This window comes from Danio aesculapii, chromosome 3, assembly GCF_903798145.1.
Source record: "Danio aesculapii chromosome 3, fDanAes4.1, whole genome shotgun sequence".
NCBI classification, from domain to species: Eukaryota; Metazoa; Chordata; class Actinopteri; order Cypriniformes; family Danionidae; genus Danio; species Danio aesculapii.
In genome coordinates, this window is record NC_079437.1 from 21,979,521 (window position 1) to 22,051,609 (window position 72,089).

Sequence of the window (72,089 nt, forward strand, 5' to 3'; positions counted from 1 at the left end):
GTAGTATACTGCAACAGCAGATCACAGTAGCTACAGCATTATGCCAGTAGTTTACGCTATATTTACAGGATTTATTTACCTTATTATTTTTTTACAATGCATTAGTGTGCTTGGTAAGCAATAATGTACAGAAATTTGATGCCATCAAGAGTCTAGTACAGAGGAGTGGTGTAAAGCAGACGGCTCTACCACTGAACAAGGAAGAGGTTTTAGATGTACCCATAAGAGGAAGGAGCTCGCATGAGAATGTTTCTCACGTATGACAAGATCTTATTTGCCCTACAGCTTTTCTGATAAGAGCGTTTCACACCGGTAAGTACAGTATACCACAATTTTGCTTTTTTCTGTGTATGGTTTTCATTTTGCTAATTCATGCTGGTCAGCTAAGGCTGAACCCAAGGTTGATTGTGGAATTTTTATGACTGAGACTGCAGTTGTTTATGGCAAAGAGGTATGCACACTTATTTAGAATGCTCTGTCTGTTAGTTTTTAATCTGATTACTTATTTGTCTTTAGTACGTACGAGGTTTGATTCATCTTTAGTAAACAACAATAGCCGTGGTTGTAGGACATGTTTAAAAAAAGGACTGAATTTAAAAAATATATATTTAACTGTTTACTATTTAACTATTTGCAAATAGTTACATACACTTACTACATAAAGGCATAGCATTGGGTGCATAAAAGCATCATCAAAATGAGCTTTCACTAGAAATATGCATTTAAATTATGCTCATGCTGAGCTGCACAGATTTTTAGCAGGTTAGAGAAAGAAAAGTCTACAAGTTGTAACTTGAACTGGTGTTATGTGCACTATTACATTGTTAAAACTAGCCTTGCTGCAGTGCGTATATGAGGATTGTGTGTTATGAGCAACCTAACTTTGAATTCCAGCTCGTTTGCCTTTAATTTTTTTCTCTCGTCCTTCTCATCTCTAACGTTTTGTATGTTTCTTCCAATAAAGATGAAAAGGCTTTATTAAAATTGTAATATTTAAAAAAATAAGTGTGATGAAGGGCTGATAATGACACACTTTTGTTCATGACACAGCACGTTCTAAACTAGCTTGCAGACCTTATTTATCCTGCTGCTGTAGTGATTACAAAACAAGGTTGTGAGGTATTCCCTATGGAATTCAGTATATTGTGCTTGATGTTAAATATGTAATTTTATATTTTTTTAAGAACAATTGTGGATTTTTTTTTAAATTAGATGAAATGTAGAATCTAATTTTCAAGATACAACCCAAAAACCTATTGCTTTGAAAGCAATTAGTTGACTTTTAAAAATACAAAGTGAGTTCACCCATTGCCTTAAAATGAAGTAAATAAATTGTGTGCATAATTCTAAAATTAAGTCGATTTAACAGTTTCAAATTACAATGGGTTTACTAATTTTTTAAGTAAATTAACTAAAAGTTTTTACAGTGTAGGAATATTGCAATGTCTATCGATATAATATATATTCTGTAATTTAGGGCTGCAAGATATAGGAGTAATCTAAATGGGATCCTTAGGCGAGATAAGTGAATTTATAGAGCGTTTCATACACAGTGGTAATTCAAAGTACTTTACTTAATAATAAAAGAAACCTATTATAAATAAAATATAATAGTAGTAAAAATAGAGCACAGATAAAAGTGAAAAGTGTTTTATGGTTTCTAGGGAGTCTAACTAAAGTACAGAAATTGAATAATCAAATGTACAATAGCACTGCATATATAATTATAAATAATTCAATCAAATTAACTTATAAAAGTTCTAAGCAATTACATTTTTGTGCCATACGCTTTGAAGTCATTTGTAATGCTCACTTGTTCAGCTTTACTGGAAATTAGTTTGTTGGCTAATTGATTTTTGCATGTTTTTTATATATAAATTGAATGATTACATAAAAATGATAATTCTTTATATATATATATATATATATATATATATATATATATATATATATATAAATATATACACATTTAAATGAATGTTTATATTACATTATATCAAAACATAATGCTACAATAATGCAGGTTCATGGGGGTCCGGAGTGTCCATTAGCTGTACCATTTTGAAATCCCTCGAGGCCCTTCAAAGTGACCAGTTTTGAGTACTTTAGTTTGGAATGACACATCAATATGGTGACCACGATGGTTTGTCATTCTGAAGTGTCATTCCCATTTGGAACGTGCTGAACAGCACAATCATATGTTAGGTGATCCTAGAATGTCTTTACTTTTACATCAATAAAACCTTTAAATTATTGTTTTATTCCATATAGCTAAAGTTTCTATCTAGAATTCCAGTGTAATTATTTGTGTCTGCTTGTTCTTTCAGATTACCTTTTATGATGAAAGTTAAAGACTGCTTGAAGCTTGTTTTTGTCCTGATGTTGCTCAGTTTACTGATTTTCTTGTTTCTACAATGTGAAGTGTTCAACAGCATGCCAACATTCCGGTAAGCAGTCACCTTTTTCCTCTCTCTCTCTCTCTCTCTCTCTCTCGCTCTCTCTCTGTCTCTCTCTCTGTCTCTCTCTCTGTCTCTCTCTCTGTCTCTCTCTCTGTCTCTCTCTGTCTGTCTCTCTCTCTCTCTCTACAAATGCTGGATAAGTTGGCAGTTCATTCCGCTGTGGCGACCCCGGATTAATAAAGGGACTAAGCCGGATAGAAAATAAATGAATGAAATTAAGCCTTTAAATGTCTCTTTAAGCTGAATACTAGTGTCTTTAAAAATATCTAGTAAAATATTGTGTACTGTCATCATGGATAAAAGAAATCAGTTATTAGAAATAAGTTATTAAAAATGTTGTGTTTAGAAATGTGTAGACAAAAAAATCTTTCCATTTAACAGAAATTGGGGAAAATATACAGGGGGGCCAACAATTCAGGAGTACTAATAAATGTGTCTTCAACTGTAGGTTTTTCACACACACACAAAATGCTTATTATTGGATTAATTAATTTATTATTATTATTATACAAATGAGAAAGCAATGAAATCATGATTTTTTTGACATTTAAACTATAAAAACATGAGAGAGAATCCAATAAGCATTTAACCTTTAAAAAGGTTCACAATATAATTTTATCAAGCCTTTATCTTCTTTTTGCACAAAGTTCACAGTGTGTGAAATGGCCATCATCAAACCCACACTGGCTTTCATTTAGCTAAGAATAACAAAGTTTGGAAAGCAAAGTTTCATTGTGGTCAAATGACCTGGTTAAAGACTCTGAAAAAAGTGAGACCGAAATGTACCAGCACAAAGAAAGGTTTGTCATTAACAGTGAAAATAGCTTAAAATACTGTAGGCTACTCTTTTATTTTTTGATCATACTGATGAAAATAATACATTATTCAAAACTCTTTTCATTATTCAGAATTCAGAAGTATTTCACTTTTATTTAACAAAACATTTGCCTTTTTTTATGTGGGAGAGAGAGAACAAATAGAATGTGCTTTAAGGTGCAGTCTGTCACACAGTTTGTTAAATTAGATTTTATTAATGTTTGTATGACATTTAATGGATTATACTAGTATTTTTATTGGTCTTTCATTAAATCTCCCCATTGAATTTTAATTTTACAGTGTAGCAAATGGTTGGACTTTGATTGAAAATGATCAAAACATACTTTTTTTTTGTTTCAGTGGAATAAATTTCAGGGAATAATCATTCATCTAAAGCATAACAATGTCCGCTAGCAAAGTAAACATGGTAAATTTAGATTTCACACAGACTTTAAAGCTCGACTCTTCTGTGAAAACATTGTGCTCTAAAACTCATTCAGGCGTAATAATCCATTAATGATTATAACATTGGTTGAATTATAACATTGGCTGCAAGCTTTAATTCTTTCCCTGCAGCTTTTTAAAGTTGCCACCCACTGCCAGCATTTTTTGATGATTTTTAGCTAAATTTGACAGCCCTAAGAATATTTTTGTGGCTAGGGGTATATGACTATTATACATTAAAATCAAGAACCAAGCCTCTACTCAATCTTCATGTGTTCATGTTATTTTCCCACTAAAATGCAGGTAGATTTCATAAAAAATGCTACATTTGTGACAAAAAAAACCCCAAAATAAATAGCTTTTTTTTTTTTTTCTAAAAGTTTGACATTTCCAAGATATTTAGCATATAATACATCAGCTATAGAAAACTTTATTGTCCACACGTGTGGAAATTCATTTTGGCCTCCTAAACGTACATCATAATCAGCTTCACCATTGCCCTTACACATTTAGCTGTCAACTTTCCTTCTGTTCAGAGTTTCAACTTTCACATTACAATTAGATTGTATTTTTAATTCTGTTTGTCTGATTAATTACCTGGCAATGTAACTGATGACTTTATTCTTTTTAACGGTCTCAGTCCTGAACATGACACAGCCTCAAGGTAAAATCACTTTGAATATTTGCTAGTTCAAATTAAATATCTCCAGATGATATGATCTGCTTCATATGTGGTCTTTATCTTCTTGTCATGTTTGACTGAACTGTGCAGGTTAAATATTTCTTGTGAAGGAGCTGAACTCACCAGGCAGTTCGTTCCAAAAGATCAACTAAATGACATCTGTGAACGCAGAGAAAAGGAGTACAAGCAAAGTAAACTCAGGTTAAAATCTCTTTATTTACTCTGCAGTCCTGTAAAACAACCCCAAAACCATGTTAAGATTAAATACACTCTTGTATAGCCAGTTTGCACCCTTGTATTACATTTGAGCAGCGGTGCAACATTTGAATGGTCGTTCTTTCTTCTTTTAATATTAATTTCTTCATGCATTGTTTTTTTTTTATATCTCTCAGAATGAAAACAGATGTAGATATTCTCATCGCCCCGGCCAACTCTCCTCTACAGTATCCTATTACAGGTTTCAGGGTAGTTCCTCTGAAGAAAAGTATGATACCAGGTTAGCATGCTTTTTCTGTTAACTTCTGTTTACTGATCACTATCATTCACTCCCAATAATGCTGGGTTAAAGTAAGCACAGCTGAATTATTTACCTAATGGTGGGTAAGTAATAGACAGAAGAATAAATCTCTGTTGAGTTTATACACAATTTGTGTTTTTTATTTATTTTTTTGTTATTGTTAATCATCAACTGAAAATTGTTCATCAAAACACCTGACATTTTGTAAGACCATTATTTAAAGGGTTAAATTCTAAAAATGAATCTTTGATAATTATGATTATGACTCATGACAAAATCGACGTCTGTGAAAGAACTTTTTTTGACGCACAAGGATAAAACTGTTTGCCGTTTTGTCAGCTGATGTACCCCACAAACCACCACAAATAGCATTTACAATACTAAATCCTGAAATTCAGCATTAGAACTTGATACTGCATTAGATATTGCAGGACCGGATTAGCAACATATTGAGCCCTGGGGCTATAGCAAACCAAAGAGCTCCATTTATATTATTGCCTCACAAAAGTAGCTTTTTTTTGCTATTATTATTATTATTATTATTATTATTATTATTATTATTATTATTATTCATATTTTTAATTTGCTAATTTATATTATTATAGAGTCTGATTTTCCACTTAATATATATTTGATTATTAATGTTTTCTATTCCATTAAAGTACACGCATACAAAATCTATTTTAACTTTAAAATGTTAAAAAGGCTGCCAAAACCAGAAAAAAAAAATAAATAAATAACACACATTTGCAAAGCCTTCTAAATGAGCGCTTTACTTTAAACTTTAGCTGAGCATAAATCCCTCAAATATCTTTAAAGACAGCGCCTCAGTTATGAGTTCATTTTGCATGTTTCCGCCTATCCTGAGCTTTCTTACTGCACGTTAATGATGCGCTTGGTTAGCCTACCTTTGACTGGACCATTCTCACGGTAAAGCTGAAATGAGGAACTGTTCTAGGAATTAAGGGACTTTCCTGCACTCTCAGAAATAAAGGTACAAGAGCTGTCACTGGCATGGAAACCTTTGAAAAGATACACATATGTACTTGAAGGGTTCATATCGGTACCTCAAAAGTAGTACCCTAAAATTTTGAGAGGAACACTTCTGTACTTTTTAGATACTAATATGTACCCTTGAGGTATTAATATGGACCTTTTAGGTAAAAATTTGTACTTTTTCAAAAGGTACCACTCCAGTGACAGCTTGCGTACCTTTATTTCTGAGAGTGTGGGGAAAAACAGGACATCTGTTTACCTTTACTGTGAACTAAATAGCGCTATTTAAAACTCTGATTGAGCTAAAGCCACTCTGAGCCATAGTTTAGTGGCATCACTGTTTTTGAACAGCAGCGAGCCGAAATGAATATTTCACATTATCGACCCTCCTCGTGCAGGCCCTTGGGCTTCAGACCTGCCTAGCCCTTAGGTTTATCCGGTCATGGATACTATATCAGTATCTGGGTCAAAACTATGCATTTGAGCATGCACTGCAGGTACTTAGCAAATAGCAAAATTAATTTGGTCCACTCTATTTACAAATACAGGGAAGTATAAGCATGCAGGGCCTTTGTGGGTTTAACTTCTACTTTGTGAATTTGCTTTAACTTGTTCAATCAGTAATAAATGAAAAGTAATGTTGAGATAATGTGAAATAAATATGCTTGTTTGTTTTCTTTATTTATAGAGCACATTTAAAAAAACAACAGATGTTGACAAAAGTGCTTTACAAAACAACCAACATACAAAATCTATACTTGTAAATAAACAAAATACTTAACATTCATTCATTCATTTTCGTTTCGGTTCAGTCCCTTTATTAATCTGGGGTCGCCACAACGGAATGAACCGCCAACTTATCCAGCATATGTTTTACACAGCGGATGCCCTTCCACCTGCAACCCATCACTGGGAAACATCCATACACGCTCATTCACACACATACACTACGACCAATTTAGCTTACCCAATTCACCTATACCACATGTCTTTGGACTTGTGGGGGAAACCGGAACACTCGGAGGAAACCCACGCGAAAACGGGGAGAACATGCAATCTCCACACGGAAGCGCCAACTGACTCAGCCGGGGCTTGAACCAGCAACCTTCTTGCTGTGAGGCGATTGTGCTATATTTAAAACAAATTAAAATTAATTAATTATAATCAAGAGACAGAAGGTGATTTTTTTTTTTTTATTGTTATTTTTTTTTTATAAATGACACTTAAAAGCACCAAAAGGAAGAGCATGATCTGATGTGTAAAGGCAGACCATTTCACAGATGAGGGGCTGTGACAGAAAAAGTCTCCTGTCTCCTTTTGATTTTAACTGTGATTTGGGAACACCTAGCTGAAACTAATTGGCCTCATTGTAGTGTGCCAGTGAAGAAGCTTACCAATGTAAGTAGGTGCCAGACCATTCAAACCTTTAAAAACAAATAGCAATGACTTGTATTGAATCCTTGATTGAACTGGAAGCCAGTGATGGGATGATAAAACTGGTCAGATACTAGAACGTTATTTGTCCCAGTTAAAAGACTAACGGCTGCATTTTGAACCAGCTCCAAGTGTACAATTGAAGCATGCAAAACTCCTGAATACAAAGAGTTACAGTAGTCCAATCTGGACAAAATAAAAACGTTGATAATGGGTATCGCTGATTTAAATTATGTGATTTGTATTACTGAGCTTGCTTTATCTAAGAGCCAGCTTACTGTATTTCTGAAAGGTATAATTCACCCATAATTGGTAATTCCGCCTTCATGTACTATGCCAAATAATGACGTATTGGCAGGTGCAAAATGCATCGGACACCGTCATGGAAACTCTGAGTGGTTAATGATTCATTCAGTTCAAAATAGAAATGCTCTAGATTATGTACAGTTAATCTACTAAGCAAAAAGAGCCTAATCTCACTCGATTTAAAGTGCAGTTTACAGATAAATAAAAAAGGTGTCATTTGAAACCATGAATTTTGAGACTTCGAGACCTTCCTGCTTTTAACTCTTATTGAAATATAAAGTTGGTATTGAAGGCAATAAACAAACGAGCTTTCCTGTATTTAAAGAACTGATTTGATAGTATAAACTGCATATGAAGAGTTCAGATGGAAAACTCTTTAAGTGGCATCTGAAATTCTTCTAAAATTAGCTTTTGTTCTCAAGCTCAAATGTTTATTTCAGTTTTTGTTCAGTTATTTAACTTAAAAGGGAACATAAACATACCATAAAAGGGAAATTACTAAACCTACACATCCAGCAACCAGAAAAAAAAACGTTTGATTTAGAAGAAAATATCAGATGGCACTTGTAGGCTTTTGCATCTGATCTTTTCATTCATAAATATTACACACAAGAAAATATATATTTTCCTTTCTATTTACTAAGATAATTGTTTTTAATATCCTCACTTCAGGTCTTGCCCTTCGAGTTAAAGGGACAAGTGTACGAACAAACAATATTGGACATTACAAGGTTTGTTGGTTTAAATTGGAGCAAACTCTCTTTAATCTTACGTTATGATTTAATTCTCTGTCAATTCTAATTTTACAGTACTTGATCTGCTTTAAATCCAATCAGGTGTCTTTGAGTGTGACGAGTGGTGTACTCTCAGTGGAGAATCTTCAGGATGGACAGCAGGTAGATGGACAGGGCCAGAGTGAACTGACCATCTCATGTAGCAACCTTACACAACTCAATGATCTGCTGTCCAGAGTGAGCTACACCAGCAGCGTCTACCACATCAGAACATCGGACCTGGGTGAGGACAGCAGACTCACTTATTTTATATTAAGTGGTTTGCTTAAGCAATGAAATAACAATTTAACACTCCTATTCACACTTATTACCAGATACATTCTTTAAAATATACTTCAAATGTGGTTTCGAGAAATTAAGTGCCACAGTGTTTCAGAGATAAAATAAAAAGAATGTTTATAAAACCCCTCAATAAAATGAAATAAAACATTACATTGAGTTAATCCTGATTAAACTCACACGTAGTGTTATGGCTATTTACAATTAATTAGTTAACCCTGGAGCATGTGTGTTACGTTGGCAGCGTCTCAATCAGCACCCTTGCTCCCGAGGTTGTTCATCAGTAGTTTGTGTACACAAATTCAGGTGCTGATAAGGACGGAGATTCACTCTCTTCACTATACATTGGGACACACTGAGTGTGACTTAAGAAAATTTTCATTGTGCATATATAATATATACACTGACTGGCCACTTTATTAGGTACACCTTACTAGTACTGGGTCTACCCCTTTTGCCTTCAGAACTGCCTTAATCCTTTGTGGCATAGATTCAACAAAGTACTGGAAATATTCCTCAGAGATTTTGGTCCAAATTGACATGATAGCATCACACAGCTGCTGATTTGTTGACTGCACATCCATAATGCCAATCTCCCGTTTCACCACATCCCAAAGGTGCTCTATTGGATTGAGATCTGGTGAGTGTGGAGGCCATTTGAGTACAGAGAACTCATTGTCATGTTCAAGAAACCAGTCTGAGATGATTCGCGCTTTATAACATGGAGCAGTATCCTGCTAGAAGTAGATGGGTACACTGTGGTCATAAATGGATGGATGGACGTGGTCAGCAACAATACTCAGTACTCGCATATCCGAACTATCGTTAAGTGTGCATAGTGTGTATTGATACACCCTGATTTTCACGGTGCATTTTGAGACTTTTCAGGGTGCAAACATTTAAGTGAATTGGAAGAATTTTGAAATTAAGACAGCACTTAAAACGGCTGACACGCCGATCAGTGCACTGATTACTGCACTGATTGAGACGTATCCATTGAGTTCTTCCATCTTAGCACTCAGTGAGAATGTGTAGCAAGAGGCCATTGCCACTCGGTTCCAATTTCTTACTAAATAATCAAAATTAAGTCAAATTAATTAACTACTGTAAATGACGTCAAAACTAGTACTTAAATGGTAGCAAGTCAATACAAAAAGTGTTTATTATATGTTGATGATATTTTTTTCTCATTGGTGGACAAAATACAGAATTTAAGTGGTTGAGTATAAGTGAAAAGACCTTAATACACCCCCTTTAAATCGATAACAGGAGTGTCCTTTCATTCATATTAATGTGCCCCTTGTGCTGGATGCCTTCATTTAATACCCTAATTAAATAAACTACCAGAATCCTCTCTCCACTATATTTCTATGTTTAGGGCGGTCTTTTGTAATGTTTTTAAGGAATAATTATATTCAGTCACGGTGGTGCAGTGGGTAGCATGATCACCTCACAGCAAGAAGGTAGCTGGTTCTATACTGTAGGTGAATTGAATAAAGTAAATTGGCTGTAGTGTGTGTGTGTGTATGTGTATGCAAGAGTGTATGGGTGTTTCCCAGTGTTGGGTTACAGCTGGAAGGGCATCTGCTGTGTAAAACATATGCTGGATAAGTTTGAGGTTTGTGGTGAACCCAGATGAATAAAGGGACTAAGCCGAAAAGAAAATGAATGAATAATTAGGTTCATATCTTTCCACAAGGATTCTCAATGGATTCTGCGAATGAAGCAAATGTCCACTCCAGGAAGCAGATGAATAAAAACACACTTTTACTAATATAACAGATCCACTTCAAAATAGGAATAAAACAAATGCAAGAACAAAACAAAATCCTTTACCTTGTTCTCTGCTGAGAACAAAAGGCCTAAGATTTAAAATATACAGAAGTCTGTTTAAGCTGTTGGTATTCAAGCCAATGAACACAGGTGTCCCTTCTAAATTAGACTAAGGATATACTTTATCACTGTTTGGACAAATGTTGACCATACACTTGCAAAAAAACTTTATTAAATGACTCAAAAATGTAAATACAGAAAAAACTACAGATTTACTCTCAGATTGAACTCTTCACACTCTCTGTCGAAGGCGTCTGTCGCCCTTTATTTTTCCTCTCATCTCTAATAGCTGTTTCAGCAAGCACAGTAATATCAGAATTTGAAGAGTTCACACTTAGCTGATGACTGATTAAAAAAAGCCTGTTTGGCATGCTGTCCCAGGAGAGAGCCCTGAGCTCATAATATCCTTGAGCCCGGGGCTCCCTCCTGTTTGAAGGGCGAGAGAGGAGTTTGAGCTCGGGTAGGTCTCGAGAACTCCCCTGCTTGTGAATGTGTTAGTAATAGCTATGAGATATAGCAGACTAAGACTTGTCTATAATGCCACTTTGAATTAGTCAGTTCACTTATATTTTATGTCTTTGGATGATGGAAGGAACCCCGGGAAAACCCATGCAAGCACGGGAAGAATGTGCAGACTCCGCACAGAAACGCCAACTGGCCTGGTAAGGGATCAAAACAGTGGTGTTCTTGCTGTGAGATGACAGTGGGCTGCCATGCCACCCTATCAGTAGAAGGCGGAGGAGTAGGGGTGGAAGGGGGGATTCTTCAAGACGAAGATGACTGGATTGGAAAAACTCTGGTTATTTAAAGTGAGTTAAAATTAATCTGATTGGCATGATATGAGTACTGTAGTTGATGCGGGACAAGCCATGATCAATCATAAGCACGTGAGCCTCTAGAAATTAGTTTATAAATAAACTGCACATATAAGTGATGTTTTGTGTCTTTTACAATTAAAGTCATTAAACCATCCAGGCACCACAACCTCCAACCAGAATACAACTGTGCTTTTGATTTCATTTAAAGAACAGGGTTTCATAATTCTTGGTCAGACACAAGCTTCTTAATTATACATTTGGGACATTGCTTCAGGTTAAACATGGGTTTAGAACAAAGAGCACTGACAAGAACTTTTAGATGGTTTGATCTTGTGATTGAAATAAAAAAAAACAGTGGTAGGGACATTCCTGACTGAATCAGCCTTTTTGAACAAACTGGTTGAGTGAATGGTTCAGTTACAACATTTAGTTTGTGACTAATCATTGGTAACAATAACAGTAAACTGACAACTAGTTTTAATGATTTCTAATTCCGCCTGTGCTGGTCTTTATAAGTGATGTAACACAGTAAAAGAAGAGTTGGAATGAGTTTTTTCCATCTTATGTACAGTATAAACCAGGGGTGCCCAAATTTTTTCTTATGAAGGGCCAAAAAAACAAACTTTATTAAGGCTAGTGGGCCGAAGGTAAAAATAGTTGCCATGGGTAACTACCTAATTTATTTAATATTATTTAAAAATAACTAAAATACATTGCTGTATATTAAATAATACAATAATATATTTACATTTTATAATGAACTTATTACAGTAAAACCAAAAAAAATCTCATTTCTAACAGAAAGGAGTTACACTAGTTTTTGCCTTGATTTGCTCTTCTGCATAGTCCTCTATTTGTCAAGTGACAGTATTTACATTTTTAAAATTCTGATTCATTTACATTTAATTGAAATATTTCATTTCAGATGGCTTTTTTGTAGCTAAAATAAAAAAACTTTTGTATAGAACTTTTGTAACTTTTTGTATAAAAAAAACCAAACAAAAATAAAAGGTTATGTCAAATTAGAAATGGGATGGTGGGCCAAATCAAAGATTACAATGGGCCAACTTTGGCCAATGGGCCCTACTTTGGGTATCTCTAGCATAAACATTAATAGCCATATAAAACATTTGATTTTAAAAGGATAGTTCACCCAAAAATCTGTCATTATTTACTTACCCTTCACTTGTTTTAAAGCATATTAGCATTTCTTTCCTCAGTTCAACACAAAAGAAGATATTTTGAAAAATGTTGGTTATTCACACCAATTGACTCCCATATCAATTTTTTTTCTACTTTGAAGAATGCTGGTTGCTGGCACCCATCGACTTCCAAAGTATTTCCTTTCATGTTCAACAAAAAAAAATTGCTCAAAAGTTTAGTACCACACAAGGGAGAGTAAATAATGAGGTAATTTTCAGTTTTGGGTGAACTATCCCTTTAATTCATTCATTCATTTTCTTTCGGCTTAGTCTCTATTTCAGAGGTCGCCACAGTGGAACGAACTGCCAACCATTCTAACATATATTTTACACAGTGGATGCCCTTCCACACTACAACCAATTTAATTTATTCAATTCACCTGTACCGCATGTCTTTGGACTGTGGGGAAAACTTGAGCACCCGGAGGAAACCCACATGAAAACGGGGAGAACATGCAAACTCCACAAAGAAATGCCAGCTGGTCCAGCCAGGACTCGAACCAGCCACCTTCTTGCTGTGAGGCGACAGTGCTAGCCACTGTGCCACCCCCTATACCTTTAAAGAAGTTTTAAAGTGGCAGGCGCACACTTACAATAAACATAATGCTATCAACCCTTCATGAATACCAATATTAAAAACAAAATGCTTATTATTATTGTTCAAGACATTGTGTCAATGTTGTAAATTGCTTTAAATATCTTTCCGTAGCTCTTTTCTCTTTTGAGGACCATGAGGCCAAGTTTCCGATCATGATTAGGAGACCAACAGTTCCGGTTCTGTATGACCCAGGAGAAGGTAAATGAAATAAAAAAACAAACAAACACACTGTGACATCAAATTTGCTTAACCCTTTAACTGCCCCACCAAAAAAAATTGGGTTTGCATTTCTTAACTCCTAATGTCACTAGTTAAGGCAAGGCAAGTTTATTTATATAGCACATTTCATACACATTGGCAATTCAAAGTGCTTTACATAAACAGTAATAAAAGAGACATGTATAAATAAAATAGAAAGTAATATAAATACCGATGAAACAGCGTAAAGACAGTTTTTCCATATTCCAAAATACCGGTGTATCATATTTTCTCATTTTGCATAAACAGGAATAAGAGAGACAAGTATAAAAAATATTTAAAAACTCAATGCATTTTTTTCCAACACATCATATAATTTCTTAAATATCAGCCTCTACCAAATGGTTGATATGTTGGTGTATGGTAAAAGTACAAGAATTAATACATACACTATGAAAAATCAAGTGTAGGACCAATTTATTTAAAATAAAAGCAAACATTTCTAAATAGAAATTATCTTTTTTTTTTTTTTTTTTTTTTTTTTGGAAGTACGCCATTAAATATTTCAGATTCTCTTTTAACATGTTTACTTTTTTTTTTTTTTTTTTTTTTACAATAAAACCAAAATCAAGTGTAGTAATGCAACAGGATTATGATTTATTTATTTATTTATTTTTATTATAATTTTTTTTTAATATAAACTAACAATGCTGTGTGTGTAAACCATCATTTAAAACAGTCACTCTTTAAAGGCTTTAACAGTCATTATTTAAAACAGTCAAAATATGGTCAAACATTTGGTAGAGCAGGTAATTAAAGGATTAAAACAACTGGAAGGTCTGTAATGTATAAGTAAAGCAAAAATCAAGCTATCCTGCTTAAATTTTAGCACAGTTTTAAAATTTTTAATATCTCCTAAAGAACGCTTTTGATTTTATCTCATTTCAGATATCAACTCACAAGTGACCATATTAACCAAGACCTTTCTGAGGTACAAGGAGCTGAACGTCCTCATCAAGAGCATCCGAAAGTTTTACCCAAAAATCAAGATCATCGTTGCAGACGACAGTCTAAACCCTGAAACTGTTTCCGGAGACAACATAGAGCATTACATCATGCCTCCAGCACAGGTAATTGCTTGCATTGAGCTGTTGCTGTTTACACCTGATATTAACATGCAGTCAAGTGCATCTCTATTATACTTCATCAAGTCTCTGTTTGTGCTGTGGAAGAGGATCTGGTCAGTACATGATGATGCTACTGAACCAATAAATAAGCCATCAGACAATGTGGTGGCAAAAAAGGAAGCGAAGGATTTCAATAATAGGGGAACAACTGCTTTCAGGAACTGTTATTGTACAGCAAGAAATTAATTGAAACAGTTAGAGTGTGACCACCAGCTGTCTCTTTTAGCTTGATGTGAGGGTGTGGAATTAGCATAGATGAAGGTGATGTGTCTCCAGCAATATCCACCAATAAATGAATTGTCCCCAAACTTAATCCCCTCCAAAGATAATAATAATAATGCCACAACCTGATTTCACCAAGTAGGACATGTTTCTTGATTAACATTTCTGTTGATCCTGGAACAACATTCCAATCAGCCAATCAGAATTAAGGGGGGTGTTTACTGTTTATGTTAAGTTTAGGCTTACTGTTGAGGTTTATGCACTTCTACATGATTGTTTTCCAACTATTATTATAATTTTGGAAATAATGTACAGTTATGGTTGGGTTTAGGAGTAGGGAATAGGTATAAATTACATTTTCCAACAAAAATGATGTTCCATGTATGCTAATTCAGGATCGCATCGTACTTGGCAAAATCATGACATGCATAATAATGCTTTGGCTACGTTTACACTGCAGGCAAATGTGGCCCAAATCAGATTTTTTTTTTTTTTTGTGCCTCAGATCTGTTTTTGTTTTGACTGTGTGAACAGCCCAAACCACATGGAATCTGACCTTTTCGACTCATAGTTGTGCCACTTTCATATGCAGTATTAAATCAGACATAGATCTGATGTTTTGCAGTCCACCTGCAGTGTGAACAGTTATGTAGGATTTTATGTGATCTCCGATCGATATGCGTCAACATTCTGGTTTGCAAACATTATCTGCTCCTCAGCAGCATAGTAGAATAACACACAGGGCTAATACTTAGCATTTTGAATGCAAAACTGGCGCTTGTCAACCAATCATTCACTATTAGCCTTTTAAAAAAAATATTGTTCAGTTTTAACATAAAAAGTATGTCCATAAAAATTGCATATATAAAGTGAATAAAACACATAGGCCTACACAAAATAGCTATTTTTCACTTTAAAAAATTAATACATTAACAGAACCAAATATGAAAAACTATAATCTAAATATGAAAATGAACCAACTCCGCCTTCTCAGTTCAGTCTGCGGCTGCTCATAAAGCCTTGATGAGTTCACCACACCGGTAGTCAGAAAGACACGCACTGTGCTTGTCATAAATCACAAACAGTCAGTGTTTTCAATCATAAGAGACTCATTTTAGGCTTTAAATGCCGAAATACACAATAGTAGTAGCAGAACAACCCTTTGCAGTTCTATGTTGTCTGTGAAAAGGGCAATAATTATATTAAACCATTGACAACGTCGTACAGTATACACATTGTGTGGATAATTAGACATTTTGTGCTGTCCGTAACTGTACTTTTGTGCATGTGGGTCAGTTTAGGACCATGATCTGTTCACACTGGAAATCTGATATTGACCTCATTTATAGACCTTTTACTTTGAACGCAAAATTACCCATTATGCTTTGCGTGTATGCACAAGGAGGATGCTCACTTCAGGTTGGCAGCTGATGCGTATAAAGAGTCACATTTGGACAGCTTTGAAACGATGGTTTTAATCTAGTTTAACTGCTTTTAACGTCTTTGAACTAATTCTGCTGTCGATCAGCGTCACCTCCTGGACTGATTATTTAAAAGTTAAAACAGTCAAATTGTTTTATTTTACATTTACAAATGCGATCTAATGGGATAGAAAACTACTGCTGTAAGGTATTTTTCCCTCATTGTCAGATGGCATCTTGTGCCATTTAAATGAAGCCTCGTCATCGCTAAAGTCAACATCTTTTCTTTCTTTCAAATATATAAACAACCCAAACACTACACCGTGGTAATTACTGCACAATACAAACTAACTCAATGAAACATAACTGCTCCTGATTAGAATCAATGAGCAAATCAGCCAGCAGAGTATCAGTAACGTTCTTTTATTGGTAATTTTTGGAAATTGCATGGCTTACATACCTGCTAGTTTTATGCCAGTAATATGGTTAGCTGTTTATAATGCAGTGAGGTATTGTTTGTGTGTATTTGCATTGAAGAGTCGCAGAGTACAATATAACAGCTCACAGGTCAGGAACACTGGCACTATATTTTAGCATCTGATCTGACGGCAGACACTGAGTTAGGAGAATTTTTTTCTCTCGCACTTTAATCGGATCTGACAGTTTTGCATCACAAAAATGCTCCATTAGCCACTGAAAACAGTACTGACACCCAGTTGAGAAACGCTGCTCTGGCTGAGGACAATTCTTAACGGAAGTTCTAAGCACCCTACCAGAAGGCCCTGGTCACTTTGGCACCCTCCATGCAGCAACTAAGAAAAAGGTCTATAACAACAATGTGAACAGCTATGCAAAAAAATCTGATCTGAGAAAAAAAAATCAGATTTGAGCATCAAGTCTTGCAGTGCGAATGTAGCCTTTGTCAACTCTAATTAACCTAGATGTGCAGAAAAGGTTAAAAAAACATTTTTTACGCAGGTCCTACCTTCCCCAAACACAAATGTGACATGTGATTGGCTGTTTCTTTCCCTGCTGTAGCAATGTTTGGATGTTAGCAGCACCAAAACTGCAAGGACATTTTCCAGTTCGATATGAAGCTAAAGACTTGACTTGGCCAATGTACAGTAGGTGACATGGGTGTCAAAAGCAAGTGGGAAAATGGTGGACATGACCTACTTTCCCCAAAAAAGGTCAAGTTCTACTGTGGGGCTGTGCAATTGATTAAAATTCAGTTTCGATTTTGGCCTCCGACAATTATGGAAAAAAAATAATTAAGACAAATTGATTTATAACATTTTATAGTTCCTCAGCAAAGCAATTTCAGGGAAATCGTGTAGATTAGAAGCATGAAAGAGATCTTGTGCTGTTGTGTGCATGCGCTCAGCCTCAGAGACAGCAGAACACACACATTGTGTCATCTTGTAGCTCAACTAAATGGTCATGCAAAAATGTGTCCAGATGCAATGCTCAGTGATTATTCACATAAACCCTCAACTCTGTCAATCATTAGTTTAACATTCCTTTAATTTTACAGCACATTAAGCTGCGGTCACACTGGGCTTACTCCCATAGACTTCCATTCATACGCACGCGAATGCATCAGACCGGAAACACAGGGTCATGCGTTAAGTTTCGCAGTTTGTTACGGTGCAAAGTTCAAGCTTGGTGAACTCTGACCTGCGATATCGCATCACTTGACTGCGTGAGACCAATCGAGGATCAAAACATAACCTCTCTGGACAGAAATTTAAAACATGGAGCAAATCGCTGGCTTTTTAAATGTCTAAACATTTTGTTTAATCCTGCCCCTTTTCGCAGCACCGCATGACAGAATTTCGCACACACAAAGCCCAGTGTGACCGCAGCTTTAGCTTGTTTGGGGAGGTGATATTAGATTTAATGTTGGACCAATGTCAAGAGCAAAGCTACGTGATTGGCATGAAGACAATAGTGACATTATTGAGCAGAGCTTTGCAGCTTTAGAGTCTGTGGGATTCTGTGTAGGCTATTATCAACATGGGAGCCAGTAGGAGGCTTTTTATTTTCATGGACAAACATCAAAAAGCGAATCAACAAAATGAATCTATTGTAGGTTTGAATCCGATGAATACTATCAGGATTTGCTGGGGTGTATCCCACATGATCGAGAGCTGCAGAACACACAATGCAATCTGTTCTTTAACAGCTGTGTACCAAAAAGTCTATGGGGCCATTTCAGGAAGCCCTTCGAAAACTACATGATCTGTTTCTCAACAATTCATAGATACGGCCTGTGCAAAAGCAAACCATTATCACACCTCTTCTAAGGAAACCATGTGCTTCAACAGTGTTTACAGACCATGTTAGCTAACAGAACATGTTCAGTGTCGCCACAAAGTTTAGTGTTAGCACAGCTTACATTAAGGCCCCGTTTAAAAGTTATGCTATGGTTATGCCTTCTGTCCACACTACCCCAGAGTTTTCAAGCCCCAAAAACAAAGTGTTTTGAAAACTGAGACTCTGATTGGTTTATTGCACGTTAAGCTCAAAACACACCCATAACTCATTAAGAGAAGAAGCACAACTCTGTAAGACCATGCGCCAGGGCGCAGAGCGTACTTTTCCATCGTTCAAAAAGCAAAAGTGGATTTGCAAATGCCCTTAATGCTTTTGTGCCATGCACTTTAGACTTTGCGCATAGATCGTTAAAATAGGGCCTATGAATTCCTATGTATGTAGATCGATAAAATATTCTCTATGTATTACATATTATGTAATATATTGTTTCAAACTACTAAAATGTCAATAAAAGTTGGAAGGAAACCCATGCCAACATGGGGAGAACAATCAAACTCCACACACAAATTCCAACTGACCCAGCTGGGACTCAAACCAGCAACCTTCTTGCTGTGAGGCGACAGTGCTAACCACTGAGCCCCCGTTTCAGCCCTCAGAGAGAAATGTGAAAGATTTTATAATCTCAACACACAAGTACCAAAATACAATGTATTCAGTTGTTCTTTAAACCACATTAGCTGTGCATACAGACCAAACTCTTCTGTCATATTGTTTGAATGCATGTTGTTAAGCAATACTTCTAAGAATTTTTCTACAAAGAAGATTGATATACCACCAGTAAATTATCAATAAACACCATTTAGCACAAACATAGCATTCTACATAGGTTACAAAGAACATGAACACACAAACACGTAATGTTGTTATGTGTTTGTGTGTTCATGTTCTTTGTAACCTATGTAGAATGCTATGTCTGTGCTAAATGGTGTTTTACAATCGTATCTTGTTTGTTAGGTTATAGGTAAACTAGGTTCTCTAATAAATTTGTTTAAATCAAACATTGCCATATTTACTTTGATTAGAATTAACAAGAAAATGAAACAAGCACACTCCAGCCCCAACTTCCTATCCACAACACTAACTATAATCTTTCTAATCTTCAGAGGGTTGCCAGTAAAGAGATTTAAAAAATCCTCTTCCTGGGGTACCTCCAAAAAAAAAACAATTAACAGTAACTCGTTGGAAAGACCGCCGCGAAGCACGGCCTGCTGGATTACTCTAAATATCCGGAGCATTTTTGCTTCATCCCTTAAAAAAACAACAATTAAATTACCAGCACGAGCCTCCACTTTATGTTAACTTTTTTATGTTCAAGAGTTCGCACTTAGATATTGCTTGATAATAATAGCAGGTTTGGCATGCTATACCAGGAAATAACCCTGAGCTCGAAGATAATTGAGCCCAGAGCTCCTGTCTGGTCAATGAGCATGTAAGGGTAGTACAAGATCAGGTAGTTCTCGAGAGCTCCGCCTGGTAAAGGAGGGATCGGGTGAATAGGGTGTTCTTCGGAAAACGAAGATAAGGGAATAGTTTTAGCCAGGCTACTTATAGTGAGTTTGGTTTATTCTGATTGGCTAACTAATGATTATAAATGAGAGACCAGCTGCGGTCAATCATATCACATGCTCCTCTTGAAATGAAGCTGCGGTCACTCTGGGCTTTTCCTCCCATAGACTTCCATTCATACGCACGTGAATGCGTCAGATCGGAAGCGCAAGGTCATGCGTCAAGTTTCGCATGTGGATGCGGTGCAAAGTTCAAGCTTGGTGAACTCTGACCTGCGAAATCACATTACTTGACTACGAGAGACCAATCGAGGATCAAAACAGGACCTCTCTGGACAGAAATTTAAAACATGGAGCAAATCGCTGGCTTTTTTAATGTCTAAACATCTTGTTTATTCCCGCCCCTTTTTGCAGCGCCGCACGACAGAATTTCGCACACAAAGCCCAGTGTGACCGCAGCTTTAGACTGTGATACTTAACTTGGTGTGAAAAGGCCTTTATGCTATAGAATTCAAATAAGAGTCTAGTTAGATGTTTTTTCCTCTCAGAACTTTTTAGAAATGTGGATACGAATTAAAAATGTATTGTTAATCATTGTGATTATTATTATTATTTTTTTTTTTATTATTTATTTATTTATTTTTTTTACAAAACTGCATTGTAATATCAGGTGTAAGCCTGGTATAAGGCTTGAATTGTAGATGACGTGCATGACATTCTAGTAAACTAATCACTGCTGGTGTTTATTTGCTTCCTCAGGGGTGGTTTGCAGGCAGGAATCTGGCTGTATCTCAATTGACAACAAAATACTTCCTGTGGGTCGATGATGACTTTGAGTTCTCGGATGAGACCCGGATCGAGAGTTTTGTGGAGATTATGGAAGCAGTTCCAGACTTAGATGTTGTAAGTCTGAAAAGATAAGAGTGTTGAATTTTGGAGCAATTGATATTTATGTAATTTCTCTCTGCTCAGATTGGCGGTGAGGTGTCTGGTGACCAGTTTTATTTCCTTCTGGAATATGATGAGGGAGGTGAGCATGAAGGAGGAGGATGTCTTAGGCGTCTTAGAGGAGAGTTTCATCAGCCACTTTCAGGGTATGATGGATGCCATCTTGTGGATGGTGTTACAAATTATTTCTTGGCAAGGACTGAAGCCGTGCGAAGAATTGGTTTCGACCCGTTCTTGAAAAGAGTTGGTCACACAGGTAAGTCTATGCAATTTTACCACAGTCAATCATCTTCATTTGTATTTATGGGGCTCATTTAACTGTTCTCCATTCATTTCCATTCATCAGAGTTTTTCATCGATGGCCTTGGAAAGTTATTGGTAGCAACATGTAAGGGCTATTCTATTGGTCATCAGACACATCAGACATATGACAGCTATGACAGTTACAGGAATCAAGAAAAAGAGGATGAAGAGAGAAAACTGGCACACCATTTCTTTAAGAATTATCTCAACTGCATCAAGTACTGATATTTTCAAATATATACTACATATACAACTAATGTAATTTATTTCTGTGGACAAAATGTGAAAATCTGAAAAACAGAAGAGGACAGTCAGCTGCCATGAGAAAAGTGCATTACTTGAAGTAATAGTTCACCCAAAAATGACATTCTGCCATCATTTACTCATTAACTTTTAAGGTTTGAGGTTTCTCGTTGACTTCCATCGGAAAAACTACAGCTTTCCAACATTCTTCAAAATATCTTCTTTTGCATTCAACAGAATGAAAAACTCAACCTGGTTTGAAACAAATGATGGCATTACTTCATTTTTAGGTGAACTGTCCCTCTAAGTAAACCGAATGTTTACAGCTACCAAAGCCTCTTTCAGGGAAAGTCTGTTACTTGGAACTTGGTGGCCTTATTTTGCAAGCTCTTTTGTGGGATTAAACTAACGTGCTACTGATTAGAAACTGGAGATGCAGTGATTTACAAATTAGTAACTGATATGGATGTGCAATATTTATTAACTGCAATATGGTGTATGCAGAGCTAGTTTTTCTTCCCATGCTGATAAACTTCCGGTGAACAGTTAATGTGACTTTTTTTCTATTTTATATAGTTCCTTTACAGCATCGATGTTGTAATTTAATTAAAATACAATCAGTTAAATATACTTTAGCTTTCATTTAGTTTAGGGGCCACCAATCTCGGTCCTGGAGGGCCGGTGTCCCTGCAGGGTTTAGCTCCATCTTGCCTCAACACACCTGCCTGGGTGTTTCAAGTACACCTAGTAAGACCTTGATTAGCTTGTTCAGGTGTGTTTGATTAGGGTTGGAGCTAAAATCTGCAGGACACCAGCCCTCCAGGAACAAGTTTGGTGATCCCTGATTTAGTTGCTCAAGCTTAAAACGAGACAAAAAGCCGTTTACTCACCTGTCAGAATCGGCAGGCTAGCGCAGCTTTTTCCATTGAAAATACTGGGGTAAAATAAATGTTCATATTTTAAAGACATGGCGGGGGAAAATGTAGTTTAATGCAGTGCTGCTTGTACAACCTGAAACCCACTTTATATCGGATATCACAAAGAAAACAGACCTTAAACTCGCAGATTTTGCAATGGCATAAAGTTCACCGGAAACGCTTAACCCAGGTTACTGACAAATTAAAAGTCCTTCAGCATACTTTCACATATACCCAATAATATTGTAGTTGTTGATTTAACTATAATGGAAATGACATTATCAAGTATGCCACACTTTGTAAAATAAAAAAAATAGTGAGAGTAAGAAACAGAAACTTCATATTGAAGTTTTTTTAAAATGCAGATAGAATTATTAGCCAATTATTTAATGACAGTAAAAAAAAATATCCCATTTTTTTTTCTTTTCTTTTTAAAGGTGCAGTATGTAAGTTTGACACCCAGTGGTTGAACTAGGTATTGCACTCCTGGATCAAAACAAATGCAAGCGCAGGTTGCCAGATTGAGGACGATCAGGAGCGAGCCTGACTATAGAGCCTAAAGGCTGATTTAAATCGTGTTCTAAATAAAAGCAACGGCACTGATAGAAGCAATATTTTCATATTCAAATGAGTTTTTGTTCTATCCAACGCCTGGAATTTACATTTTATAAACGGCTCCCTCCTATTTCTCACAGGTGAACAACAGGATAAATGACTATGATCACCTTACACCTTATGTGCTTTATTCAGTGTTAAATGCTAATAATGTGACTTTGAATGCCATTTTACATGACATTTATTGTCAAATACTGTACACCTCAGATCTTGAAAATAAAATAACCCGTTCACGAGTTCACCTGCTCAGTCAATTGCCTTAACATCATAAACGATTTTGGTGTTGCTGTCCTGAAGCTGGAGCCCGCACTATTAAACCCCTAAGAGAACTCGGACCTCCCATCCTTGAAGGAGGCTCGAGGCCACCACCGCAACGCCACCAACCAACCACCCCCCATCTTTTTTTTTTTTCTTTTCTTTTTTAAACTTTTGAAAAAACAGAGGAGGAGATTGAGAAGTGTAGGGATGCTGGAACAAAAGTAAACTGAAACAGTGCTACAACCACTACTTATACACAGACGTGATAATTTAATGACCCACCTGATCGATCAGCCTCCTTCCGAATTTACGTTTGGAACTTCCATTACTTAATTTGTGCCGGAACAAGCTGGATCCGGCACCTCTGAAATCTGATCCGGCACCTCATCTTACCAATTCTCCTCCTCACACGGACCCCTGCTCCCACTCTTCACTGTCTTCCTCGACTCCCCAAACCTCTCCATCCGCGACTCCCCAACCCTCTTCGTCCACGACACCCTATCCCGCCTCCCCGCTCTTCACTTTCTTCCACGAACCAATTTGATGAGGAACTCATTTCGGAGTCTGCTACTGTCCACTGGAGGTCGGATTTCGGTCATGAACGCATGCTTTGAGAGCCTTTCTGAATGAAGGTATGAAATACATGGTTGTCCATCAAGGCAAGCCCCGGTGCTGAAATATAATTGGCTAAAGTAACAGTGGCTGGGTTAAATGAACCAAAACAAAGATAGCTGTTCTGGCATGTAACTCACATTTTTAAAGCAGAATAACTGACTTCAGCATTGTTCTGAAATATCTGCAAACATATTATGGTATTTTTATGCTTTAGAAGAGTCAAAAACTTACATACAGCACCTTTAAAGACATGATATGATTTGGAAATATCACACAAGAGAGGCATTTTCAAGCTTGTGAGCGCAATTTGAAATGTGATATTGTTTTTGAACTTCATTAAAAAAATATAAAAAATACAGTGAAAATGGCTCTAAACAATGACGGAGTATACGGTATCATTTGTTCATCTTAGAGCAACACTGCAGTGTTTTATTCTAAAACGAATCTCTTTTTGAACTAATCGTGTGATTATTTCAGGGATCTATTAATAATGACAATCATTCGATTCAATTTTTTAAAAATGAATCAGTAATCACTCATTAAGACAGGACTTTCCACCACCTTAATGTATTTACCCATGATCGGACCAAACTAATTATGGCACAAAAACACCTACAGCAAAAAAAAAAAAAAAATCTCACCAAAATACGTAAAATATATATATATATTTTAATCAATATCGAACACTCTTGGTGACTTCCTGCTTTAATTTAGAAGCTGGGACTTCTGCCATGTTTTGCCGTATTGCACATTTCATAGCTATTTTCTATGGTGACTAAAAACCTAACCTCAGGAAGAAACTGAAAGAGAGAGCTGTATATAATATTTTATAACAATGAAAGTAGGGACTGTTAGTGTATTATTGTTACTTTATGAATTAATATATTTATTAACATTTCTTTATTCTAAGTGTACACTGGAGAACATCACTGCCATTTTTCATGTGTTTAATGTGTTTTTCATGTGTTTAATATTTACATTTTTTTTAAGTTTCCCACATTTCATGTGTTCTCATTGTGTAAACATTCTCATCCTAAAACCTGTTACAGTGCATTATATCCAGCATGTGTCATTTATCATGTCATATACATTATAAAATGTGTCAAAAATGTACTATTTTTGTACCACATGAATTAATCTGGTTGTTGCTAGATCAGAGACAGTTGTGGCTGGAAGTTAATGAGAATTATTTATAATTTGTATTAAATTTCCCATTAATTGTGTTTATTAGCGTCTACCCCTACCACAACCCCAGACTCAACCATCACAGTAATGTAAAAATGGTAGTTGTTTTTAAATGGTAGTTTATTAACGCCTACCTCCACCCCAACCATCACAGTACTGTTAAAATATTAATTATTGTTACACAGTGTGTTGGACTTCTTTTGCCAAGTCCTCCCTCTGCTCAATAAGTCAATCGGAGGCAGTAAGTAATTTCAATATTTTATTATCAAGTGAATAAAGCTTCTTCAGAAATCTGGGCTTTAACAGCAGTCAATCAGTCGATCAGGCAGTCAGAAGTGCCGTATATACAAAATCCCACAGTTTTATAGACTTCTTTTCTCCACTCCTCCCAGGGCATTTCTCCAGAAAATAGCAGTCAAGTCGTCATCCGTAGTGAGGTAGACAAGCTACACCTTCAGGTTGTGTGCCTGTACAGAAACATCAGAAAAATACACACACATTATACCAGATAGCAAGGTCTCTGCCTCCCCTCCATCACTTAGCAACCGTATCTCATCATCACATATTTTACATCTGAGTCAGCTGCAGTGACATGTAGCAAAGTCATAGAGAGAGAACGAAAGTTTGAGGAAACTGGGATATATGAGTTCAAGCTTCACGCACACATACTTGAAAATAGTTAACAAAAATAATGGATAATAAAGAAAAGTTTTAAATAAAACATCACAATCCTCCAAGTGTCACAAAAATGATGCTGTACTGATGTGCGTATCCGCAGCTGTATCCTATCTAAACTTTTTCATTTGTCTCCTGTTTGCTTATGACTATACAGAATCGAAGAATCGAATAATAGCAGCTAACAGAAAGATGATATAACTTTGCTCCACATTTCATAGTGAGAATCAAGAGTGAGAGTGACATCTTTGAGTCTAATCTCTTGGATTAAGACAGTCAAGACCTTCTGATAGGATTAGCCAAGGTGATGCACTCAAGACAAGAGGCTTGTCGCCTGAATAACAGATCACTCAGATGAGGCTTGTAATCGGCATAGACATCACGCAGGTGAAAGAGCAAATATAAGATCCTTCTGGTTGAAGGTCAGGTAATGAAGTTCTCTATTATTGTGGATTTCATGCTGATTGTATTCAAATATCAGCAGAGAAACGCTGTTTGGTTTTACTTGTCAACTTGCACTGACCTACAGGTCAACCATGTTGTGGGACAGTAGACAAGATCAAGGAGATCTTCACGTCTCATTATTACTAGTCTGTGTGTCTCTCACAAGAGTTCAGAGGACACAATTGTGATTCTTGCCTTAAAAAAAGATGCCTGCAAAATATTATTGTAAGATTTTAGTATTGGGAAAACCTTCACCTCCAAGAGCTTCTTTTCTGTTTTATTATTTATATTGCTGCAGAAAGAGACAATCTGCAGAGTGAAGAAAAAGGAATTAACCAGAAGAGGATTCATTCAAACTAGTCTCGCATAGACATCATCAACATATGCTGTCTCAGATATATTTTGTGAAACTATTATAACAGTCTTTACCTCATGTGTCACTATGATCAGATGTTTTCTCTGATGCTTTTTTCATACTACTGTCTTTTTCTTATGTTTATTGTATTGAAAATGAAATTGCACAGAATTATATTTACATATTCTTTATGTAACCAACTTCGAAACCAAACATACAGAAGTGTGCATGGGTTTGGTTCATTGTCAAAATAACATAATTAATTAAAGGACTAAATATCACATTTAGTCTGTTATTACTTGCATGAATATATACTTTTGCTGCAGTTCACTTAACTGCCACCAATGTTGCTAATAACAACAACAAAAAAAACCTGTTCTCATACTCACCCTGAAATTGTTCCAAACCTTTGTTTTGCAGTTTGTTGAGAAACCGGACCGTTTCTTGTCTCCAATGTCTTCTTTAATGTCAGATACTATGAAAACCAAAGGTAAAGTGGCTGAGCGAGCTCAAACATGCTGCAAGTTAAGTAAACAACAACATGCGCATACAAATTCTCACAACACATGCAAATATAGAAATGCACTGCAAATCGCAGACCACAATGGAAATGTTTCGAGGACAAAAATAGATGAACCCTGCAGCTTAAGAGTAGAAATGTCCAGATCAGATCAGGTGATCGGAAATCGGGGCCGATCATGTAGTTTCAGAGTCAATTGGAATTGGATGTTACCTACCAACCTGAACTTGAATATATATGTGTATATATATATATATATTCTCATAATTTTTTTAACACATCTATAGTTATGCGGTGTAGAGTTAGACCTCTTTCTTGACTTCACACAGAAACAGCAATGTGTGTGGCATTACATCACAGTTAAATGCCGGCAAAGTAGAACACGGAAGCAGCTTGAAGTGGAAAGCACGAGTATGTCTGCGGTCAGTAGGGTATTATAATGTTGATGATGACAACATTGCCATAGCAAACTGTGAGATATGTAAACTTGGAATTGCCTGCCGGGTATTTATATAATTTGAGATGTTATTTGTTTTTATATTAGATTTTTATTTAGATTTACTGTTTTACTAAAGTCCAAAAGTGAAAATTTGATGTTATTTATTACTTGAATGTTCAAGCTACCTCACAAAAGTGCTCTGTTTGTTAAAATAAAGTGAATTAAATAAAAAAAATAAGGAACATTCTGGATCTGTTTGCTTTTTGCTATTATTTTTTTATTTATTATAGAAGTATCAGATCGGGTTTCAGTATCAGCAGATACTCAAAATCAAATGACTTGGACTCGAGGACAAAAAAACCTTATCAGGACATCCCTAATAAAGAGTCGATGGTGTTGTGGGAGATCACATGGCGAGTGGTGAAATATTTTTTTTAACATCCTGAACACACATAGATACCTTACAACCAGCATGTTAAAATAAACAAATAAAACAATAAAACAATAAAAATAAAAACACACCTCTCCGAGCTCTGACGAATTTTGCTGGCTCTTAAGAGGAAGCAGTGGGGTTCATCACTTTTGGGCACAATTCCATTGTGTGGTCTGCTTTGTTTGCAGTGTTTTTTTTGTTTGCATTTGCACTTGTGTTTTCTAATTGCTTGTTTTTGGTGCATTTAGCCCTCTCAGCCAATGTACAAAGGGGATCAGAAAATCTTATTTTTTGTTTGGAAGGAAGAATAAAAATTCCTACAAGTTTGGAACAAATTGAGGGTGATTACATCGTGATAGGATTTTCTTTTTTGAATCAACTATAGAAAATGTGTAATAAATACATCTATGTTCCATGTTTCTTGGATGAATTTTAAGTAAATACTGTGCACAAGTATATTTTTATTTTTGTATATTTTTGGCAAAATCCTAAATATATATTTTTTGGATAAAAAAATTATTGTATAGGTTATCATTATTATTATGATCTAAATTATCAATTTATCATGCTGCTTTAAAATATTTTCAAATGTCCTACCATAAATATGTCAAAACTAAATGTTTGATTAGTAATAACTTATATCTTCTCAATATTTTGATCTTTTTGAACCCTCAGATTCCAGATTTTATATAGTTATATATCAGCCAAATGTTGTCCTATGCTAATAAACCATATATCAATGGAAAGCTGATTTATTAAAATAAAGAGAGACCTTTATGGCAGGTTTTGGGGTCGAGGGTTAAATAATCATTATGCAGTTCATTAATCCTCCTTTTCCTACAGTTATTGAAAAGCGTCATATCAGTCTTCTTGAGGGGTTTTGGGTTAACAGGATGATTGACTTGCTATTAAGATGCCTCACACATGCAGGTCAAGTCTAGGCCATCTGCTTCTTAAAACAGAGCCACTCACCTAAAGTCTACAGAGGTATGTTATTGTCTTTGAGTTGACATATTGACCTTTAACATGTACAGAAACTTCCTCTACAGAAAATCCACAGTTTTCATGGCAAAATATATTATATAAAAGCAAATCTGGTAAGAAGAACAGCCAGTACAAACTGGCATGTAAACCACTCTGTCCTGCTTCAGTGTGATTTGACCTCCTTAATTACCAAGATGGCTTAAGCTGATCAGAAATCTGGATGAAGGAAGTGTGTTTGTTGGGGATCAGTCTCCACCCCCCTTCACCTCTGACCATCTGGAGAAGATCCTGAAGAGACGACGGCATCAACCCCAAGAGCTCAGTTCATCGCCAGACCCCAAACCCTACGCATGGTCCCTTAAAGTGCAGATAGTGACCTGTTGCCTCTATCGGCTGACCCACTGACCAATAGGTAAGTGAAACGCAACAGTGCTCTTGTCATACTATTTAGATGCTAATATATTCTAACTGTACTCCAAGAAAAAGTAGCCTTGTGATAGTAAACATGTAACTTATGCTATGTTATGAATGCCATCAAACTGAATTGCAACTCATTCATAGTAAAACTGAGTTATCATTGTTAATCACATTAGTTAGCATGCTTTGCCATACTAAATATGCTGAGTTACAGTACATGTTTAGACACTATGCTTACCTGGGAAATGCTAATTGTGACGAGCATCATTTTAGGTGACATCCCCACAAACAACTTTGTCTTTAATAGATGTCTAAAAGGCATCTAAACGTAGACAACTTGGCTAAAACAAGGCTAAACTTGGGCTGTGAGTGAAAAACTAGACTAGCCGTCAAATAGACAGATTAGACAGACTTAATATGTGGTCATTCATTTCTGTTTAGTTCTGTTTAGTTTTGGCCGATTCTTAGTCAAATTTAGCCTTGTTTTAGCCAAGACGACCATGTTTAGACATCTATTAGACGTCTTTTAAAAACCAAAAATGCTTGCTGGGATTAGTCAAGAACACTTTGTAGACTCTTAATATTTAGGCCTTGTTCTTGGTAAATTAGATGGCAAGTTTGTGATATACACATGTTTATTATAATAACGTTAATGTAGCATTAGCAGTTTTGTTCACTTAGAAGTAAATTAAATGTCATACTGCACTAACGCATGCTTATAATTAATTTTAACACTTGGTCAAAGGATTAGTTCACCCAAAAATGTAAATTCTCTCAATGTTGACTCAATATTATATTTCATATTAGAGTTTTTTCTTCTGTTGAACACAAGATACATTATTTTAAGGAGTGTTAGAAAGCTGCAGCCATTTAATACCACAGTATGACCTACAGTATATGGATTTCAATGGCTGCTGGTTTCTTCAGAATATCTTGTTTTGTTCTCAACAGAGGAAAGAATTTCATCAGTAAATGGTTTGGAAATTGTATTTCTTGGATGAATAATCAATTTAAGGAATGTTGAAGTATGGTTAACATTCCTTTTTATTAAACAACCAACAGAACTGTGAGCACATCTAGGTTTCTCAAAGGATCAAAAACAAACACAGTAGCAAAAAGATCAACTCGGCACACTGCCACTTTAGCTCTCAAAAATGTTTTAATGTAAAAAGTTTCGACCTACATGGTCTTATCACAAGACAGTTGGAGGCCTTAAATCATACAGCTCTACACATCACACCTGCAAACAATCACACCAATCAACCAAAAAGCCAGTAAACAAGGAGGAACAAACAAACACACACACACACACACAACAGTATTCTGTATAAGTGAGTGTGTTTGTTTTTTTATTTTAACAAAAAAGTTTTGAGAGCTAAAGTGCCATGTGCGATTTTCTTTTGACCTGTTTAACATCCCTTTTTACCTAGGGTGATAAAATGTTTTTGTTGTATTAACTCCACATTGCAGTATATTATGTACAGTGTGAAATGATGTGGTGTTATGGCAAGATGTTTAACAACTCAGACCGAATTCTGTGCCTCAAATTCACATAATTTGAACAGTCCTGGAAACATTGTGCAATAATTATGAACTATTGTCTGTGTTTAAGGGAAGATTGTTAAATGATGATAGAAAAAGCATCGTTTGGAGTAAGGAAGAGATCATCTCAGTTTTAACTTTGTAGTTACAAAGTCCATTCAGGGAAAACTTGATAGTGTGGTTTGGAGTATTTATGATTGCCAGATGATATGGATTTTAGGATTGTGTGCTGCAACCATTCAAAAAATGATAAAAACATTTAACAATATACAAACAAGGAAATTAACCTAGAATTGTATGCTCTTTTTGTTTTTGTGGTATTTTTTGGTAACGCGTACAGAACTGCAGAAAAAAAACGTTTCTTTATTCATCGATAATGTTCCTGCAAATGTCAGTAGTGTAAAAAGGAACAAAAGTTGTCAACACCATACTGACTCTTAGTGTTTATTTTACCCAGAAACTGCAAACAAATTCATGTCGAAGAATGTTTTTGCAGTTTTGCAAAAAAACTGTAGCCTAAGGCACGTATTTCCAATTAACTGATAATGGTTAAAAAATGGACAGTTCAGCCGAAAATTAAAATTCATCATTTATTCATCTTCCAATTGTTTGAAACCTGTTGTTGTTTCTTCTGTTAAAGACAAAGGAATATATAACAGGCGTAGACTTTCGTACATTTTTTAATGCTTTTTCCAACACTCCATTGTTTTCAACAGAAGAAATTCATAAAAGTTTAGAGTAAATAGTGAGGAAGTTTTTGTTTTTAGGTGAACTATCCTTTAAAGCACCACCATATTCACTAACTTGTTGGGTGACAGATTAAAATTTTTTTTTGTGCTGTTCGGTTATGTAAAAACATTTAATAAAAAGTCTGTCTATTTACAACAACAAGAGAGCCATCACTTTACTCTGTAAACTTTATTGTGACATTTTTTCCTAATTAATTTAGTATTGCACAAAACACACTGAACCTGTTTTGCTCCTGTTACTTCTGAACAATAAAATTTAATTGGGAATTTACCCATGTGTTCTACAGCTTTAAAATTATTGTGACTTGCCATGCTGTACAATGTTTTTCATCCTTTTTTTTTTTTTTTTTGATATTTGTAAATGTACAATGTGTGTGGTTTAACATGAATGTGATTGTAATTTTCTTTCCTCAGGGCAAGATGGCCCGGGATATGTCTGACAAGGAGATCCTGAAAATGGAGCTGGAACAGCTTCAGAAGGAGGCGAAGAACACTAGAGAGCCTGTAAGTTCTCTGCTCGATAATTAAACTAGTAGGTCAAAAATGTGCCTTAATTTTGTGCTATATTTATTAAAATCATGCTTTACCAGTAAAAAAAAACTTAATTCTGACATTCCCTTTTTCCCTCAGGTCTCTAAAACCGCAAAGGAGATCTGTGAATGGGTTGAGACCCAATCTGCAGAAGATCCACTCGTAAAAGGAGTTCCTGAGGACAAAAACCCATTCAAGGAGAAGGGTGGATGCATTATAACGTAGCCCATGTGATTTCTTGTGGAAAAACTTTATAAGAGTGTTTTAAGTGTGTGTGTAAACCACATTGTGCTTAGTTTTAGCATCTCTGCATGAATTAGAAACTGTAAGATTTGAACCAAGGCTTGAGTCATATTTGGTTCATGCTGAATGTACTATTTATTAAGCAGCCATCTTCAACTATTCGTAAATAAATCAGGCAAATTAGGAGAATAACTATTCACACTGCATCCCAAAGAATGCACAATTCTTTCATTACATATGACATGCCTCATGGTATTAATTAAACATTCAGTAGCCATTCTTTTCGAGTTGTGTCTTCCTGTTTTGAGGTTCTGTTCTAAAGGATAATTATTTTAAAAGAAAGCATTGGAAATGTTTCTCTCAATCCCGTAATGGTGGAAATTGAATAATACAGTGGAAAAACTGGGTTTTCCCACATTTAATTTTTAAAAAACATTCCAGATAACTACAAATAGCAAACTACAAATGCCCCAGATGAATTAGTCTATTTAAGTAGGCTATATAAAATTACTCTTTAAATTATTTTTTTACACAATTTTTAGCTTATATGTTAATCCAAACTTTCTGTCATTTAAAATAAATTCTTTTAAAAACGTGGCTATTATAGTTAGTTACCATTTGGTTGTAATTAATTACAATGAAAATAATGAAGCAAAACAGGAACTGATATGTGGTTTCATCATATTATTGTGATACCAATAATAAAACATTAAAGCTACAGCTAAATCACAGTAAGGTCGTTAGGGCAAAAAGGCATGGCAAAGTTTACGTTTTGGATCTTCACGTGTTACATTGTCGCACCTGGCTGGGCCTCGATTTCAAAATGGCGGTCGTGCTGCCTAATCAGGATTTGTTTGTTGTTTGACGCTCGTCGGATGATCCATTTGCTTTGTTGGACATTGCAAAACAGCAGCCGAACAGTACAAATCTACACGTGAGTAAACAGATTGCTCTGGTAACACTAAGAAACTGAGATTACTCACGGACAGTTAATGGTAATAATCCGCTTTTTAATCTCGTGTGATCAATGTGGTTTAAGCATCTAAAGAAATAACGTGATAATTCACCAAGAAAACGAGATCAAATAGATTTACATTGATGATTTCAATAAATTAATCAAGATGAGGGAAATATAGCTATCATTATTTGTAGACTTTTATTTATATTAGAAATTGGAATAGTCTATATAGCAGGTTTAAGGATTTATCTTTTTTATTAACACTTCTAGGCTATTTCTACTCTGGTGTTCATTCTCTATTAATACTCTAATAATTGTTAATCAATATTAATAGATATTTTGTATTTTTCTCCAAATTAATTGACACCAACACTTTTTAAAATATATTTTCTGTTCTGTTTTCTTTACATAAATATGTTTGTTATCTTCTAATACTAACAATCCCTTTTCTATTCTTCTTCTTTTGCTTTAAAAAATAAACTTTTCACTTTCTGACTTATTCTCATTGCATAAGCACATATCTAGCGCAGGTTTTTTTTTTTTTTTGGGCTGTCTTAGTGAGGATATTGCATAGAATTGATTGTTTTTCTGTAAGGTTAATATTTTTTATGGTCAACCAAACAAAATCACATACCCTACAGTTGCCTTTTTAGAAACCTTTTAATTAATGAGAACCCATTAAATGTCCCGACTAGTAGAATTTTATGCCATTTTACCATAGAAGAGAACACTTTTGGGCCCTCGCAATGATGATTAAATAAACCAGTGCATAGACTTCTCTCAGGTTGCACCTCTAGGTGGAAGCATTGCAGCATAAATGGGGAGAGAAATACAAATATGTGCTGCAAAGACTGCTGCTCTAACCACACATTTCCTACCACTGTTTCCTACCTCTGATGAACTTGCTTCAGACACATCAGCAGTGGGTATTTGTGCACGACAAACTTTAAAAGCCTTTTAAATACATGGTTGGCTATCAAAGTTAGATATTTCTCTTGTTACTAACATCTGAATATTAAAATTTAGGAGACCAGTTACCATGTTTGTAAATGTGATGTTCGGCATAAAGTTTAGCATCTTACTAGTGCTGATATATGAGAACTTAAATAGTTTAAGTTCCTTGCAAGTGTTGTTTTTTGTTCAGTTGTTTGAGTTGTTATCTTAAGCTTCTTGTGCCTTTTTGATCTTCAAACCAGGACTTTATATATTAACCCTTTGACTGTTCGTCTACCAAATGGTTGACCACGTTTTTACTGTTTTAAATAATGACTGTTGAAGTCATTTAAAATATGTCATTTTAATAATGGTTTATACACAGCATTGCTGGTTTACAAAAAAATCCTGTTGCATTACTACACTTGATTTTGGTTTTATTGTAAAAAAACAAAAAAACATATTAAATGACAATCTGAAATATTTTTATGGCATACTAAAAAAAAGGTGATTTGTTACTCAATGTTTTATTTTGAATATTAAAAAAAAAATGGTTTTACACTTCATATTTTCAGATTTTTCATAGTGCATGTATTAATTCCAGTACTTTTACCATAAACCGACATATCAACCATTTGGTCGAGGCTGATATTTTAGAAATTATGGAATGTGTTGAAAAACAATGCATTGAGTGTGTTTACTAGCGACATTAGGAGTTTAGAAATGCAATCCAAACATTTTATTCTTGCTGGGGTTGTTAAAGGGTTAAAGCATTTTTTTCATGTTTCTAATGAAAATTGCATTTTCATTTACACAACACCAGCCTATTTTGCTTAATTTGTATGATTAATTTCGAGGGGAAACATAATTAACGAGCATTTCAAGAGTTCACTCTTAGCTTAGCTGATGATTGATAATAAAGCGTGTTTGGCATGTTGTCCCAGGAGCTCAGAAGATCCTTGAGCTTGGGGCTCCCTTCTGTTTCATCGGGAGAGAGGGGAGTCTGAGCTCAGGTAGGTCTTGTGAGCTCCCCCTAATTTATTCACTCAGCCTATTATCCTTGATTATTAGGGGTTGCCACGGCAGAATGAACAGCCAACTATACCAGCATATGGTTATGCGGTGAATGGCCAGTACTAGAACACTCACATACTGTGCCAATTTGGTTTATTCAATTCACTTATACTGCATGTCTTTGGACTGGGGGGAAATCTGAGTACCCGGGGGAAACCCGCACTAGCACGGGGAGAACATGTAAACTCCACACAGAAACGGGACTTGAACCAGCAATGTTCTTGTTGTGAGGCAACAGTGCTAGCCACTGAGCTGCCATGCTGCCCTGTCCTGGATTAGTCTAGGAAAGAGGGGGCGGAGTAGGGGTAAATGGGGGATTCTTCAAAGCGAAGGTGACTAAGGAAATCTGGTTATTTATGTGTGTTTGTACTCATCTAATTGGTAAATCATATGATAGCTAATGTGGGACTAGCCATGGTCAATCATAAGCACGTGATCCTCTCGAAATAAGTTTAGAATTAAACTTCATGTCTTATTCATAGTGCAGGAACTGATTTCCAAATTGATTCCAAAATTGATCTACTATACAGACTCACCGTCTCATCTACATCACTAATATGGCCCATGACTACTATTTAATTAGTTAAAGGTGCAGTTGCTGTTCTGCGAAAATGCTTTCCTTTAGCATAATATCTTTGAAAACACAGTCCCTCCCTTGCCGTCCAAAGCCACACCTTTTGATAGCACAAACACACACTTTAAAGATGACAGAAACCCACTAGATCATGTCATTCGCCAGTTAGAAAACTTTATAGTTCTTTAGAATACTACAACTCCAAATGAAAAACTGTATTACTGTATATCTAGCACATTTTCAGTTGTGTAGCAAGCAAAACTTGTCATAATGTGCAATATTTCATGCATGCAAGGATCGCTGGTCTCACTCTCTCACGCACTTTGTCTTAATGCGACTACTGTATGCTTAGTGGTAGGCTGCGGCATGCAGGAATCACACTTATTATGAAGCCATACTTGCATGCTATTTCAGAGCGAATATTCAGAGTAGCATGGTAAACAATATAGGGAGGTGTCATTGTTCAAAAATGAACCAATGTGAATATAAAACCAACTTTAGCTCAGTAAAGCAGGCTAATGGCAATAGCGCTGTTTACTGATGTTTTGTTGTTAAACTTAATCAAATCTACATTATTGAAGCTGTAAAAGAAAAGTCACATCAGGCTTTCACCGGAAGATTTCAGTGGCTGAACAACACTTCTGTGCGCATAGCCCATTTGTAACAGCAAAATCTACATCAGCTTTGCGGGACTAAAAGAGTTGTAAAACATAACAGTACCTGTCTAAAATAAATACTTCAGCCATGGTGTCATCCTTCCTCCAGTGTGCAAAAGTAACTCCAGTATTGATTCAGGATTTTAAGAAGTTTTGATTCAGCATTTATTTTTACAGCTGTCACTCTCTCGTCTGCACGTGAACGCCTGTGCAGTTGTACAAATCTACATTTTTAGTCAGACAGTTTGGGCTACTTACTGTATCAGAATTATGGGAATTGTCAACTTGACACTATTTAATTGGATGAACTTTTTTTAGTCTTATGCCTTCCCCAGAATATAAAAATATATATAAATACGTTTAGATCATTTACTTTAATCAGTACTATTGGCATGTGCAGAGACTCATTTAACAAAGAATTTCTTCAAATATTTAAGTCAGAAATAAAGAGCAGTTTGGACTGAAAACCCACTTGTGTGTGTGTGTGTGGAGTTGCCTGAAACCTGCCGGATACTGGTTTCTCTTTGCCTTGTGAGTTTATTTACCTGGGTCTCCCAGGGCTTGACACTTACTTTCACCGCTGATGGTGTTATCCGTGTAAATCTTCCGGTGTGTATTTTGAGAAAGCCAGGAATCAAAGGTGTGGTGCTGAGCCTGTGCTCTGGAGGACTAAGTGGACATTTCCTTCACTGTGTCGCATGTATAATATTAGCCAAGATGCAATGAATGAAGCCTTTGTCAGAGATAAAACTCCACTCTTTACCCTTTTCTTCTCTCTGACTGACTCCCTCATATTTTTATAGTATATCTGTGTGTTTTAAATGATTTTTCTTCATGTTATATCTTGAAAAAAACTCTTTCAGCTGAGGCTGTGTTGACATGTTATACCTGATTAAAACAAACATTGGTTCATATGAAGAAGAGTGAACAGCTATATGAACAAATGGGCTAAGACCACTTAAAGGGCGCCTATTTTACCCCTTTTACAAGATGTAAGATAAGCCTTTGGTGTCACCAGAATGTGTCTGTAAATTTTCAGCTCAAAATATCCATCAGATTATTTATTATAGCCCCCAGAATAAGCCCTTTTTGGTGTCTGAATTTATTGTAGCTGTTTTGTAGCCTGTCGCTTTAAATGCAAATGAGCTGCTTCTCCTCGCCTACCGTTCCCACATGCATGGACCTCAATATCACTGGGATTTGGGTCCTATTTTAATGTCAGGAAATTTAAAAAAGATACTTGTTGGGTTTATATCACTCCAATATGACAATAGACACACTATACATACATACAGTTCTGTCCAAACAGCTTACAAATGTTTTTCTCATAGGTGCCCTTTAAAACATGAGTCTTGTTCCACACCAAAGTGCGTGTGGTTCAATTATAATATGAACACAGGTTGAAACAAAGCATCATATTCGGGGCAAAAGCTCAAAGCATCTGTAATTTTTTTCTCATTGTAGTGGCAAAGTTGCTCATTACAGTTCAATGGAGGTGTCAGAAACACATCTCCTTGCTATTCATAAGTTTTTAGCTGCTATAATACCATTATAGCATTGTTTTGGGAGACGTTTACATTTATTCATTTAGCAGATGCTTTTATATAAAGCGACTTACAAATGAGGAGAAAAGCACTTTAAATTACCAGAGAGCAGGCAGTTTAAAGATGTCATGACAAGTCTAAGTTAGTTCAGCATGTTTTTTTCAATCTTTTTTATTGGTCTTTTGTATGACAATACAAATTAAATATTGAGAAGTACACAGTAATGGATTGTCCATTGTTATTGCCACTCTTATTCATTAACTCAATTAACAAAACTACAATAAATAAATACATACATAAATACCAAATTAAGTACTGTATATTAAATACATAAGAACATGACATCAGAATAACTGGATACAGATGGGAAAAATAATAATAATTAAAATTATAATAATAAGAAGAATGATGGATTTAAAAAAAACTTCTAATAAAATGGTAAATGTTACAGGTTGTCAGCACCAGGTGTAATAGGAAGGCCTTTGATGTAGTCAAGAAAGGAATCCCAAGTCTTCTAAAAGGAATCTAGTGAGCCAGAGAGTGAGCATCTCAGCTTTTCAAGTCTGAGACAGTAAAACATGGAGTGTGCTAACACTTTAAAAGTATGGAACGTCTGGCTAAAATTGAGGTAAAGGCAATAACCTTGCTGTCAAGGACTGTCATGTAGGCCATAGTGTTTTCTAAATTGCGCCCAAATTTGGAGGGTATTTGTCTCTACTGGATTTTTTGAGACATTGCTTATAGCTAAGGGAAGCTGAGAACACACAATAGAATAGAGGGATTTTTTTTGTTGATCAAGAATCCGTATGTAGCCAGGGCGGACAATTTTCTGAATAGCTTTCTTTGTTCCAATAAAGGAGCTTATGAATGTTGCAGGCCCAATAGTATTGCTGAAAATTGGGGAGTGCTAGGCCGCCCTTAGTCTTGGGGAGTTGTAAGATTGACTTAAGACGAGCAGGTTTATTTCCTCACAGGTATGAGCATAAAAGACCATCAAAGCTGTTAAAGAATGATTTGTTTATACAAACTGATTAGTGAGCAACTTTTTTTTAAATTAAGTATTTAACATAAGAAAGTGTCTGATGTACATGGAGAGGAAACAGTGTGTCTGTTACAGGTGGTTTGTCAAGCCCACTCACTAAGATGTATGGTTTCTGCTCCATTCATTCTTCCATGGCGGGGCTCCACACCAAATTAATTTCCGCTATGGCTACATTACAGCTTCTCATTCAAAACCTTCAGTTGTTGATGATTTTCCTGATCTTGAAATACTGAGCGATGCGTGACGTCCGCAAACACGACGTAGCTTTCAGTTATGATGAACACAGTTTCCATAATTATACTTCATTTACAGATAAGTCTGGGTCTACATTGGTGGTGGAAAGAGTACTGAAAAATCATACTCAAGTGAAACTACCATTACTTGCCCAAAAATGTAGTGCAAGTAGAGTAAAAGTATCTGTTGTAAATATTACTCAAAGTAGGAGTAAATAGTAGTCCTTTCAAAAGTACTCAAGAATAGTGAGTATTACGCTGTGATGTGTTTACATGTAGTTTGTGCAAGCATGTGTAAATGTAACATTCTGTTGTGGATTAAGTTATTGTTTAAAGCCCATTAGCCATGTTTTTTAGTCATCAAACCGTAAACATCATCTCCCCATCAGTGTCTAAACTGAGTTTGAAGATACTGTAAAAGAATTTGGACATCTTGGATGATTTTAATGCTTCCAAACACTTTGCTGCATTTATAAAGTGCCCATGTTTTGAGATTGTTACTTTCTATGTGCGATTTGATTGGACGAGAATCACAGGACTGTTTGTTCCACTTAGCCATTCCCCATAGACAACAAGCATAAAATAAAGTAGTTACTGCAGGTTGAAGGAAAATAGTGGAGTAAAAGTGCTGATACTGCATTAAAAATGTACTTGAGGTAAAGTACACATATATATATATATATATATATATATATATATATATATATATATATATATATATATATATATATATATATATATATATATATATATATATATAAAACTACTTGGTAAATGACAATTTCTGAGAAAAACTACTCCATTTTGGTAATTTGAGTATTTGTAATGTGTTACTTTATACCACTGTTCTGCATACAATTACTTTATCTTGCTGGAATTAATTTCAGTACGCATCAATGTCGTTCTGGTTTATTGGAGACGAAATAATCAGGATGTGTTGATTTTATTCTGTTTCATTCGTTGGATGCTTACATTCTGAATGTCATATCAACCTCTACCACTCGATCAATAAAAAGGCAGACACATAAGTGCACTTTTAAATCTAATAAAAACTCTATTTTAGAAAGTTAATCTTAAACTGATCAATGTGTAAAAGTGGGAACCTTAAATTGAACATTTCCACTGAACATTAAGTTAAGGTTATATGCATTCTTGTTTTGTCAAATTTGTTGTAGAAACTATGCAGTAGCCTATTTTATATAATTTAATGCAATTACATCAGAAAAAAACACTGAAGTGAAAAGTCAGTAAACATCACACATTACATTAATTATTTTATTATACTTAAATATTTTAAATGTAAACTTGTGCATTAACTCGAGCAGCTGTTTTCCCATGCTGTCTCTGTTTCACAGATGCAGAGGAGTTGCTTTTTTAAAACATATGGTCATATTTGCTATAACTTTGCATGAGCGCATCAAAATTCGCTCGAGAAAGAAATACTGATCTCTCTTTTTTTTTTTTTAAAGATGTTGCCATGGTGACTCGTAGTATCTGCGCTCCATTGATAATGCCTTTTTATAGTTGCAGTGTGCACGCTTAACTCTGAGTTTCTCTTGTTTTTTTTTCTCTCGTTTTTTTAATTCTTCACTTTCGCCAATTGGTAAAGTTTTTTCCTCGCCACTGGCTTGCATGGTTTGGGATCTGTAGAGCTGCGCATTGATGGATTTGCTCTTCAGTGTTTGGACTCTCAGTAGTGAATATTAAACCACACTGAACTGAGCTAAACTGAACTGAACTTAAACGCTAAAAACTGAACTGACACCGTTTCAATTTACTATAATCTTCTATGTGAAGCTGCTTTGCCACAATATACACTGTAAAAGCGCTATTAAAATAAAGGGGAATTGAATTGAAATAGTCTACTCAAAGTTGATTGACCTAACTCAGATCAGCTATTCTGAAACCGAAAACTCTGAGTTTTAATTCAAGTTTAAACTCAGAGTTGGTGAACCTCCTTCCTGAAACAGGCCCCAGGTCTAAAGGTATAAATTTCCTTCCTGGATCAAACAAATAAAGAGCAGCAAACTACAAATTTAAACTCACCCTAAAAGGACTTTTGTAGGGTTTTTCCACCTATAATTGGACAGGGCAAGTGGGAAAGTGTAAAAACCACAAGCCACAAGCACTGTTTATGTTTATGATAGGCTATTGGCACCAGTATTGATTAATTAATTAATTCAAAAAGTTAATATATTTTACATATTATCCCCAAACTCTGTGCTTGGGAGATGAATGCATGAAGTGGAAAGAGAATTCATGGGAAAGAAACACTATGATGGTTGGAGCATGTATAATTAAGCAGTTTAAAATAGTCTTAAGAGCACAAGTAGCCCTCAGCAGCTTAAATGTTTTTCCACCCATTCAGATTTTAGCTTGGATATGAAAATTAATTAGCTTTTCAGTTTAACAACAGGGATTTGTCTATTTACAGGTGAATGTCAAAGAAAATGTGTTGGAAACTAAACCGTAAACTTTTTAAGTCTGTCGTTGGATCACGTTAATGTTTCCAGACTTCCTGTTTTGGAGCCAGATTCACTGGGCATGCTCAGAAACACAGAGCGGCTGGTAGCGGTGGTGAGAATTGAGGTGCGTAGGAGGTTTCGCTGGATTGTCTGTGAGCCACGCATGTCAAACTCACCGCAGTACATAATTAGCCTGTCTTTGCTGGGCAGTGCCAGGATATCTATAGCCTACGGTGGCTTGCTGTAATTCATGCTCTTCTAGTCTAAATACCGATTCAAAGGGAGGAAACCTTGCTGAGAGAAATATGAGGTTTTCAGTCAAGGCATTGAAGCTCTTTGAGATGGGACAGAACCTCCAAGTTGGCAACCTTAAAATGACCCCAAATGTGGTTCATATTGTTGTGTGGTTTAAAAAGAAACATATTCAAGGGGTAATTCGGCAAATTTACCCTCATGCCTTTCCAATCCTCAGTGACTGTCTTCATTGTGGAGCACTAAAGGAGGTTAATCTTCTGTTTTTAATCTTTTCAAAGTTCAGAAAAAAAGAAAAAATCAGAATGTGAACTAATAGGTGTGTTTCTGTCAAGTTGTTAGAGTGGCTAACTGTAGTATTGGTATACTAGCAACAGTAAACCAGGGGTGCGTTTATGAAAACCATGGTTAGCCAACTAAGGTCGTAAGTTCTGTCATTACAAACATGGTTTGTTGATTTGGCGTTTCCCAAATCCATTGTTCCAACAAACATTTGCAAAATGCATCGCAAACTTGTACATTTCCAACTACACCTCTAGAGCTGTAGTTAGAAGTAGTTACTGGTTGTGTTCTATTGCCAGTTATCCCACCTATGCCCTATTTCTATCAAACATTCCAACATTTAAACTTGAATGATTAAAGAAAAAAGCATTAAAGTCATCTCTCTTATGTGTAATTTGGTTTCAAAGTACTTTTTTACAGTTCAGTTTTAGCGATCTTCATATTGACAATTGCGTCACTTCGTAATGCACTTTGAAAACATTTGTGCCATTTTGAACACAGCCATGGCTCATGACAAAAGCTATCGGTGACCTATTATTTAAATGCAGAATTTACGTCTACAAAGCTTGTAAAAAAAAATATATATATATAGCATAGGTAAATGCTTTTAATTTATAGTAGGTTATTTATTAAGAAATGTATCTGTACTGTATATGACATGGGCCTGTTGCAGTGGTTTGAATGTGTCAAATTGTAAAAGTAGACAATATCCTACTTAATAATAACAATAATTATAATAATAGCAATAATGATAATAAAAATAATAATAATAATTATTATTATTATTATTAAAAAGTAGGATTTTTTTCTTTTCTTAATAAATTGTCTACTGTAAATTACAACCATTAGCCTAATGATTTGAATGATTTATATATGAGATTATAATACGTGTTATTAAATGGTTTTATGTTTCAGAATAGAATACGGAAAATTTTCAATAGTGTTTGTAAAGGAAACATATATAGGCCCTATATGTTCCATTTACATATTTTAATTAATATGGAAAACGAGTGCATGGTTTTTATCAAAACTAATATTGGATTTAAGTCTGTGTGAGTGTAAAAGAATGTAATTTGCGCACAAAATTATGGGTTTTTTCTCTAAAGAAGTTGTTACTCCACCCCGTTTAGAGCATCATTATGGATGTTTTACGTTATAACTAATGTGGTTCAAACAATGGGTCTGCGACATAGCAGCTATGGTTTTGGGAAACATTCGTCACTACATCGTTCTTTTCCCAAACAATGCATCGAACTATGATAGTTTAGCCACGAGTTATGTCATTGTTCGGGAAACGCACTCCAGGCAAGCATAATATAGACCGCTGAATAGTTACGTACTGTAAGTGTAATGATCACTACGTCAGAGTTTATTCAACAAATGCATTTTCATTTCCCATTATTCAGATCCACACTTTTTCCCATAAGTCCAAAACGACCTCAAGGGAGAATCAACCTTTTTACAAAAGGATTTTTATTTCAGATTAGCAGTTTCCATCACTTTCCATCAAATCTAACCACATTGATTTTGTTTGCTCACATTGCTAGTTTTGTGGTGAACAATTCATCTGTATATCATTAAGAAAAATGCCCTTGTAATCTTTAATTAAAATCTGAAAATGCACGTCCTGTTTTTTTTTTCAGTTAAATTGTCAGATTATGTATATTTTAGGATTTGGGCAAGGCTAACATTTTTAACCATGCCCCTAGAACTGTCAGTTTTGACAACAAACAGAAATGTTAGTAGGAGTTGTCTGTTTATAATAACTCTTCTAAAATCCATTTCTGAAATGCCTACTTTACTACATTCATTCATCTCTCAGTAGAAAAAAAACAAGCCACACCCACTGTTTTGTCATTTAATATTACATTTCTCTAGGAACAGTCACAATACAAAAAAAACAAAACATCGCAGCTTCCGGTTCATGTGGACTTTAATGTCTCCATACTGCCCATTGTAGTTGACAATACTGTTTAGTTCCTACTGTTTAGGTCCTAGAAAACATTTCATGGACAACAAATATAATTTGGTTCCTTTGTGGACTTTTCATTTGATGGTAAATGAAACCATCAAACTGTGATGCTCCAAACGCAATATTTAATTGTCAGCGTTTTTTCATAATAACAGCCATGTGAGTGTGTATGAGATAAACAGAGGTTTGGTTTTTTGGTTTGTCTTTTGAAGAAGAAGCAGTTGTTTGGTGTTTTTTTTTTTTTTTTTTTTTTTGTATAGACTGAAGATTCACAATAATGTGTACTGCTGTCTGTGAAATCAAATTGTTTGAGACTCTGAAAAGTGTGGTGTTGTGAGATGTGTATTATGAGAAAATGAAAGTTTTTGACCTTAAATGCATGTGAACTTATTGAAAGAGGCTACCATTACATTTCACTAATGACTAAACAGTCTGTCATTTTATATCACATTTGTTTTATTTTCTCTTTTTGTAAGAAATTAACTTTTTTTCAGTAGTAACACCTTAAAAATAAATTTTTTGTCATCTACTTTTAACTGTTTACTTGCAGTATATTGAAAAGGAAGTTCAGAATATTCTTCTCTATTTTTTGTCTTCCTGAAAAAAAAATTAATTCGTTCAGATTTAAATTGACATGAGGATGAGCAAATAACAAACTTTTCCTTTTTTTTTTTTTTTTTTTTTTTTTTTTAAACCATCCCTTCAATGAGTACCTGTCATCAAAAATAGCTTCAGATGAAGAGGAGGGAAAGTGTGTGAGCTCAGATTCCTGAGTCTCCTCCCTCACAGTAGAAGAAGGGAATGTTCCTCTCTTCCATGACAGTATGTGTGTGCGTTTGTGTGTGAGAGAGATAGAGGCGGTGATCCTGGCATTTGTCTGGGATCCTTTTCCTCTCTCTGCAGATGTGGATCTCCTGTGGCTCTTCACATTGGCTGATGCTCTGACGAGACTTCCAGCTGTACTCTATCCAAGATGAGCCACAGCTGTTTCCAATATGTGTGCTTTTCCAATGGCGAAGAGGAAACTCGAGAAGCAGCCCAACAAAACTATTTAATAGATCGTCCTTGATAGTTCTACTTATTTATTGGTCAAATTCAGAAGCATTTACTGCGTTTGAGTCTGATGCATTATGTACTGGATGTCATGAGTGATTATTTTTTTGATAATATGCTGTCTTAGTTTTATTTCAAGCACTTCATACAACTAGAGGGGGATTTAATGTTTTTTGGTTAGTATTTTTTTTTAAAATCCCACCCTATTTTTGTTTGTATGTATGTATGTATGTATGTATGTATGTATGTATGTACACTTACCGGCCACTTTGTTAGGAACACCTGTCCAACTTCTCGTTAAATCAAAATTTCTGATCAGCCAATCAAATGGCAGAAACTCAGTGCATTTAGGCATGTAGACAAGTCAAGACGATCTGCTGCCGTTCAAACTGGTCTGATGAGTCTCCATTTCTACTGCAACATTCAGGTGGTGGGGTCAGAATTTGCTGTCAACAACATGAAAGCATGAATCCATCCTGCCTTGTATCAATGGTTATGGATGGTGGTGGTGGTGTAATGGTGTAGGGGATATTTTCTTGGCACACTTTGGGCCCATTTGTACCAATTGAGCATCGTGTCATTGCCACAGCCTACCTGAGTATTGTTGCTGACCATCTCCATCCCTTTATGACCACAGTGTACCTATCTTCTGATGGCTACTTCCAGCAGGATAACGCGTCATGTCATAAAGCGCGAATCATCAGACTGGTTTCTTAAACATGACAATGTGTTCACTGTACTCAAATGACCTCTACAGTCACCAGATCTCAATCCAATAGAGTACCTTTGGGATGTGGTGAAACGGGAGATTCGCATCATTCATGTGCAGCTGACAAATCTGCAGCAACTGCATGATGCCATCATGTCAATATGGACCAAACTTTCTGAGGAATATTTCCAGTACCTTGTTGAATCTATGCCATGAAGGATTAAGGCAGTTCTGAAGGCAAAAGGGGGTCCAACCCAGTACTAGTGAGGTGTATCTAATAAAGTGGTATGTAACATACACACCTACATACATGCTATAATAATAATAACACTATTATTATAAGAAAAGTTTTTCAGTTATGTTTTTGAACTAGATCAAAAATAACTCAATCTGGATCTTTTGTTAGGCCAGAATGCATTCAATCAAAGAATATAGAAAAGGGACTTTGATTCAATTCAGTAAATATATTTAAATTAATGTTATAAGATTAAAACATTATGCAGCATGATAGTTTTTAGTATTGATAATAATAATCTGCAAATCATATTGGTAATTTTGAAGGATCATGTGACACTGAAGGATGGAATAATGATGCTGAAAATGTCATTTGTATGTGTACCGTCACAGCAAAGTACAGTTGAAAAATTTGCTATTAAATATTCACAAATATACTTATCTGTCTAATATATATTACCTGATCAATCTAATGCATATTTACTGAATAAACATATAGTAAACAAATAACAAGTATGAAAGTCTGCTAAGTTAGTTAGTAAGTACGAAGCAACTTTGCAGCTACGTCAAATAGTAATCAAAGTATCTGTATATTCTCTGATTAATATTGGCTAACTCTATTTTCATGGACCCACAACAGACATTTTACTGACATGTACAGTTGAAGTCAGAATTATTAGTCCCCCAGCTTAATAATAGTTTTAATAACTCATTTCTAATAGCTGGTTTCTTTTACCTTTGCCATGATGACAGTAAATAATATTTTACTAGATGTTTTTCAAGACACTTCTATACAGCTTAAAGTGACATTTAAAGGCTTAACTAGGTTAATTAGGTTAACTAGGCAGGTTAGGGTATTTAGAGAAGTCATTATATAATGATGGTTTGTTCTGTAGACTATTCTAGACTAGGTTCATTCTAGGTTTGTTCTAGACTAAAAAATATAGCTTACAGGGGCTAATAATTTTGACCTTAAAATGGTTTAAAAAAAAAATTAAAACTGCTTTTATTCTAGCCAAAATAAAACAAATATTATCAGACACACTGTGAAAATGTCCTTGCTCTGTTAAACATCATTTGGGAAATATTTAAAAAAGGAAAAAAAAGTCGGGCTAATAATTCTGACTTCAACTGTAGTTGCAAATATACTTACAGTATTCTAAACTAAACAGTTGGGTAATACTCTAGTTAAAAAAAACCTTACTGACCCAACTTTAGACCAGTAATGTACTTCACTCTTATCATCACACATGGTAGGCTTAGAAATGACTGAAAATGTTAATATACTGGCAGCTAGCTCTCTGCAACTCTCACATGGTCGCCCACTGAAGCTAAGCAGAGCTGCGCCCAGTTAGTATTGGGATGGGAGACTGCCCGAAAGTGGTGTTAGTGAGACCAGCAGGGGGTGCTCAACCTGCGATCTGTGTAGGTCTAATTCCCCAGTATATTGATGGGGACTCTATACTGCTCAGTGAGCGCCATCTTTCAGATGAGACTTTAAACCGAGTTCCTGACGCTCTGTGGTTGTTAAAAGTCCAAGGATGATCTCTGAAAAAGAGTAGGGGTTTAACCTTGGCATCCTGGCCAAATTTGCCCACTGTCCATCATGGCCTCCTAACCATCCCCATATCATAATTGGCTTCATCACTCTGTCTTCTCTCCACCAATCAGCTGGTGCGGTCTGGTGCAATATGGGCTGTCAGGTGGATTCAGGTGGATGCTGCTCACTGGTGGTGGATGAAGAGATTCCTCTCCAAAAATATGTAAAGCACTTTGAGTGTCCAGAAAGTGCTATATAAATGTAAGAAATTATAATTACTATTAATAAATGCCTTAAACATTTCTCAAAATGTTAGATGATTTATTGAATTTAAAAAAAAATCTAAATTCATGCATTGCCATACAAACAAATCTCCTAAATAATACTTAAAGAGACAGTAACAGTGCAATTCCATGGAAATGTCTACTTTGCCATGAAAAAAAATTGTTTTTCACCAAAATAAGGAAACAGTTTCTGTGTTTTTGTGTAAGCAAGTATTTTACAGTACTTTAGAAATACTCAAAAATGTCTCTGTCAATGTTTTCAAACTATTATATTTGATTTACCAAAGTCACACAAGCGGCAATTTCACATCTGTCACATCCATAATGGAGAGGTGTCACATCCATAACAAAGCTTTTTTCTCAATGCAAAAATATTAAATCAAATAAAATCAATCATGTCTGTTCTATAGTGAGCAAACTTATTTTTTGATGAGCATTATTTCTTTTGGTTTGTGCAGTTTATTCACGGAATTTCTACAATGTTGTATACTGCAAACTCACATACTTTTTGGGTCACATCCATAACACTCTTTATTTTTGATATTTTTCTGCTCCCATAACTTCGTGGTCAGTTGATCTGGATAATATAAACAGATGTTTCAATATAATGTTAACATATACTTTATATGTTCATTTATATGTTGTTTTTACTGCAGATATCACATCCATAACACTGGAATTGCTCAACAGCTTCTATGAGGTTCAGTTTTTGTCTCAGAATGGAAGAGGAAGCAGAGAAGCTGTAAATGGGAGTAGAGCTGGTTTGTTGTTTCTAGAAAATCCTGTGAAACACTGATCTGGGTCTTGTCGTCTGCACCGGACGTATCAGACCAGCAGGACTCCAGCAGCCGTGTGTGTGTGTGTGTGTATGTGTGTGTCTGACTGAACAAGACCACACTGCACATTTCACATAGAGATCAAACACTCTCTGTATGATTCAACATATTTCTAATTCATGAACATTTTGCTCATAATTTCACTATTGCCCAAATTTAGATTCCCCCATTAAAACTAAATGTCTGAAATGTTCAAACTGATTTGAAAAGCAAATATAAATCAAATATTGGTAGGATATGACAGATATGCCTCACAACACAATTACTCTTACCTACGTTACCACACTTTTTATCTACACCACCCGCACAGATGATGATGCCTGTGGGCCACAATAATGTGTGTTTGTGTGTGAGTGAGCTAATGAGTTTAATGGGTGTGGATTGGTGCATGATGAGTGACGGGAGCAAGTTGAGCAACTGTTGTTCAGGTTGTATCTAATTCAGCTTTGTGTTTCTCCTGATTTGACAGCAGTTAGTTTTTTGTGGGAGTCTGATTGGATGATACTAGTTAGGGATGCAGGATATTGGAATTTTATATTAAGCTATATGTATAAAATAAAGATTAAAATGAAATGTTGAATTTTTTAATGACACTATCACGTATTTTCAAGGAAACAGCTTTATCACTTCAAATACTTTTCATAAATATGAGAACATTAAAGGGTAGCTAAAGCTCCAACACTACTTTAAAACATCACAATGTCCTTTTCTTCCTTTTTTTATTTCTTTTAATCTTTATCTACTTAATGTTTTTATTAGACTTAGTAACTCCTTACTTTTATCTTGTGTAACTATAACTTTCTTTTTTTCTTTCTATCTTTCATGCGTTCCTCTCTTCCTTCCTTATTCCTTCCTTCCTTCCTTCACTCTTTCCCTTCTTTGCTTCTGTTTCTTTCTCCTTTTGTCTTGTGTAAATACAACATTATTGTCCTTCTTTACTTCCTTCCTTCCTTTTCTTTCTTCCCTTTCCTTCCTTCTCTTCCCTTCCTTTCCCTCCCTTTTTCCTTTTCATTCTCTTTTCATCTCTTAATTTATCTTCCATCTATTTATCTTCTCATGCTCCTGTATGTATAGGTTCAGTCACTTCATTTTTATGGCAATGAACAGATTATTTTTTCATTGCCTTAAAAGTGAAGTGAACATAGACAGAAGGCTGAGAAAAAGGCTCATTTCAGAAAAAAATCAGATGGCACTTAAAGGCTTTTGCAACTTCATTTTCTACTCGTGAATTTCAGGGAAATTTCACTGGCAATTTTTGTCAATTTTGTTTTATTTAACTGTAGAAATCTATGACAGCCTATGGAGGATTGGGTTCGGTATAGGATAGGTAAACAACACATTTGGCATATGTCTATGACTGCATGTCTTACATCTGGGAAGCATCATTTTAGGGTCCCAATTATACATTCAAAAATAGCTGGAGATATTGATTGAGTCACACTCAAATTTATTCCATAATTACCCATACAGCCTATCCTCTATTTTGGTTTTCTTTGACTATTGGTCTCATTTTTTCTCAGATTCAGCTGAGATCCTCTTTTGGACCTTGCTGGTATTTGGTGTGGACTGATAAACTCATCATATTTTGCTTAAATGATTTTGATGGCATGGTGTCAAACAGCATGTGTTTGTAGGTATGACTCAGGCTGCGCCACACACAGTGTATTGCTCAAAAGTAATAAACCATTAAATCATATTGATAGTAATTAAATTGATGAATTTTAAAAACACATTTGGATTAAATTATTATTTTAGTTAGTCTGATCATCACAACTTTTATTATCTTTAATGTTTACATTCTCTTCTTGCTTTGTTCTTCTCAGTTTGTCAGCCATAAACATTATCTCCTCTTCCATCTCTTTTTCTTTTCTGCCCACATCAATAGTGCATCAGTTGTTCAGATCAGTTTTTAATCTTGCTGTAGTCAAACATTATAAAGAACTGTGTTGGCTGACATCAGACATGTCATGATTTAATAGAAATCTTGATATACAGAGTAGACCCGCATGTGTGGAAAAACCTCTGTGCGAAAGTGTTGATTTCAGATAAGACCCCTTTACTAGTTTATATCTTATATTTTTTCAGCTGTTAAAAACTAAGAATAGGTCTCTTCATTTCTCTAAATTCATGTGTGTGCCTGAGTGATTTTGTGGTCATGCACTGGAGGGCCAGTAGAGGGTGTCAGTCATGCTGTGTGTTCTGGATTCACTGTTGTAGCTCAAAATAAGTTAATTCCCCTCTTTTCTTTCAGTTTCAGGTCTGGTAATTAGACCTTGTGATGTTTAGTCATTTTAACATGGTACTATTATTAAAATATAAACACGATTAAAGGACTTCGGACCAGCTAAATCTCTGCATGGTGATTTGAAGTATTTTTATTATATCACAAGTGCTGGATCTTGTTTTTTCAGCCAAAAATAAGACGACTTCTCTTTCCTGCCAGCCTGATGAATATTTATGAAGCATTGCCTGTGTTAAACAAGTAATATGTTGATGTTGGATCGGATGTGTATTGGATAATAGGAACACAGTCTTTCTTCACTATACTGATCCAGGGGTGTGAATGAATATTTAATGAAGATTAAACGTTCAGACGGCTTTATGGGAGCTTGGTTTCTGCTCGGCAAGTGTTTGATGTTGGAAATGTAACTCTGCAGTTTAAGTGACTTTTATTGACGTTTATAGGATTTTGAAATGATATATTATCTGGGTTGGCCATGTGAGTCATGGTACACAAACCTTTCCTATTATTGTATAGATTTGTTTATACTGTTAAAGACAAAATTATCCTCTTGTAAACTTGAAGTTTTAAAGTCAGTTATAAAGTGTGAGTTACAAAGTCAGAATTCTGAGTTATAATGGAGTTTTCTGGCGACTGACCATAAGTGGAGTGTTAAAGACGCTTGTACACTTGCCCATAATCACAAAATAAAGCCTAGATCCGACTATTTGTTGTTTATCACACTTTCAATGGGAATTATATAGGCTAGTTTAACTAGGCTCTCTATTTAGTCATATAGATTTGTTCTTTTTTAATTATGCTATTTGCACCATTTGACCTAAATAACAATGATAAAGCATTAAACAGAGTGCCTGCTGTATCAGCTGTAGATTGTGTTATTTCTCCAAAAGTCAAAAATTAAGATTTCTATATTATTTATTTATTATGTGTGTATCACTGATATGATTCACATTTTGTTGCAGCTGGGTGCACTGTGGTGTACTTTGGAGCTGCAGACATATGTATCGCACATAGACATTAGAAAGCGCTAAAACTAAAAGGGCTATTTTATTTCATATTTCAGTTCTGTAAAAGTGTTAACTAAGTACTGTGTCCTCCTGGCCTTTATTAGGAAAATTAGGGTTCCGAATCCATATCAGATCACAGAGCAGAAAACCTAAAGTATTTAACACTCGATTTATGGTCAGTCGCCATAACAGGAAACTTCTTTATAACTCGCAATTCTGACTTTATAACTCAAACTTGCGACTTAAGAACTCAGAATTCTGACTTTATCTTTTTTTTTTTTTTTTAATTCTGTGTATAGTATTCTATAGTATTATTCCTATTATATTTTTCTTCTGAAATAAGTTTTGTTTCCTTTTGTTCCTTTATTTTTTTTATTTTAATTTTTTTATTTAATTTTTTCCCCCGATTGGCTACAGAACAAGCCACTTTTGTTTATTGACTTGCCTAATTAGCATAACTTGCCTAATTAACATATTTAAGCCTGTGAATCACACTAAGTTGAATACTACAGTATCTTACAAAATAAGTAGTAAAATATCACAATGGCGAAGATAAATGTAATTATTAGCGATTAATTATTAAAACTATTAAACTTACGGTGTGTTTTTAAACTGTTAAACAGCACTTCTAAATCTCACAAGACGGCTAATAATTTAGCCTTTAAGTGATTACGTTTCATTCTTTTCAATAATGTATTGTTCGAAACTACTAAAATGTGAATCAACATAACTTAATTAAACTGGAGTTTATTTTCAACGTCGCAAGTTACTGGGGCACAGCACAAGGTATTAGGAATGCAATTTGAAAGTGTAAATAAAGCAAAAACACTACAAGCTACAGGTAATTTAGTTAATTGATACTGTTTACAGTTAAAAAGAGACAAAAACACTCGCTTTTATCATGTCAGGTGAATTGACAGCGCAGCCGGTCTTACAGAATAGCCTTCCAAAACTGATCAGATTTCAGGCAGAGGAAGGTGGGAAGATCATCATCCTCCTTTCCAAAGCACAGAAAGGAATGTCAGAAAGTCTGGAGCAGAAGGAGAGATTCCACTTCTGTGTCGGTTTTCTCTTCCAAAACTTCTTTTATTCTTGGCTTTCCTACTTAAAGGAATAGTTCAGTCAAAAATAAAAATCACCTCTTTATTTACTCACTCTCAAAACCATCCTAGATGCATATGCATATTAAATAACATGCCTCTATCTCAGCTTTGTAATGACAGCTTGTCATCCACATTTTTGTTATTATTTATTTGCATTTGTGATTTGCATTATGGGGCTTTTTATTCAAACTTTTAACTTGGAAAAATCTTACTAAATAACTTTTGTTGACATTTTAGTAGTATTTTAGATTTGGTCATTTTAGATAGACAATTGTGTTTGTCTGAAATGCATATACATCTAGTGTCCTTTTCCTTTTTAAATTTCCCTTACCTAATTGTTGTTTTTAAAATGTTCAAAATATTTTTAGGGCTCAATGCAAAAATGAATTATTACAAAAAATTTAAGTTAGTATTAAACAACAAATGGCCTATAGACTGTAGAAATGCTGGGTTCCACACTATTGATTTGTGTTGGGGCAGCATGAAGAAATAAAGTTATTACAAATTTAAGTGGATTGAACATAAAACAATTAAGTTGTCCTCAAAAGAACTCAAGAAATGTGTTTCAACTCATTTTAAATAAATAGTTTAACAGCAAACAAAGAGCAAACATACATTTTTGAGTATATGTTTCACATACACATATTTGTATGAATGAAAATGTATAAACTTTTGGTTCATTTCAGTTTTCAGTCTGATTAATGAAAGTCAGACATTGTTTTAATGCCATAAATTGTGTTGAGAACAAGAACCAGCTTTTTCTTTAAATCTGCCGTTCCTGAACTGTTTTTCCAGCAGATTGTAAGTAAATTTGGAGCTGTGTTAATGCTAAAGTTGAGCAGAGAGAGAAGGAATGAAGGTACTTGAGCTATGCTGCAGGCAGGTAGAGGCAAGTATACGCCGCTTCAGAGAAAAGCACAGTGTGAAAGAGGAGATTTAAAGGTGCTATCCTATATCACTAAACCTGAACACCTCCACTTACAAACCATTTAAGACTTGAAGAAAAGATTGGTTGCTTGTGGGATTTACGTGATATAATTTCTTATTAAAGCATATTAAATGCAAGTAAAGTGCTTAGTTTGTTCCGAATAACATTTGTGTAAAAAAGTAAATGGGTTTCACCATTCACTTTAGCGGATTTGTTCATGTAAACATTGGTCAATATATTTATTCTGAACTGTACTTGGTAAAATGTATAAAAGAATAAGTGGTCATATTAAATTTGATAATATTTTAAATGATACATCATATAGTCATATACCTAGTTTGCAGGCTAGTGTCAAAGTTTAAATTTTAAAATGAGTTCGTATTCGTGGCTGCAATATGATCTTTAAATAAAGACTTTTGACATTTACTATATATTATACACATTATTTTGTTTAGTTTATTTAGTATTTGACAGGACAGGGTATTGCATCACAATTTCCTGAAATGCATCAAACACACTCCAAAATTTGACTAATCAAAATACATATATAATGTGATACAAAGTAAAAACAATCATTAAAAAACATCAAACACTACAAATCAGTTTGATCAATCCACCAGCTCTGTACATTTTGTACACTCTGTCTCCTTAACCAAACACGCCTGATTTAAATCATCAGCTCCTTAGCAGAGACTGAAAGACCTGTAATGGGTGTGACAGACAAAGGAAACATCCAAAACATGCAGTGTTGGTGGTCCTCCAGGAACATGGTTGAGAAAAACTGCTATAAATTAAGTTATCTATACAACAATTTTACAGCACGGGGGATTAAGGAGAGTTCATGATGTTTAGTTTTACTGCTGGGATAGTAAATGTCTTATGTCGCTGAAGAAGTTAGGATGACACTGGAACCTCAGGCAGGAAACAATGCAGTGGTGATAAACTGTCATTGAGTATTTTAGGGAGAGTACGTATGGTGGCTTCCTCAAACCTTTCACTCAGTGTTGGGAAATTTTGAAACTTTTAAACCCCCTTTTCATTTTTTTGTCTCATATTATCAGTCAACATGATCATAAATTTACTTGCGTTCACTTAGTGAACTAGAAAGACAGCTGAACCTAAATTATTTGTGTCAGAACTGTAACAATTGCATAGTTTTCATTTTTTTTATTATTATTATTAATCTGTATTTCTTTCTTCACAGATTCCATGGAGTGTTTCCAGACTTGTGGTTGAATAAGCTGAAAGAGTTGAATCTTCAAACAGAAACGGTAAGATGCATTAAAAATCACATGTTCTCTCTTCCTCTTTAGCATCATTTTCTTATTTGAGTCATTCATATTTAGCTCAGTTTCTTCTTTTATCTCAGTCTACCTCCACTGTCTCCATTTTGCTTTTGTCCAGCCTCTCGTCTTTCCTCTGTGAGGTTTGTGGGTTTGTTTACGTGATGTCCGTGTAAGTGAGTGTGTGTGTGTGTGTGTGTGTGCAGCTAATCTCTGTCCCCCTCTCCTGTTTGTGTGTGAGATTTTCCTTTTTCTGGGACTCACAAAATGACTGTTGTAGCCTGCATGTAGAGACACCACGCAGAGCTGTAGTCTTTTGCACATCGATAAAGGTGTGAGGCTTCGTCTAACTAAAAACACTGCGTATTATAATAAAATAAAACTGAATTTTCAGCATAATTACTGCAGTTTTCAGATAAACATGCTCTTTTAACACTTATAGGGCACTTATTTTAAAAACTGTGGTGTGTAACTGGGGGTTATTACAAGACTTTTTGGTAACACTTTATTTTGATGGTCCAATTAAGTATTATTAGACTGTCTGCTTAATATCTGCTGATACTGCTCCTTCAACAGACATTTAACTGACTATAAGAAACTTTGCAAGTACGTTCAATTCAATTCACCTTTATTTGTGTAGCGCTTTTACAATGTAGATTGTGTCAAAGCAGCTTCACATAGAAGATCATAGTAAATTGAATCTGTGTCAGTTCAGTTTTCAGTGTATAAGTTCAGTTCAGTTTAGCTCAGTTCAGTGTGGTTTGATATTCACTACTGAGAGTCCAAACACTGAAGAGCAAATTCATCAATGTGCAGCTCTACAGATCCCGAACCATGCAAGCCAGTGGCTACAGTGGCGAGGAAAAAACTTCACCAATTGGCGAAAGTGAAGAATTAAAAACCTAGAGAGAAACCAGACAGAAACCAATGCTAACCCCAACCTAACAGTCTACTTATAATCTAATGAGATTTAGTTGGCATGTAGATGCAATGTAACTTACATTCAACACATGGACCATCAAAATAAAGTGTGACCGACTTTTTCAACTTTTAGGACTTAAAATATATATTATAATATCAGTCAACAAAGTTACCATATGATTATTTGCTCGATGAAAGGTTAAGAAATTGTTATAATTTGCTGATTTGCTGTTAAAAAAAAACTGTGATTTATTTATTTCAGAATTCTGAGATGAATAAAAACTTCAGAAAGAGCAGCTTTAAGAAAAAATACAACATTCTGAAAGTGTTCTGTCTGTTTTGATCTATTTTATGCATCTTTGTTGACTTTTTTTTAAATTGTTAATTCAAGTCTTTTATACAGAACCCCCACTGTCAACCATTGAGAATCACACCTTAAAGCACTTATACAGCAGGGGCAACCTATACTCATTTTATAATTTACTTCTTGAGGGGTCAAAAGAAAATTCTTTATCTTCTGTTTCTGCATGGGAAAATGATCTCCAGGAAAATATTTCAAAGAAAGAACGTGAAGGATCATGTGTATTTGCCAAAACCCATATCATCAACACTAGATGTAGCCTACTAAATGCAACCAAGAGGTCCTGACAGCAGAATAGAACCTCAATAAAACATCAAGGTTAAATAGTCAATTACTGTTGATTATTGTATGTAAATAATTATACCCTATATCAAAGTCTCTTTAAGACAAGTCATTTCTCTCGGCGGCCATCTTTGAAACGCCTCTCGGGCAGTATGCTCGGGCATTCTGTTTGAATGGGGAAACATCAATTTCCCCAAATCACATCCAAATCACACACAATCTGCAGAAACTCATGCCTGATTCGAGCCCCTCCCCAGAGTATGGTCAGTCTATAGCGATTGCTGATTGGCTGATTTAATTATTTTTAAGTTTTGTATGTTGTCCTAGAGTCATTTTGTTTTAATGTGATGTTCAGATGTTTAGATGTCTTGTTTTAATGTTGAGAAAAACCCAATAAAAATAATAAAATCGTTGTAATTTTTTACACAAATGCTTATATCAAATGTTTAATACAGAACTGTATTACAAAATCTGATTATCCAATTGCAATTTGTCAAAAGATTTTTTTTTGTCACATTTTTCCAAGATGTTCACATTATTTGAACAAAACATGGTCTGTTTTATCCCCACAATTGTTGAATGATTTTCCAATATTATTAACCCTTTATTAGGTTAAGAGCCATGTATATGGTAACTTGATTACAGCATGATAACATTTTTTTATCATAAAAGTTTAATAGTCTTGTAATAACCCCCTGGGGTACTATAGGGTATTAATTTTAATATTAGAGTGTTCATTTTAAAGGTTAAAAAACAAAAACAAAATTAAGTATCTGAGTCGGTCAGCGGGTGTTATAATGGCGCAGTAGGTAGCATGATCGCCTCATGGCAAGAAGGTCGCTGGTTCGAGGCTGGCTCGGTCAGTTGGCATTTCTGTGAGGAGTTTTGCTCCGGTTTCCCCCACAGTCCATTTGAATAAACTAAATAGGTCGTAGTGTGTGAATGAGTTTATGGGTGTTTCTCTGTACTGGGTTGCAGCTAGTAGGCCATCCGCTGTGTAAAACTTATGTCAGGATAGTTTGCGGTTCATTCCGCTGTGACAACCTCTGATAAATCAGAGACTAAGCTAAAGGAAAATTAATGAATAAATATCTGAGTCTAATTGCTAATTATTCATTCATTTTCTTTTTGGCTTAGTCCCTTTATTAATCAGGGGTCGCCACAGCGGAATGAACCAACAACTTATCCAGCATATGTTTTACCCATTGGATGCCCTTCCGTCATTGAGAAACATCCATACACACTCTTTCATACACACACTCAAACACTAGGGACAATTTAGCTTACTCTATTCCCCTATAGCGCATGTCTTTAGACTGTGGGAGAAATCCCATGCGATCACAAGGAGAACATGCAAACTTCATACAGAAATGCCAACTGACCCAGGCTCGAACCAGCGACGTTCTTGCTGTGAGACGATCTTGCTACCCACTGCGCCACCATGACACCACCTAATGGCTAATTAACTTTTCATTAAATTGTCAGGAGATTCAGACGTGGTGTGTAATGAGCCATTCCTTCCTGAGTTCAACTGTTATCAGAAAATTCTGTTTTTGTGGTGTGATCTGAGCAGGTAAGTGGTAACCATGGAGGATCAGTGCACAGACTTTTTAAATTGTGCTAATGTTTATTTACCTTTTAATTCCACTTTCCTTAAATCTTTTCTCTCTCCTCCTCCTGACCTCTTTCTGGAGAGAATCTCCGTTAAGGCATGTGTCTGTCTTGTGTTCACTCCTCCTCTATGAGTTCGACTTCAGGACATCTGCTCCCCCTACAGTCTTTTTCCCCTTCATTACGCTCTTCTCTCACACTCTGACACACTCATAGTGTTGATGTGGCAGTAGATTAGCTGCCGCAGAGGAAAAGAGAGGGAGATAGAAAGAGGAAATACGTCATGTTGTTCAGACAAACAATGGCGTGTGTAAACATATGATATGGAAGAAACTTAACTTAGCTTACTCTATTCCTCTATTAAACTTAACTACACTGTTCCTATTTACTGTGACCTTTTATGTGAAGCTGCTTTGACACAATCTACATTGTATAAGCGCTATACAAATAAAGGTGAATTGAATTGAATTGAAAAAAGAAATCATTGATTAGTAGAGATGGATGTTCACACTTAATTTCAGAATTTTGACTTGTACTAGATTAAAAAAAACTTAAATAATTTGTTGTTTTAATTTAGTAATGTTTTTCAGTGAAGTTTGTTTTATGCTTATGTTGTTTAAGGCATTAGTTCATGGGTTAATGATTGGGGTTTGAGGTCAGCAAGAGTTTTTGTAAGTGTTTGAATCTCATGTATAACGAGGTTATATTTATTTTAATAAAATACGGTAAGATAGGAACATTGATACAGCACATTATATTATTTTAACTTAAAATATTACTTAATATTTTAAGATATTTAAAAATGTAATTCCCTATTAGATATGCTGAATTGTATTACATGTTTTTCTTTGCTGTCACTTTTGATTGAATAATTACTTTCATGATTAACAAAATATTTTCTTGATCAGAAGATAAGATTATCTAATATGGATACATTTAATAAGACTTTTGTATTTGAAAGTTTGTGCAATAATGACAGAAAATACCATTATTTTCAAGCATTTTTCAACACTAGAAAGTGATTATTTGAATTTGCTTAAGTGAGTAGACATGTTTCATTAATTTTTTATTACATTAACTTAAATGTTCAGGGTTATAATAAATTAACCTAAGTCAACTTTACAGTATCACGTTAAAATGGGTGTACTCACTTTTTTACGTAAAGTCAACTTGTCGCTTTTAAGGCTAAGGATTGTCTGACTATATTTGTCTCACTATTACTTCAAGTAATTGCTTTTATTTCATATTTCATATTGTTTTCAGCGTTGAACTTTTGTCCAGCTTAATATGCAAGCCTTGATTAGAAGGTTTACTCTAAGTTTGATAATTAACTGTGACAGTGTTGAATGCTGAGCTGAAGTTAACAAACATTCGTGCATAAGTGATTTTATTGTCCAAGTGTGTGAGTGAATCAGAAGGAAAAGCATCTTCTGTGCTCATGTTGCCAAGGAAGGTAAACTTGTGTGGGTCCAGTGTGGAGGGGAGAGAGTCTTTCAGATGTGCCAGGACCAAACGCTCGAAGCACTTCATGATGATGGGTGTGAGTGCTACAGAGCGGTAGTCATTCAGGCATGTTGGACTTGAGTGTTTCAGCACTGGCACAATAGAGGTGGTTTTAAAGCACGCTGGCACAGCTGCTAGGTTAAGGGACAGGTTGAAAAGTATTGTTCTCTATTTCCCATGATCCTTTTAAAATATATAATATCAGATATAAATTTAAAATGTGTAAAATGTGTATTCATGAATTCTCTTGCGGTACATCATGAGATATCGTAGTGCCATCGGATGCACACATCAGAATCTCACCGGAAGTAGTAGGTCATCCGGGTATTTCTTGCATACTGTTTTTCGAATACTATGAATTTGAATTTGAACGCACTGCTCTGCTTGCATACTGGTTTTAGCGTAGGCCTACCAGTACCAGTGTTACAAATAATGCGAGTTATGTATATTACTTTTCTAAGTAACTAGTAAAGTAACCCATTACTTTCAAAATTAAGTAATAAAATGAGTTACTTTCTCAAAAATGTATTCTGAGTTAATTTTTAGTTTAGTTAATTCGCTTTAAACAATGCTGAATTATAATGATCGTATTTACATTGAATCCTGCACTCAATGAGGGAATGCAGGAACAGACAGAAATGAAGATAGCAGAGCCTTTTCTGCGATGGAAATTTTCTCTTTATTTTGAGCACAAGGAAGAAAAGGAAAAGAGGATTATCTGAATAGGCAGTGATTTTACTTTTTAATAAGACACAAAGTAGAAAAGTAGCAAATGCATTGCTTTAAACTTTCGTTAATATGTATATCCGACTTCTATAGCTCTGGGGTCAGGAAGTTCTCAGAAGATAACATTATCCTGCAATTTTTTAAAAGGTAAATGAAGGTTATACAGTGTGTTGTTAATTGCAGAGCTCCTCTATTAAAAAAAAAACAGAAAAAAAACAACCACCTGCAAGTTCTGAAAGAGGTCAGGCATCTCAAAATGTTTTTCTCTAGTGTTTACTTCACCATGTAATACTTGTAATCCATGCAGTGGTGTAATCTTTAGGGATGCTCCAATCAATTGGCCGGAGATCAGTATCGGCCGATAATCACATTTCATGATTTGATCGGTACTCACTAATCTGGCCGATCACATGAACCGATCCCAAGTGTTTGTTTACAGGATTACAAGCAGAGGAAGATGCATTTTAACTTCTTATGCATCAAATATACACTCCAACCTTTTTCTCATTGAGACATGTTGAATTCTTCTTTTGTCATTTGCAATGTTTCTAAATTGCCTTGTAGGCATTTTTCTTACCAATTTTTTTTATCCGTCTTATCTGTTATTTTCTGTAAATCTGCTTCTGACCATGACAGGTAACACTAAATAGTTATAAAAGACGTGTTTGGAGGATTATATGCAACATCCTTCATTTCTTCTCTTAGGAAAGGAGAGATCTCCACCTAAGTATCATACTTGGAGGGAAATGTGCTGTATGCAATGTTAAAGTTAAATAAAGCATGAACCATCAGAATCTGTACTTGGTATCGGCCAATCACCATGACAAGGAATCGGTACTCTGTATCAGCTCCAAAAATCCTGATCGGAGCATCCCTAGTAATCTTTAGTTTTTATACAGTAGGTACCACAGCTTTTGTTGAAAATGTGCATGTTGAGATGATGCAATAATCATCCAATGGGATATTTATAACATTGACCAAAATTATGAAACACTTCAAATTCATTTTTACCTCTCAATACGTGCTGCATTTGTTAATGTTAGTGTTATACAGTCCTACTTTATTGTAAGTCTCCCAGTGAATGACAGGGGGAGTTTTAGTTTTGTTTTGGCTCACAGATGGGAACAAAAGAATGAGTGTGGGAGAGCAGGGGGGAAAAAAGCAGAGACGCAAAAGAGAAATAACAGATGAAGCAGAAAGCGCTCATCTAGTCAGTGGGTGTCAAAAAACAGCCAGTGAGAATCCGGCATGGTGCACATCGGGACCGCCTGTCTGTAAAATAAACCCTCCCTAAATATCTACTATACACGTCAGTGCACAAAACCCTGCATATAGAAGTGTCAAATCCACAAACTCATTCACTTGAATTCAGTTTTGCTTTTAAATCGGCTTAACTTTTTTTTTTTTTGTCTGTTCACTACTTTTTTTGTTGCACAGTATCATTTAACCTTCTTGTGTCAACATAAACACCAGCAGGGGGACAAATGTGAGATTGACACAGGCTTTACACTCCTCCTACTTTCCACATGCACTTCGGTCAAAACTATAGAGGAGGTCAAAACAGCGCTATCTCTGATGTTGGATCAGTGTGGGGTGACTGAGGCGCATGCGAGACGAGCGCACAGCTGATTTCAGGTCAGCGGTTGTGGTCAGTCATAATGGCGAAGTTTTTCCATCTGTTGAGACCTCTGTAATTCGTCAGAGTTCTTTCATGAGTCATGGAAAAACAGAGACACACTGAGAGAAAGAGAGAGGGTTGTGGGCAGAGTGAAAAACAAAAAAGCCAACATTCTCTCTGAAAATCAGTCAGGGTACAGATTTATAAGCACAAATACACAGCATAACAATAGACATCGATAAAAGTGAGGTGGTGGATTGATATTTAAATAGGGTGAGTTGAGTAGACAAACTCTCTTAGAGGTTTCCAGTTTCCTTTGTGTTGATGTTTGTGAGTCAACAATTTTGAATTTGTAGAAAAATTATGCTCTTTATTGTGTTTCTTTGACCTATTTAAACTCTGTACACAACTATTATTTTAGGGGTTAATTCAACCAAAAATGACTATTTACTATATTTACATGCCCTCAAGTGATTCCAAACCTTTTTGAGTTCCTTCTGTAATCTGTAAACCTGTAACCCTTCGCTTCCATGGCAAGAAAAACAAATATGGAAGTCAATGGTTACCAGCTTTCCTGAGAATATCTTCTTTTGTGTTCAACATATGAAGTAAACTCAAATAGGTTTTAAACAAGAAAACGGTAAATTATGTTTCAGTTTTTAAGCTCAATCTCTCAATCAGAATAATAACTGGTCCTGTTTTGGGGGTCTGTTTAACCTCAGGGGAGAGCAAAATACAATAAATTATGCAGTAAAAGAAATCAAATGAAACAGCTGGCAAGTAAAGTCATTGAGAACTCAAACAGAAGTAATGATGGAGGTCTTTTGAAGAGTATTTGATAATTAGCTGCGTTTCAGTCTGATACTTAAAATAAGTGTTACGTTTTGAGCTGGCAGACTGATGTTTCTCCCCAAATAAAATACCACACCTTGAGCTGCACAACAATTCCGGCTTTTCCTCCTCATAGCTTTTCTCTAGAGGCTCACAGTCTTGCACATGCGTGCACTGCACACACAAGGTTAGTCACTTATCTAAGTGTTTTTTTTCCTCTCGACCCTAGGTGGCGATATGCTTGAAACCTTCTTACCAAAGACCTATTTCCTATTTGACCTGCAAGTTGATGCAGATTCAGCATAGCATGAAGTCATTTACTTCAATTTGTACAACCAAACGTTTGCATATAAAGTATGTCACATTGGTCAAAGTCTATTTTTATATACAATCCACGCTATTATCAAGACTATTAGCTCAATAAACGAATTAATTAATTAACTTATTAATGGTTAGGAAGGTAGGTTTAGGTATTGGGTTGAATTAGGTATGCAAAATAAGATCATACTTTATAAGTGCTAATAAACCATCAACATCCTAATAATAGGCAGGTAGTAACCTGAAGCCTTTAGAATTGCTGCCTAATAAGAAAAGCTGAGCATGTGCAGCTTTTTCATTTAAAGCAGTCCATGTCTGAGTAGCATGGTATGAGCTGTTTTTTAGTTTTCATAAAAGATTACGCTTAACTTCAGGGTTGCATTTATATGAGGTGGTATTGTTAAAAAACAGGACAATTAAAAGTGACCGCTTTCTTTGTTAATGTATTTCAAAATAATTTTATATCACATTAAATGTATTCCAGTGATGACTGCTGGATTGTCAGCAGCCATAGCTCCAGTCTTCTGTCACATGATCTTTTAGAAATCACTCACTCCTTTTCTACTAATGAAAGATATATTGTTATTATCAATGTTGAACATAGCTGTGCTACTTTTTACAAGCTTTTAGTTATTGAAAAATAATTTCAATGTAAGCTCTAAAATCTCTGCCTTTGCTGTCACCTTTGGTTAAATTATTGCTCCTATGATAAAATAATTTCTATAAAATATATATTTTTTTATCAGAAGAAGGTTATCTAATATAGATACATTTAATAAGATTGATGTAAGACCCTGATATACAACATTTTGTGCAATAGTGAAAGAAAATGTGTTTTTTAGGATTTGTTTTTCTGAAAACAATAATTAAACAATGCCTTGCTCAATGTGTTTTTGTGCTGGTTTAGCTCTCTCATGGATGAAGATGACACTAAAACAAGGATTTGACAAATTTACTAATTAATTAATCCGTTGACAAATTTATTTAATTGTTTTATTCAAAATGGCTGATTACTTCAGAAACAAAGCAGGTCATTATAAATGCGTCTTTGAATCACTGACTCACTTAGTCCAAAAGCAGAGTCATTCAGGAATGAAACATTGTTATGATCCGAGATGGAGAAACTTTCATTGGAGAAACAGAAAAAACTTATTCTGATATCCAGTACTGTTGCATTTATTTTTTTGTGCGTGTATTACCACTTAGAATCATATCTTACAAAAAAAAATATATATATATGTATTCAAGAATGATTCTAACTACATAGGCACTATTATGGACTTTATGCTTTTGAACTCTTAAGCTTTTTTTTTTTTTTGGAAAAGTAAGTGACATACCTCTATGTCAGCTTGCACATCATTGACTCTTATGTGTTAATGGGGATGTTTTCATTCTCTCTGAGGTGGTTTTATATTTTTATTTTTTGTCTTAATTTGGCGACAATTCTCTCTGTGTTTCAGCAAATGGAATGATTTTTGGTGACAAATCTTATTTTGACACCTGTTTTGGGAAGTTCCTCTAAAATTAAAAAAAACAATTAATCAATAGACGTTAGGTTCAATTTTGCCCTGTTGACTTCCATTATCTTGACATTTTTTGTTTGCAAATCCATGGAACCACACAACCATACATTCTTGATTGTTGCTGATTTTTCCTTGTTGAGAAAAGGTAAAATTTGTCATTTTTACTGTTGATTATCTGTTGCAGTGCAAAAAAAGCTTAGGTACTGGCATAAGATTATATGGTTATATGAAGTATTGTGTGTGAGTGTTTGTTTTGTGTGTGTGCGAGTGTGAGAGAGACCTTTGCACACATAACTTGATGTGTTTGAAATAATAAAAAATAAGCAGCTCAGTTCTTAGAACAGATTAAACAGTAATTCTGTTTATGCACGCACAATATAATTAGCTATTTTACTCCATATAACTTCATATAAACGTCTTTTTTGCACAGATTAATGGTGTCAACTGGTGATTGACAGTAAAAATTTAAAGTTTTACAGGTACCTCTTTCCAACAGGGACAAACACCAACAATCAGGGATGCATGATTATTTGGTGTCACGGCTTTGCAATCAAAATACATGTATGTATTTATAATGGAAGTCAATGGGGCAAAACAGCCACCAACATAAGGAAAGGGTAGTAAATTTGCACAGTACACAAGGGTTAAAACAACAATTGCAATATTAACATATGCATCAGATATACAGTAGCACATTGTTACTCGGTAGCAGTTGTTATAGGTGATCTGACATCTATAGAATAGAATAGATCTTAAATAGATCTTAAATAGATCTGTTCTATTCTTTAGATCTTAGAAAAGATAGATTAAGAATTCTTAAATATTCAGATCTTGTTGAATCCAGTAGTTGATGTGGAAGTCTAATCCCTTCCATTGTATGCGATCACCTGCAGCTCCCGTGTGCCACGTCGACTGGGCCATCAGATAAGAGTGAAGTTGCAGGTTCTTTATGGGTATTTTAACAGGGATCCCCCTTTGTGTTTCCAGCTTGTTGGTGGTGCAAGTCCTGAGCCTTTAAAACAACTTATTTCCACCGGCTTGGAAAGTCATAAAACATAAACCCTGCTGCACCATCTTTCTCATTTTACCTGCCTTCTGCTGCCTATTATCGCACCAGGCATCAGTTGAGGGGGTTTACAGAGGGGTCCATAGGCATCTTTTGAAGTCTTTGGTCGCTCGCAAAAGGGCCTTGAGCATAGGATATCACCCTGATCGTTGGTTCTAATGAGGGACTTCTCTCAAGTGAACTAATGAAAGCTTCTGCTGGGGAATGGAAAGAGGGCACCGCTGCTGGAGGTCAAACTGCTTCCTACCAGCCCAGAGGCCACTGGAAGCCTCTGATGTGCCCAGTGCCACTTAACACGGGAAGAAGAAGGTAGTTTCTGGCTTATATGGTCATACTGGATGAGTGGAGACAATGATGTAGCCGGAACTCATTTACAGGTGATAGTAATGAATGATGAAACTAGCTGAATGTGTTGTAAACAACAGTTCTGGAGTAGATATATGACTAGCACCCTCGGCAAGACTTGTATCACAAGACTTGTATGACTTGTGATCATATTGTTCATTTATAGTCAGACCCCCTAGTTTTTCATGATTTTGCGATCGCTGAATCCAGTGCAAAATCAATCGATTAACAAGGAACTGCTGTTAATGAAAATAGCAGTTAAAGTAACAAAAATTGAAACAAGCATATAAAACAGAGAAGTATTTCTAAGAGGCTGTTTTCTCACTGCTGCTATTTTATTTGTATGTTTATTTTTGCTTGGGAAAAGGAAAGCACATATTTACAAATTCATTTAAACAAAACTCATAGTTTGTTTTTGACTAGCATAAAAGCACTGGTTAGTCATTTCAATTGATTTTTTTCTGCTAAACAAACAGAACCTCGATGTGGGTATATTAAGACCTTAAAATTAGTCCTTAAAATGAGTTTCTATTGATTTTACTTGGGCTTCACGGTTAAATATTTCATTTATTTACCAAGGTTTCCTTGATGAACAAAATGTAAGTTAATTCAGTTGTATTCCTATAGGCACAATCCAGAGAAAAGTCAAAGCTGCTTTATATAGTAAGAATCAACCAAATTTTGCTTATCGCAAACATTTATTTATTCATTTATTTGGAATTATCCAAAGACAGTTATTAACCATAGGATTTCAATAATTAATGTAAATCCTAAGTTCAGCATTGGCCTATGAAATTGTCGTCCCTTCAGCACTTATGCAGACTGAAGCATTTTATGGCCTGCTGGACTTCTTTAATTGGCCTGCGTGAAGTATTTATTTAATTTAAATTCAAGCACTAACAGGGCCTTGCAAGGTACAGGTCTAATATTGCAAGTCAATTAAAGGGAACTTTCAAACATAGCGTCTTTTGTACACTCAATTTTGTTATTTCAAATGGAGACACACCTGTTCAGCATGCAAATAGGAAGGGATGCACATTACAGAAGCTCACTTTTCCAGGCGCCGCAAGTTGAAAAAATCTAAACATTTGAGAGTGCCGAGAGCGAACCATGAGTCACGTGACAGGAAACAACCAGGCAACTTCACACTTTGTATGGTATTACACTGTAATAAATGTAGACTAATTACCTCAGATTTAACAAATCCAGGTTTAACAAATTCCAGATTTAAGAAATCCAGATCACATATCCACCTCATATTCAACCTGACTTCAGTGCACTTGTTCAGCCCAACACAGACTAGAATTCTCTCGCCGAACATAAATGAATGAATACATAAATAAATACAGTAAATAAAAATTAACTAAGGTCAATCAAATAACCCCATGGTGTTTATATGAAGTTGATATTGTGATGCTGGTCTAAAATACTTTTTGTGTAAAATAGATTTTTTTAAGTTTTTTTTTTTAAGTTTTTAAAAATTTTTATTGAATAGTTTCACCAATTCATTTATTAATTATTATTATTTTTTTTAAATAAATTTACTTTATTGGTCTGGCCCTCTAAAACCACCCCAGAGTCTAATGTGTGGCCCCTTGGAAAAATTATTTGCCTACCTCTGACTTGGTAAGTTTTGTTTGTGTGAGTAAATGATAAGGCAATTAATGTTTGTGTGTGATCTATAACTTTTAAGAAAACTGTGTACAAAGGTTTCCATAATTTTATTTCTACCTATTTATGCATGGAAGAACAGTACCTTTTTTATTAGCACGCTCTATAAATTTAGCCATAAACTGAACTGCTGACATGAGTCCCTATACCCGTTTATCTTTTCTGCATCGTCAAGGGATTTTGTTCCCTCATGATTGGCCCATATCACCTCTCAAAGTCCCCCTCCTCCTTTTTACAGTGAAGCACCCTGCTGTTTCCTGGAACCTCATCAAACTAGAGTCGAGACCCCAATCCACAATTAACTCACCAGGAAACCCAGCACGCCTCGTCACACTTGGCCTTGATCCTCCGCTTTGTAAAAAGGGGCTGTTTGTCATAAAAATGCAGGTTTGGCCCAAATATCCTGCAGCTTCCTGAATCAGCCTCCATTAAGACACCCTACCTGTGGCTCTATAACGTATGCAATATAGCATAAGATAAGAAACCAGCTCACTTTTGCTCTTACTCTTACCTTTGATCTTTCTTGTACTGTATCCAATTAACTTATAAAGCAATAATGGCAAAATGAGCTGTGAGTGTTTTCTCATAATTGGCTTACTTTTGATTAATTGGATGCACACTTAACTGAAGCAAAATCCCTGAGTTTTACAGGTCCGGATTGATGACCTCTTCTGTGTTGTTTTTACAGGTGCATTTTAGTGTACTGTATAGTATCGTCTCAGAAAACTGTGATTTAGCTCTACATTTGATTCATAACTATTCCACTTGAGGAATCACAGTTGCTAGTATTATTGGTTGAAGTGGCTTTTTGAGACTATTTTGGGGACAAAAAACACCTGGGGAGGTAAATTATTATGTTTTAATCCTTCTTTTTCAGTCACATACTTCCATCTTCAATATCAAAAAAACATGCAGCAAATAATGAAAAAATGGCTCTGAATTTTGTGTCCTCCATTCTCCAGTTGTTGATTTCCAGTGTTCATCACTGTCAGCTGGTTTACATTGCATCAAATTTGCTAGTTTGATAATCTGAAAGCAACCTAGAAAATAGTAGAAGGGGAAATCGATTAATAGTTTTTATGCCTGCATTTGTTACACTGCAAAAAATATCTTTCCAACTTAGAATTGTTGTATTCTTTCTAGACCAAATATCTAAAAATTCTTATATCTTAAGAAAACTTATATCAAGGAGCTTTTTCTAGGCAAGCAAGACATATTGTCTTGTGTTAAAATATAATATGCCAATATTAAGTGAGTTTTTCCTTAAAACATGCAAAATAATCTGCCAGTGGGGTAAGCAAAATAAACTTGTTTTTTCTTTTGACATAAGATTATTTTTCTCACCCCATTGGCAGATTATATTACTTGTTTAAAAAAATTCTTCTTGATTTTAAGAATTTTTAGATATTTGGACTAGAAACAAGACAGAAAATAAAATTTTTTTGCAGTGTAGAATTGAGTTGTTCTGTGTTTTGGTTTATATTTCTCTGTTAAATGTTTTGATGATTGGGCTATGGCTTGAGTGGGCTTGACGCTTCACATTACTCTTATTTAAACCTGCTGTGGGGAGTTCATCATGGCCGCTGCTCATCTGTTACTTGGGCAGTTTGCCTGATATTGTGGCATCATGGCATTATTACACTGATATTGTGGCGTATTGTCCAACTGACCACATTTCAATTTGTGCATTAATTTACTTGAGTTTCACACTGAGTAATCCCACTGATTCCACTTTCTTATATGTAGGTTACAATAAGTGCAGTTTAATTCTGAACTAAGTTTGAGAGCATCACGTGTTTATGATTGTCCACAGCTGGTCCCGCATTAGCTAACACATGATTCAACAATCAGACGATTCCTAAATAACGATAAATAACCAGAGTTTCTAACCTCAGTGTCTTCATCTTGAAGAATCTCCCTCCCACCCCTACTTTGCGAGTTTGCTTGTTCTCCCCATGCTCACGTGGGTTTCCCGAGTTCCCCGGTTTTCTCTCGCAGTCCAAAAAAATGCAACATAATTATTGAACATTCCAAATTGGCATCATAATCACTCTTAATAAGCTGTATACCACATTTTTGACATCCCTTTATCTGTCATTAGCCAGAAATAAGTTAGAGGAGTTCATCGAGATCTACCTGAGCTCAAACTCTCCTTTTGCCCTGCTAACTGTAGGAAGGATCGAAGATCTTTTAAACTCAGGGCTTTCTCTTGGGACAGCATACCAAACAAGCTTTATTATCGATCATCAGCTAAGTGTGAACTCTTAAAATATTATTTTGCCGCGTGGTCTCTCTAAGTTACATCTTTGTTACAGGTGTAACATATGGGGGCTCGTCCAGGATTTTAACCCAGGACCTCTTATTCAAATATAATGCTAATGTAAAGTATCTTAGCATATGCTTTCTGCATTTGCTGTTAAGAAAATTGCCGTCTATATCAGCAGATTAATATTGTTCAGAAGGTTTGTTGTTTTTAAGAGAAACAGAAACTTGGACTGCATATATATATATACAAACAAGGGATGCAACAATACAGTTAGCCTATGGTTCAATACATGCCTCTTTTTTTTTAACACTGTTTTGGGTTCGGTTCTGATGGCTGATGGGTTTTTTTTCTGTTATTCTATGCTTAGGCAATAGGAACAGTAAGAGGTTAAGGAGAAAAAAGTTAAAACGATGCAATACTCCTTTTTTTACTTAAAAGCCCAAAAAAGTAGTTCCTAGTGTATTGTATAAAAAAAATGAACACTGAGATCACACGGCTGCTGGTAGCCCATGTACAAACTGGGGAACACATAAATTCCTACAGCGAGTTACAGTAAGGTAACTCACGGTTGGCTGTGAGATCCAACCATCTATGGTCAGAGCAAGGCTCTGTGCTTTAGCCGATTCGTAGACAATATTGTTACGTGTCTTTTCATAGAGGTCGGGAATTATCTCGGTGCTGAAAAAAGTGCGAGACTGTAGTCTGTAACAAGAATCGAGTGCTTTTATAAGATGATAAAGATAAAATCTTTATCTAGGCACACACAAATAGTCAATTTGGACAGAAATAAAACGCATATAAATTATTTAAACGTAATACCGGAAAAAACGCAATTAGCAAGCGCATATTGAACCGTAGCGTACCGAACGGTTCAATATTATATTGAGAATTGTTGCATCCCTAGTACAAACCATAAATAAAACAGAGCTCACTTACCATTTTAAATATTACATTAATCACTTTATTAATTCCAGACATCTTGGTTTGTTATAAAAATAGTAGTGTATTTAATGCTCTGGAAAGTTTAAGCAACATTAGAACTCAATCTTGATTGATCTTAATTTCTTTCTTAAATTTTGCTTTTATTCTTTTCCCTTCATTCACTAAACTGAACTTTCAGTAAGAGTGATCTGAAATAAATTGCCTGAAATTGCTAAATTAAGCCAACTGCCACTAACCCGTGGAAAATACTGCAACAAAAGTGTCAGATGCTCACTGATGGCCCAGTGTTAGCCTGTTGTGCCACAGCCACAAGCATCACTTATTTTGACATATTGGGCTCTCAACAGGTTCTTTCCTGCCGGGGTCATGTTTCAGAGCTGTGAAATGGCTGACATAAGCCAAGCCAAGCACACCACTTACTACTAAAAGACTTTGCA

General features: G+C 35.3%; 2 protein-coding genes across 3 annotated transcripts; both read left to right on the plus strand.

Annotated features, from left to right (window-relative positions):
• The first annotated feature begins 206 nt into the window (after nt 1–206).
• b4galnt2.1 (beta-1,4-N-acetyl-galactosaminyl transferase 2, tandem duplicate 1) lies at nt 207–27,647 on the plus strand. 2 transcript variants are annotated; one of them, XM_056453371.1, is made up of 13 exons: nt 207–312; nt 2,328–2,447; nt 4,360–4,383; nt 4,492–4,602; nt 4,794–4,897; nt 8,327–8,385; nt 8,491–8,671; nt 13,290–13,376; nt 14,325–14,506; nt 20,808–20,951; nt 21,021–21,252; nt 21,343–21,517; nt 27,027–27,647. In XM_056453371.1, the coding sequence occupies exons 1-13, from the start codon at nt 260–262 to the stop codon at nt 27,070–27,072; spliced, it is 1,518 nt and encodes a 505-aa protein (XP_056309346.1). In that variant the 5' UTR covers nt 207–259; the 3' UTR covers nt 27,073–27,647. The 2 variants fall into 2 exon arrangements, with proteins under 2 accessions (XP_056309346.1, XP_056309347.1); XM_056453372.1 differs by lacking the exon at nt 27,027–27,647 and adding an exon at nt 22,897–26,887.
• A 1,027-nt stretch (nt 27,648–28,674) lies between these two features.
• On the plus strand, nt 28,675–32,744 carry gngt2a (guanine nucleotide binding protein (G protein), gamma transducing activity polypeptide 2a). The gene is made up of 4 exons (XM_056450759.1): nt 28,675–28,985; nt 29,150–29,394; nt 32,105–32,194; nt 32,321–32,744. Exons 3-4 carry the CDS (start codon nt 32,111–32,113, stop codon nt 32,444–32,446), a joined length of 210 nt encoding a protein of 69 aa, XP_056306734.1. The 5' UTR covers nt 28,675–28,985; nt 29,150–29,394; nt 32,105–32,110; the 3' UTR covers nt 32,447–32,744.
• The last annotated feature ends 39,345 nt before the right edge of the window (nt 32,745–72,089 follow it).

Coding starts and splice junctions, on each gene's coding strand:
- gngt2a (XM_056450759.1), top strand. CDS start 32,111: ATGGCCCGGGATATGTCTGACAAGGAGATCCTGAAAATGGAGCTGGAA. Junction 32,195..32,320: donor CGAAGAACACTAGAGAGCCT/GTAAGTTCTCTG, acceptor TTTTTCCCTCAG/GTCTCTAAAACCGCAAAGGA.
- b4galnt2.1 (XM_056453371.1), top strand. CDS start 260: ATGACAAGATCTTATTTGCCCTACAGCTTTTCTGATAAGAGCGTTTCA. Junction 4,384..4,491: donor GAACATGACACAGCCTCAAG/GTAAAATCACTT, acceptor TGAACTGTGCAG/GTTAAATATTTCTTGTGAAG. Junction 8,386..8,490: donor ACAATATTGGACATTACAAG/GTTTGTTGGTTT, acceptor AAATCCAATCAG/GTGTCTTTGAGTGTGACGAG.